Below are 72,089 nucleotides of genomic sequence, written 5' to 3'. Positions count from 1 at the left end.
ATGAGGAGAACATTCCCTTGACACTCATGATCATTTGTTGCCTTGTTATTCTAACTGCTGTACCACTCACTAACTGCTTTTGTGGACTCAAACTCATAGAGAAGATATTCAGGTAAGTAAATTAACTTTCTTTCCAATCAGGCAAAATAACAGAGTGTCCTAAAATCTCAATTTCAATAACAAGAGGCTAAATGGAAGTATACAAATATGTCTTGAATCTTGGTACTCTAAACTGATGCCAGGTTGGAGGTTTATACGTGAGAGAGGAAGTAATGTCATTTTTGAGAAACAAAGAATAGTTGAATTTCAGGGAGAATATACTTCGTATAGTGAAGTATGTCATGTGGATGTATTTTAAAGAATAGAACAGGAGTTAACAGAAAGGGGACGGGTAGCTCACGCTTTAAAAAATGAGCAATAGGGGTGCTTGAGTGGCTCAGCCAGTTAAGCATCTGACTCTTGGTTTTGGCTCAGGTTGTGATCTCAGGGTCGTGGGATTGAGCCATTTTGGGCTCCATGCTCAGCGGTGAGTCTGCTTGAGATTCTTTCCCTCTTCCCACCCCCTGATCATGCTCTCTCTCAATCTAAAATAGATAAATCTTTTAAAACATAAATAAATAAGGGGCGTCTGGGTTTTTTGGTTAGTTAAGTATCCTCCTTTAGCTCAAATCATGACCCCAGGGTCCTGGAATAGAGTCCCACGTAGGGCTCCTTGTTCAGAAGGAAGTCTTCCTCTGTCCCCTCCCCCTGCTCATGCTCTCTCACTATCTCTTTCTCTTAAATAAATAAAATCTTTTAAAAATTACAATAAATAAATAAGCAGTCAAAAGTCACTTTTACACATTATCTCTTACTCTGTGTTTCACTTCTGTTAAGAAGCTTGAGTCATGTTTTTATTTGCCAAGAATGCACTCTCACTTATCTGTTTTTCTGGGAGATATGAGAGAGTATATGACTATTTGACTCTTTTTAATTTTGTTACCCATGAATTGATTGATTGACTGATTGATTTCTCCATTAATTTGCCAAATATGCACTGGAACTATTCCAGAATCTGAACCTCTGCAGTTAATAAAACAGACAGAAGTCCTGGGGTGCCTGGGTGGTTCAGTGGTTAAGCCTCTGCCTCCGGCTCAGGTCATGATCTCAGGGTCCTGGGATCGAGCCCCGCATTTGGCTCTCTGCTCAGCAGGGAGCCTGCTTCCCCTTCTCTCTCTCTGCCTGCCTCTCTGACTACCTGTGATCTCTGTAAAATAAATAAATAAATAAAATCTTTAAAAAAAAAGAAAACAGACAGAAATTCCTAACCTCAGGAGGTTATGTTCTACTTGGAGAAAGAGGCAATAAACAAAGCAAATGGGTATAGTGTATCATATAGTAAATAGTGATAATTCCTAAATTAAAAAATGTAAATTAGGAAAAGCAAATGCTATTTGTAATCCCTTTGAGAATAACATCACATAATTCCTTTTACTCAATCAACCAAAACAAATTAATATTTACAATGTAAATATTGTAGGCTACTACAGAACTAAGTTGAACAATGAATCCAAAGCAAGTAGAAGTTAAATGTAGGGAGTAATAATGTTTCACCAACAATATATTTCTTTCTTTATTTTCCTTCTGTAGTCGTTCACCATTATCTTATTTAAGACCCATATTTGGTACTCTATTTGAAACTCTAGTCTTCAGTCAATGGAAGATAAACATATAGAAAGGTTACAATATCTGCCTTCTGTAAACATTTTTTCTGTATTCCACAAGCAATTTTTTATTCTAAAACAAGTGAACTTGGCACAATTCTAAATATTAAATATAATTAATTAACATTCACATAGACATACATCTAACTTGTTGTTGTTGTTGTTGTTCAGGGTCTTACCATGAATTTCTTTACATTGTTATCAAAATTGTGCAAGCAGGTTGACCATTATATTTGTCTGTGTTTACAATAGGAATACATGAAGTCCAGGACTGGATTAATTCGTTGGGTTGGATTGTCTCGCAAGAACTCTACTGAGGTCTGGATGTGGGAAGATGGCTCTGTGCCCTCCAAAAATGTGTAAGTCAATGGGCATTCAGAATACAAGGCACAACGAGCAGATTTTATTCTTGAGATCCTCTACCTTCTTGAAGGCAAGCTACTTAAAAGTTGGAGGTGGCTCCATGACCTACTGTGTACTATAAAAGCAGCAGCACTCACTGACATCCTACTCCTAATAAGTGAGCACTGGTAATAAGACAATTCTACTGTACTTACCTTCCCATTCCTCTGCTCTTTATCTAAGTCACAATCCACCTCTATTCTGGTATTTTTCCCCAATCATTTCTACCCTCAAATTTATCATTGGAGTGTGTGTGTGTGTGTGTGTGTGTGTGTGTGTGTCACTTGATCTGACTCCCTTCACATATTTTTAGAACAAAATGATCATTCTTATTATTTTATGGTTGAAAGTGATTGCGTTGAGGATTCTTTTCACTTTTCAGTATCATTTTACCCATTTTTCCTCCCCAGGGGTCTCCAAGATTCAGGCACACCATCATTCACAAGGTGGTTCTAGTATTCATATCACAAATCTCCATCCTTCTACAGATAATCCAGGCAAAGGAGGCATTATAGTAAGAGTTATTTAACGTGGCTTTCCAATCTCCAATCTCAAGACCTTTGGTCATCTTGTATATCAAAACTGTAAGGTCTCTCCAGTTAAAATTAAAACAGATAAACACAACTTGTACAATCTGATTATTACTTAAATTTTCAATTCATTTTTTCAACAGATACTAAATGTTTACTGTGTGTAGGAGCAAAGGATACTGCAAGTATAAGCAAACTTCTTCATAGATCTTGAGCTTACTTCTTATCATTTGCTGCTTCCTTCACAATATTGCAGGCAAACTAGGAAACCTCTGTGCTTTCAACAAATAAATCTTGTTTTGTTGTCTTAGGGCTTTTGTACTTATTGTTTTCTTCTAGAATGCTCCAAGTCCAGAACTCCATGATGGGCTCCCCCTTGTGACTCACATGTCTGTTTAAACATCACTACCCCGATGAGGTCAACCTTAATTACCCAAACTAAATTAGGTTCCTTCCACCCATATCCACTCAAGTCCATTATCACACCATTTTATTTCTTCCTAACTTTCACCACTCTCTGAAATTTTCTATTTGTTGGCTTCTTACCAATATCCTCTTACTATAATGTAAGTTCCCCAGTAGAAGGGACCGTGTCTCTGTTTACTCTACCAATACTGGCACAGAAAACAACTTTGGCACGTAGTTGGTATCCCATAGATATTTGGAAATAAATTAGATCTATACATTCTTTATTCCCTTGTCATAAGCAGCACAGCTGGGCATATAGACAAGTTAATAGGCGATTACAATAGAGGGTGCTGCCTTATTTCTGTTACCCTACAACATAAATCTTCATTTCAAAAATATTTAATCAACTTACTTTTCCTTGAGCTTATTCCAACTTTGTGCAGCTATTTGCCCTACAGGGCTCTTCTGTCTCCCCTCTGTTTACCTAAATCCTACCCTTCTTTCAAGACATAACTAAAGTGTGATCTTCTATGAAAAGATGAAAAGATAAAAGCCTTTCCTGTCATTTCAGATCCCATCCATCTCGTTCTCCCTCCTACTGTTCCTACTGCTCACTTTTTGCTTAATCTAAGCTGTACTGAATTGCTATTGACTTAAGCAGATGTACATACTTTATATTCACAAGCATACTGAAAATTTTTCAATGATCTGAGCATTGTTTTTTACTTTTATCTTCATACTTTGTATTTCCACTTGGTGGACAAAATACTTTCATGCAGAGTTGAATTGTTGACTACTTATATAGCATTTAGAGGAACTCATTCTACCTTTTCCATTCACAGGTTTGAGCTTTCTGGAAATGAAAGAGAAAATATGAATTGTGCTTATTTTTATGATGGGAAAATTTACCCTACCTTCTGTAAGAACAAGCATTATCTGATGTGTGAGAGGAACGCAAGCATGGTGAATGTGGACACACTACTTTAATGCAAAGAGATGGGCAAGATGTCATAGACAAGCTCTTTATTATACAATGAAAGATCTGGGTGAAGGACTCACTAGTCATAAAATTGCTTATTTTTCCTTTTATTCCCCTTAGAGTCATCTTTATATTAGCTTTTCTACAAATACCACCTCATCCTTTCTTTATATATCCCCTTTTACTAAGGGATGATTTCGTCCCTTCTTTATATATCCAGAATCCTGTCTGTGAGTTGATCATTCGTTCTCAATTCTTCTGTTTCCATTTCCATTTCTTCTTGATTTCCATTCCTAATTATCTCAACATGGTATGATTCACCACATCTTTAGACATAAACATATACACTTTAAATGGAAATAGGAAAGGCTAGGACTTAACTGATTTAAGTTGTGCAAAATATCTAAGTCTGAAAGACAGCATAAAGCAGTGGAAAGAATACTAAACTTGGAATCAGTGGAACAATCTAGATGGTGTGATTACTTAAAGTACAACCATGGGCCAACTAGTCATGTAGCCTCTTTACTATGCATTTTCTCATATTTCAAATAGAATAACACCCATGACTTCACAGTTGTACAACCTAATAAAACACTAGCTATGTCAGAAATTCCATAAAGGCCAACACTGTGACTTTCCCATTTGTCGTTGTATGTGAAGCACCAAGCGCGATTCCTGGCTCACTGGAAACAGAAAAATAGTTGTTTCTCATTATGCGAGAAGCATACAATCTGTAAAACACTACACAATTACAATTTGGATTCCAGGTCCACCTTTGGTCAGATTCAACAGCAAAGAAATTAAAGTTTCATTCTGTGCAAGGAAAATGGTAGTGTTTGACTTCTTAACAAGGCCTTTAGGCAAGGAGACAAAACAGCAAGTACAAATGCTTTATCTTTTCCTGACAGTTCTATGCTTGGTTTTTGCTGAGTAACTCATAAAGTATTTATAGATATATGGGGAGGCACACTTTCACAGGATAACAGGCAAACATTGCCATTCTTTCCCATAGCTTCCCTGAGGCTCTTTCTTCTTACATCAGTAGTAATAAAATTCATGAATATGAGTCTCAAACATCTCAACTGAGATGTTTGTTAAAACGTGGATGTTCGGGCGCCTGGGTGGCTCAGTGGGTTAAAGCCTCTGCCTTCGGCTCAGGTCATGATCCCAGAGTCCTGGGATCAAGCCCGGCTTTGGGCTCTCTGCTCGGGAGGGAACCTGCTTCCCCCTCTGTCTTTCTGCCTGCCTCTCTGTCTGACTTGTGATCTCTGTCTGTGAAATAAATAAATAAAATATTAAAAAAAAAAAACCCAAAACATGTGGATGTTCAAACACAAACACTTAAGGTTCTCAGTTGAAAGGCTAAGGAGACATTGAGAACTGTGCTTTTAATAAGCTCTCCTACTTGATTCTCATACACGTAGTTTTTAAATACATTTTGAAAAAATTACATTAACACTTACTCCCTATGTGGCTTTTACTAAGTTACTCTGTTTCCTCATTTATGAAATGGGCTTAACATTACTATTTTACTCATAGGTAATAGCAAGGATCATTTAATATAGTATATAAAGCACTGAGCAGAGTATCAAGCATGTAATAAACACTCAATAAATATGCATTATTTTATTTGTTTGAGTACTAATACTCAAAGACACTTGAATCTTTATCTTATTTATCTTATTTTATACTATCAGTAAACAAGCATATTTTGGGGGACTGAGGAAAAATAACACAGGTACCTCAGATTCTGCTTCTACTTCAAATGTCTTGAGATCTTGTGTTTTCGGGGATAGTGTCATTATTTTACTGTTTTTTACTTGCTGATTTAGAGAAATGGAATAAGAATTAATAACTCAGAAACTCGTCCAAAAAACAACCAACCATGTCCCTGGACTTTCATGTTTTATTACCTACAAATGGAAAAACATATATTTATGCATTACTATATGGCACAAGTAAATTTCAAAGAATAATGTCTTAGCTTGTGGCAAAAATCCAATTAAAAAATGTTAACCAACCAACCAACTATGCCTACAAAGATTCTTTTTTCTGGTACTCATATCAAAGTCATCTTACACATGAAATCGGAATAGCACAGATTTTAATAGCACAGGCTCTGTGATCAGACCACCTACTTTCAAATACTAACTCTTCCACTTACTACCCAAGTGACTTCTCTGTTCTTCAATGTACAGTTAAGTTACAATGTATTCATAATAGTACTTACTTCACAGAGCTGATTTGAGAATCAAAGTAATTCATGTAAAAGCCTTTTGAAACAGCACTTGGAATGTAATGAATTATAAATAACAGGTGGTATGATCTAAAACATCAAAAGCAATAAAAGTAACATTAGTCCTTTATTGGGAGAGCCCAATGTTTCCCCCAAAGAAAATTATCAGAGAATATACTAAAGTAGAGAAAACTAGATCTTTCTGAGCTTGCTATTTAGCGCTGATAAAATTTGAGAGCCCCTGGAAATTATTGACAACTCATTAAACTTCTGTTCCTGTGCTCCCGACATTAGTCTTAATGCATATTTGATATGTTCCTTCCTCCTTTTGTCCTCAAGGTAGAAATAATTATATAAAGAAGGCCACAGAAAGTTACATCACATTGTTTTTCAGGTCAACATCTCAGGCCATTTGAAGTATTTGGAGACTTCACTGCATATTCTCCATGTACATCTTGAGAGCCTCTCAGCCCCACTCTGTGCCTTGGGAGGCAGAACTCAAATGAAAAGCACTATCTGGAGCAACTTTCCTCTGGTTTCCAGTTAATTTACCTATTGAGAAGTACTTGCAATAATCAAAGGGTGAAAGGAGAGAGTGGTCAGGGCACTAATTCCCTTGGCTCTCTCCTTACCCTGCCATGTTTGCCAAAGACTGCATGTTCTGTATCTGAGGTCATGGCCCCTATCAGATACCCTCCCCTTAACTCCTTGGGCCTAGGGGTAATAACATCCTTATGAATAATGCATACTTCACCTCCTCTTTCTGTTCGCATTAGTCTTTCTCTAAACTTTACAGACAGTGTCTTGATTCAAGGCTCTGAAATTACTCCTTGAGTGTGTCATTTGTTTTCCTTTGTTATAGACATCAATGATTGATCTAGCAAGATACTGAAACATGAGAGAACATTGCAATTTTGCAGATTGTTGATATTTGCAAACTATGACCTTTGGCCATGAAGACAAATGGCCAATACGTGAATGATAATTAAAATATCAAGTTTCTTAATGCTGTAGTTATAGGATGCGGCAGAAGTGGCCATCTATCCACTAAATAATTCATGCTTCTCATTTAGAGTACAGTTGTCATCAAATGTTTGCTAGCCAGGGAAAAATTACATTTATCAGGCCCAGCCTTTTACATCCAAACACGGGCATTAAGTTCGTGGATGTAGAACCCAGAGCAATAGTCTATTCTACCAGAGGCCATTTCAAGTTCAGTTTCTTTTCTCATTTCCTTCTTTAACAAGTTGTACTTTGGCCTAAACTTCATAAACTTCTACTTTCTAGATGAAGATGCACCTCTTGTATCCCTTAAACCCAAACATAGTTTCCCACTGATGTGAGAAGTAGTCAATTTCAGTTCTTTCACGAGCCTGCTTCTACCACAAGAGGAGTTGTTTGTCTTAGCTTCTCGTGTGGCCTGCCTTTCCTATCGCAGCATTTCAGACATGCAGGAGGAAGACGCATATGCCTCTCTTCAGTGGGATCCCCCAACACCAAGCCCTTACCAGAAACATCTGTCTTCCATCAAATATTCAGGTAACCATCTGATTATTTAGTCCAAGACTTTGAAGTTTCTGCTTTGTTTCCTGTTCTGGGATGAGCCCAAGGTGATTTTTCTAAGATAAGCCACATGTGCTTCTGATAACGTGCATTATATAATAGCATTAAAAAGTGAGGTGATGTGGAAGTGTAAGTAAAGGTGCAAAAGGGAAGGAACAATGGATTTGACAAGTAACATAGTACCTTTTCCCCTCTTTCCTGCTGGAAAGACAAAGAATTCCGGGATTTGGAAGACAAAGGGAAGAAATCCTATATATTTTTATTTTTTTATTATTTTAGGTCCTGCATAAAACGCCTTGAAAATTATCTAATAAAAACTAGGAAATAAAGAGAAAGCACAGGTTGAAAAACTGACAAAACTTAGCAACCTGGAGCTGTGTGCTATGGTGATCAGTTCTGCTGTTCTTTTTTAAGCTTTCTATTAGCTTCTTGTTATTATGATAACAAATTATCACAGACCAAGAGGATTAATACAATATAATTTATTATCTTACAGTTCTAGAGATCAGAAGTCCAAAAAATAGGTCTCACTGGGCAAGGTGTTGTCAGGGCTGCCTTTCTTCAAGAGGATCTAGCCAGGGGAGAATCCATTTGTTCGTGTTTTTCAGGTTCTAGAGCTGCATTTCTTCCTTCACTTGGCTCATGGCCCCTTTCTCCATCTTCAAAGCCAGCAACATTATGCCTTCAAGTTTCTTTCTGCTTCCTTCATCAGATAGCACCCTGATCACTGACCTCTCACTCATAAAGGCTCAGATAAAATAGGATAATGTCACCATCTCAAGATTCTTAACTTAATTACAGTTTAAAGTCTCTTTTTTGTCATATGAGGTAATATTTACAGGTTCCAGGGAGTAGGACGTGGGCATCTAGGACAGGAGCATGGTTCAACCTACCACATAATCCAAAGATCACTTTTATTTTTTCTCTGATTAGTGTTAACAATATAACAAGTCACACATTCTTTATCTTTCTTTCCTGAAGAGATGCAAAATTACCTGGTTGGAGGGGGTGGTATTCCTCATTCAAAATTGTATGTTTAAAAGAAATAGCTCTGAATCAATCGTGTTCAAGAGGTACAGAGAAGAGATGAGGAGATGCACCACAGTGTTTCTGCTTTCAAAAACGAAAGCCTGCATTCTGGTTTGCTATAGTCTCTAAAAGATCATTGGAACATGTAACTAGTTGGTAAGGTTAAGACCTCATGAAAGGATGAGAGGAGTAAATCACTTAGCCTATTGGATTTGACATCTTTCAACATCCAGGCTGTTCTGGGGTCCTTGGGTGATTCAGTCAGTTAAGCATCTCCTTCACTTCAGGTCATGATCAAGCCCCAAAGTCAGTAGGGCGCTCTGCTCAGCAGAGAGTCAGATTCCCCCTCTGTGTCTTTCCCTCCCCCTGCTTGTGCACTTGCACTCTCTCAAATAAATAAATAAAATCTTTAAAAATATATATATATTCCAAGTTATAACTTGCATTTCAAAAAGTTGGAATTATTTTCTCCAGTTACCATAGTTCCCATGGCGTCAAGGATTCTCTAGTAAGAATGCTCATTCTTTCACTGAGCCTAGTTTCACACTGACCCATCTCTTTCATCTTCTTTAACTCAGTGTCATTTTCCCTATGCCTTGTTCAGGAGCATGGTGTCTGGTGGTGGTGATTTCATGTGTTCTCTGCGTGGGCTCGGTAACAACCTCTGTTTTCTTGGGGATCAAGTGTAAGTACAAAAGCATATCTTTAAAATAATCTATATACATGTATTTCAAATACTTTATACACAATTATACATTACAAAAAAGAAGCCACTAAAAAAAGGTGTCAGGAGAAGGGGATAGATGGTGACAATGTCAGTGCTTACTTTTTGTTGTTGTTGGTTTTTTTTTTTTTTTGAAGTTGCCATTCCATGGACGTAGTACATATTAAACAATTTTTTAACTCCCAAAGCAAAAATTGGGTGAAGAAAATATTTTGATAAGGATAAAGAAAAGCTAGCCAGAAAGTAAAGTATTTAAAATTTTTAGTAATTTCTGGAAATTGTCTACCAGTAAAAGTTTTGGGTTTCTTTCGTTTTGTGTTAATAGTTATAAATACTTCTAAAACATTTAAATATTATTACATAAATGTAAAATATTTTTACCATTGGCTTTTGTTCAAGTATAGTGACTATACTATTGCTACCAAGCCAGTCTTTTGCCAGAGTCATCTCACACATTCTCAAAAACATTCTTAGGGCTTTTATTATGTAAAGCTAGTTACAGAAACAAGAGTTGTGTTAAACAGGAAGCAGCTGGTTCACTTCAAATTTCCTAACTAACTGCTTATCCTTGCTAGTTATAGATTATATTACAGACAGCAGATTTTAAGTTATAAATATCATGTTTAATTTTTAATAATTGTATCATCTTAATCATCATTCCATTTCAACGAAAAATGTTAAATGTTTTCTCTGCAAAAATTTTCAATGTAAGGGAAAGGTAAATACTAATATTTAAATTATATATATAACACCACCTATGATGTATATAATCTATTATACATAGTAAAAAAAGGACATGTTTCTGACAGAGTAAAGAATGAAATCTATATCCTATTTAAAATACCATGATATCAAAGTAATGAATGGGTTAATTTACAAAATTAGTCTTTTTTTTTAAAGATTTCATTTATTTATTTGACAGACAGAGATCACAAGTAGGCAGAGAGGCAGGCAGAGAGAGAGGAGGAAGCAGGCTCCCTGCTGAGTAGAGAGCCCAATGTGGGGCTTGATCCCAGGACCCAGAGATCATGACCTGAGCTGAAGGCAGAGGCTTTAACCCACTGAGCCACTGGCTTTAACCCAGGCGCCCCACATAATTAGTCTTATATACTATTAAAAGTGCATCCATAGATATCTGACAATAAAATAACTGATAAAAATCAATGATGCTACATTGATATAAAAGAATACACTGCAGTAATTTAAAGAAGTCTTCTAGAACTATTGTTACTAACATGGAGATATGGTTATGCAATATTTTACCATGAAATAAGCAGATTAAAAAGTCAATTATGGAAAAATATAGTTTTATAACAATTGTATGTAAAATAGATTTTTTCCATACAAATATGGAAAAAAGTTTCAATAGATATAAACTAAAGTTAACAACTGTTATTTGAATGGTAGTTTTAAATGTAAGAAGTAATTTCTTGCTTTCTTTCTACTATTTTGTTTTTTTTTCCTACCATATGACCTATACTAATTAACTTCTATTTTAAAAAATCTATAGTGAAAAATAATTTCTATAAAATCAGATTTTTCCAATTGTTTTTACTAGTCTTTTTTGTTTTCCTTCTTTTTTAAAAAAGATTTATTTATTTATTTGACAGAGAGATCAAAGGAGGCAGAGAGGCAGACAGAGGGAGAGGGGGAAGCAGGCCCCTTGCTGAGCAGAGAGCCTGATGTGTGGCTGTACCCAGGACCCTGAGATCATGACCTGAGCCGAAGGCAGAGGCTTTAACCCACTGAGCCACCCAGGCGCCCCTCTTTTTCATTTTCTTAATCCAACAATTAGATGTATCATATAACATCATATAATAAGTGCTTTTATTTGGGGGCTTTAAAAACATTTGTCTTACAATTCCCTAAGTAAATATATTGTTTAATCTATATTCCTCACTTTTTACAAATTTATTACAAGCCCAAAACCAGTAAAGGTACATTGCTTCCCATATAAGGGGAAACTAAAGAGAAGTATCATTTCCCTTTCTCCAGTTTTATTACAGTTTTATGTAGTACAACCTTTTCAGATAGTAATAAACAAAACAACAACAACCTCAAGAATATAGTTGATCTAGAAAAAGTTCATCAAAATTCAAAATTTTAGAATAATACTTCAAATTCCTAAAAGGAAATCTCCAAACATGCCAGATTATAAATAGAATAAAATAAATAATATCGAACTCTTACTTCCCACTCTGGTTACATCCAGCCTTTTGCTAAGAAGGAGCATAACCCAAGCCACTAGCAGCTGGAATTACTTGAATTATCCACAAGTGGATAAGACATGACCATCTATTGTCCATAGCTCCTGAGCAAAATATAGAAAAGAGAGAGAGTCCTAGAGCATATTGAAAAGATTAGTATAAGTGTAATAGTAGACCTCAAAGTAGAAGATAGAATTAGAAAAAAGTAGTATTATTTTAAAGCTTACTGGATGAGTTGGGTTATGGACATTGGGGAGGTTATGTGCTATGGTAAGTGCTATGAAGTATGTAGGCCTGATGATTCACAGACCTGTACATCTGGGGCATATAATACATTATATGTTAATAAAAATAATTATATTAAAAAGAAAAAAAAGCAAGATATTTATATAAAAAAAAGATTGACTGGATGAATATTTTCCAAAATTGATTGAAAACATTGTTATAGGCTCAAAGAAAATCAATATCCATATTAAGAAAAATATTTAATAGACTAGGAATAAATACTGTATAAAATAATTTTTAAGAAGAACTGACTTGGGGGTCAGTTCTGGATGACTCAGTGGGTTAAGGCCTCTGCCTTTGGCTCAAATCATGATCCCAGGGTCCTGGGATCGAGCCCCATATTGAGCCCCACATTGGGCTCTCTGCCCGGCGGGGAGCCTGCTTCCCTTCCTTTCTCTCTGCCTGCCTGTCTGCCTACTTGTGATCTCTGTCTGTCAAATAAATAAATAAAATCTTTAAAAATAAATAAATAAAAAGAACGGACTTGGGGCATTTGGATGATTCAGTTGGTTAAATATCTGCCTTCCACTCAGGTAATGACACTGGGGTCCTGGGATGGAGCCCTGCATCGGGCTCCCTGCTCAGTGGGGAGCCTGCTTCTCCCTCTTTCCCTACCTGTACTCTCTCTCTGTCAAATAAATTAATTTTTTAAAAATATTTTTAAAAAGAACTGACTTAAAAACCTTGTTAGACTTATAAGGAAAGAACTCTAAAATAATATGAAAATGGGAGGCCTGGCCTTACCAAATATTGAAATAATGAAGACTATGTGGTACTGACCTAGGAATAGATAAGCAGGTGGATTGAATATCATGAAAATAATAGAAATATATCAAACTAGTTTATTGAAAATTAGAGTAAGCTAAAGATGGCAATTAAAAGAGAATGAGAAAGGGGTTATTCAGTATATGATTTGAGACCACAATGTCGCCATCTGGGGGAAAAACTTGGAAGTCATACCTCATAAATTCCAACAAAATAAATTCCAGCTACATCAAAATATGAAAGTGAAATATATTTGTAAAAAGTATAATCTCAGGTGTAAGATTTTTGCTCAAAATGACCCCAAAATCATCTGATGTATGTGGGGTAAACTACCACAAACAAAGTCAAAAGACACACTGGGAAATGCGTTAGCTATTCTTACCCATTAAATGTAAGTGCACTAACACATCAGTTAAACTAAAGATTGGTTGCTAAAGAAGATTCCCAGAACCTGAAATGACAATGCTTACAAATTTATAGTTTATTACAAGAAAAAGATGCAGTTTAAGAACCACATTAAAGTAAGGGTATAGTCTGGAGAGTCCAGGTACAGAGAAGTACTTTGTCCTCCCTCTGTAACTATTTTCTCAGGACACAATTTCTCTCGAGTCAGGAACCACTGATGTGTATGTGCACTAAACACTCTGGTAGCAGAGAGCCCAACATGGAGTCTTGCTTGGTAGTTTTTATATTATGCTGACCACATCAGCATATTTCTTTCTTTCTTTCTTCTTCTTCTTCTTTTTTTTTTAAGATTTTATTTACGTGTTTATTTATCAGAGAGAGAGAGAGAGAGCATAAGCAGAGGGGAATGGCAGGCAGGCAGAGGGAGAGTCAGGCCCCCTGCTGAGCAAGGAGCCTAATGTGGGACTTGATTCCAGGATGCTGGGATTGTGACCTGAGCCCAAGGCAGATGCTGAACCTATTGACCCACCCAGGTGTCCCCACACAAGCATATTTCTTCCAGGTATCCAGCTTAGATAGCAGAGCCTGCTCAGGACCTCATTGTAACCAGGGGCAAATCATCAGTCACGCGGCATCAGCAAACAATGCTGACAAGCTAGTATCATCTGACCAAAAAGTCCTCAGACTAATGATTATAAAGCTACGCTATTCATCAGTATACTTCACACCTTGTCCAGAGGTCAATGCCAGGCAGGAACTTTAGAAAACTAACAGGCAGGAACTTAGAAACACTATGCAGGCTGATCCCAGTCCTGCTCCAACGAATTCTCACAGCACAGTATCTTTATTGTATAAGACAATAACAAAAAGACTAAAAACTCAATGAAAAAATTATGTAATTACATATAATTATACAGTTTATAGAAAAGGAAATGCAACTAACATTTCTATGTATGAGAAAAAGTTTCAACACCAAGCATAAAAAGGGAAATGCAAATTCAAATAATATTGAAATAACATTTGCAACAACTTATGTGGAGGGTAATTTGGAAATATCTAATACAATTTAAATGTAAATAAACTTTGACCTAGCAACTTTTCTTAAAAATATATTTACATATGTCTGAAATTATGTGTGACTAAGGTTCTTTATTATAGTATTTATTTTTGGAACACCTAAGGATTATAAGTAATCTAAAAGTCAGTAGGGGGGCACCTGGGCAGCTCAGTGGGTTATGCCTCTGCCTTTGGCTTGGGTCATGGTCTCAGGGTCCTGGGATAGAGACACACGTCGGGCTCTCTGCTCAGTGGGGAGCCTGCTTCCCCCCTCCCCTCCGCCTACCTCTCTGCCTAGTTGTGATCTCTGTCAAATAAATAAAATCTTAAAAAAAAAAAAGTCAGTAGGGAATGACTAACATAAGTCAATTGAATCTGGTAAAGTTAGAATGAAAGATCGAGAGAAGCTCTTTATACAGTGAGATGGAATTATGTCTAAAATCTATTTTAAGTGGTAAAATATAAAATATGAAAATGTGAAAAACCGTATACATAGATCATTACTGTTTCTATAAAGAGGGAGCATTTTATATTCATTCACTTGAAAAATTCAGAATATGTGTGGAAGAATTAAAAAGAAATGGGTAAATTGACTGTGCTGGGGGAGAGGAGTGGGGTGCATCTGGAAGGCAAGGGGGTTTTTTGCTCTGTATCCTTTGAAGTTTTTTATTCTTTTTTTTAAATTAAAAAAATTTAAGATTTTACTTCTTTATTTGAGAGAGAGCACAAGCAGGGAAGAGGGACAGAGGGAAAAGGAGAAGCAGGCCCCCTGGCAAGGGTTAGATCCCAGGTCCCCAGGATCAAAACGTGAGCTGAAGGTAGAGGCTTAACTGATGGAACCACCCAGACATCCCAAAGTTTTGATGCTTGAACATTGTAAATTTTAAACAAAACCTTAATGCAAATTGAAGTCACAAAAATAATAATTTGTAGTTGTCCTTAGTCTATATAGAAGAATTACTTTGTTCTAATTTGTCAGTATTTTTAATTGAGAATTATTGTCATTTATCATTTGAAGTGTTCCAGGTGTCCACTATTGCAATGAAGCAGCAAGAAAAACTCATCCATCAGGATAGAGAACTGTCGAACTTCACACAATGGAAGAGAAACCATAACCTTCAGATGAAATGTTGCCAAACCTTGAGGCAAAAGTCTTTCAGTTCAGGTATTGATATAAAATCAGCTTTCGCTGTGCAGATACAAATGCAGGCACCAATTCCTCAAAAGAAACAGTGACACACATTTCATTGTCTGTAAAATTGCAGACAGGATTTTAAAATTAGGAGGGACGTAATTTTGATCCACACTCCAGTTCAATTTTTTAAAATATATATTTATATATTTCATTAGTATGTGAAAAATACTGAGGTCTCAAGAAATGCAGATTTAGAATCATACAAATTTCAAAGGGAAATGTTAGGATTAGCAGATTGATTTTTTTTTAAAGATTTTATTTATTTAGTTAATAGAGACAGCGAGAGAGGGAATGAGAGAGGGAACACAAGCAGGTGGCTTGATTCTAGGACTCTGGGGATCATGACCAGAGCCAAAGGCAGATGCTTAAAGACTGAGCCACCCAGGCATCCCTGGATTTTTTTTTTAAAGCAGCACTTATCCAATCACTCAAAGTTTTAAGTATATTTTTATTTATAGTTCTAAATTCTTCAATATGCTTAGTTTAAACACTACTTTAGATTCAAATTTAGATATCTCTTTGAGAAGAAAAATCATTTTTTAAAAATCAGAGTATTTACCGTAACATTATAACAATGCAGGGTTCAACTGTTTTTAAAAATTCTATAAAGTTACTTCAGTTTTTATCTTTTACACCTCTTACTAGAATCTTAAACCTAAAACTGTCTTATTTCTATGTGTGGTATAGTTTGTCATGTATTCTGTGGCTACTTAATTGACATTAATTATCCCTATAGTGGATATCATTTAAATTATCACCAATAAGAGAGCTCAAAACCCCACCTCCTGGCTGAAATTTAGTCAAATAAATGTTTACAGAATCACTGGGTGCCTAACAGTGTTTTTAAATATAACAGGCTTTGGCAAGCATGAATTACCCCTCCCTCTGAGCCATTAACCTTAAGACAATGGTAATAACCATTTTGGGGAACTACAAATCTAATATGTCCTCCAAAATTTCAGCTGCTTTTGTCAGCACCAGTCTTGCTGTAACACTAGTCAAGACATTGATTAGCATAGATTACAAACAAAAGATATTGAGAAGCTTTAAATAACTCAACTGTTGGGCCCTGGACACTGATAAAAAAACTATTTGTGACCTTAAGTAGAAGGCCTTTCTGTCGAAACTAGAGTTCTGGAAATTTCAGTGTCTTTCCCTCTGTGCAAGAAACACTTGGTCAAGTTCTTGCTTTTTATTCCCCCTTTTATAGTCTAGAGCACAATTCTTTTGTGAATACCTTCTTTCTTAAGACAGCTTTCATAAAACTGATTAAACAATATGGCTTACTTCTAAGTTACATCCAAGTCCTGAAAGAGTTTATTGGTCACTTATGATTTTCTTTAATTTTCCTCACCCACATATTTTCAAATCAGTCCTGAAAGTACAATGTTTGTCCTGTCCTTTCTTTTTTTTTTTTTTAAGATTTTTATTTATTTATTTGACAGAGAGAGATCACAAGTAGTCAGAGAGGCAGGCAGAGAGAGAGGGGGAAGCAGGCTCCCCGCTGAGCAGAGAGCCTGATGCGGGGCTCGATCCCAGGACCCTGAGATCATGACCTGAGCCGAAGGCAGCAGCTTAACCCACTGAGCCACCCAGGCGCTCCGTTCTGTCCTTTCTATAGGAAACATTTTCATGTTTAACTCTCAGAATTTACACATCAACTTGAAACTTATTATCAGCTTGCCTAGTGGTCCAGTATATATTCCAACTAAATTGTGCCAGTAAGAGTAACAGACATGAAACAATAAGCAAATAATGAAGACTATACATAAGATAAGCTTAAAGAGGGGAAAGATTTATAAAAATAGAATAATCAGCTCAATTGTATAGAAGAGCAGCCATTTGGGATAAGATATTCTGAAATTAATTTTATCTTAAACTAATTCTTACAGACCTATTGCAGTTGGAAATATATAAATCTTTCCATGGTAAGGACCAATTTATCTGACCCATTTGGTTACAATGTTCAGCTTCACTGGGGGTGAGACAAAGGTTTCCTTTGAGGAGATGCACTATTAATATTTTTATAATAACTTTAATAAAGTAAAATGTTTCTATTCAAAGCCCATAACTGCAACCCTTGTCCAGACAACTGGATTCAGAATGGAGGAGGTTGTTACCGTGTCTTTGAAAACTGGAAATTTTGGCACACCAGTAAAGAGGACTGTTTGAAGGAGGGTTCTAATCTTCTACAAATAGACAGCAAAGAAGAAATGGTAAGCACCCTCTTATGGTTTCATATCATTCTGAAAATACCCTGATACACATTAAAAGAAAGGGCTGATTCTAATTAGACATGATTTCTTAATATTCTGTAACAAAACTATATTTAATATATATTATAAGGGTTTAAAAGAGACAAAGTAGGAATTACCGAGGTTTGTTTTCCTTTAATTGGACAAACAAACATACAGGAAATTATCCAGATTAAGGGAAATATATTAGTTGTATGTCCCTTTTTAATGAAAAAGGAGAGGGGGTAAGGAGAAAACCATTTTGTTGCTTGTTAATCCACTCTAAGATATACATATATTATAATTTTGTATATGTTTCAAATTTGTTATTTTCAGCGCTGTAGGGAAGGGTAACAACCATTAAATTTTGTTATTAAAAGAAAAGCAAAAGTATAGAAAGGGAAGTGATGTCACGAAATGGTGAGGTCTATAAGAATAAGCATTTGGTAAACGAAATGTTTAATTGGCATTACGTCTACTTTACTAACATCTTAACAAGCAAAAAAGAGTTTTCCTGAAATCATTTTACCCCTAAATGTGTGAGAAATAGAATATACAGTTACACATTTCTGGCCCTATTAAAAATGTATGCTTGCTATACTCAATAATTAAAGTTCATTTTTCAAAAAAATAATTACAGAACAATTTAAGGGCACATTAAGGGGGTGCCTGGGAGGCTCAGTGGGTTAAGCCTCTGCCTTTGGCTCAGGTCATGATCTCAGGGTCCTGGGATCAAGCCCGGCATCGGGCTTTCTGCTCAGCAGGGAGCCTGCTTCACTCTCTCTGCCTGCCTCTCTGCCTTCTTGTGATCTCTGTCTGTCAAATAAATAAATAAAAGTCTTTAAGGGTATGTTAAGGATATGCAGTAAACTGAGGCAACTTGGACTTACAATAATTATAGGTTTATACTATTTTTTCTGTGCAAATTTGGTGACAAAAGGCAATAATGTTTTGTTTTGTTTTGTTTTGTTTTTAGAGGAGCAATGATGTTTTTTTCTGACAAAATACGCCTATAGTTAATTTGCCTCTGGAATATCCTAAACTATTTCTCATATTGAAGTATACTGGGAAAAAAATGATCTATGTGGTCTATGATGTCAAGGATGTTTTTACTTTTCCTGATAATGAGTTTCAGTATAACACCTTGTTTTGACATATATTATCTGCCAAACTCTGAATCTGTTAAGATTATTTTAATACCAGACGCCTATTTTCTGTATAGTCCTTAATACCACACTTATTAGATGGCAATTAAAAAAAAGTCTATAAAAGGTATCACTTCTTTTAAAACCCTCTGTCTTGGTCTCCACCTCTCAAGTTCCCATTTCTGTCTGTCTAGGCAAAATGCCACACTTTATATTTCATGATAGTTTGCTGTTGTTTTCCCCTCAGTTCACTGTTAGGTCTGTTTCTTCTAGGACTTTATCACTGACAGCCTGAGTAATGTCAAGAAAGGCTATGATTACTGGGTGGAGCTATCTCATGATGGACTCAGCCGACCGTGGCTTTGGAAAGATGGCTCCCCTCCTTCACCTTCCCTGTAAGTGTCTGAGAGAAATAGTACAAGAAAAAGAAGAAACATGAGGGAATTCCAAATTTTATTTTATACCTCAGATTTTCTCCAAAAGACATAGTCAGCATGATAATTACACAGGCTTTTGATTGCTATCAAACCTGAGGCTTCCAAGTCTTTCTACTCCTTGGCCATGCTGCCATAAAACTCTAGCACATTCCCATCAAAACCTGAGAATCATTATACTTATGAACAGTATAATTATCACAGATGTTTCCTGTGTATTATTTAATGGCTAGTGAGTGCTCAGGGAAAGAAATTGTCGTAAGTATTAAGACATTTCCTTATTAAGCTTTTTACTTTTATTTATTTATTTTTCCCTATTAAGAGACTTAGATAGAGCTAGGGAGATTAGTGAACAGAATTAGGTGCTTTCGTATTTTGAGAATTAAGTCAGTAAAGAGATCCTAAGTTAGAGCCTATTTTTGTGGATCTATTTCCTTTAATATGAGGGGCTTTTTATGTTAACATTTTTATTGAGCAAAAACATCTCTATTACTGAAGAAGGAGGGTGCCACAGGAGGGTACCATATTAAAACAAACGAAACAAAAAGCTACCCACCTCTCATCATTACCCACAAGAACAACACTGTAAGCCCCCTACCTAATGTCAGATTCACTGACTTGCTTCTCCAGATCGCCAGTACAGACTCTCCAATCAACTGACCAGCTCTGTGGATATCTCAAGGACAAGTTCCTTTCTTCCACTAACTGCAGCAATTGGAAATATTTTATCTGTGAGAAGTATGTGTTAAGATCCTCTATCTGAAAGAAATTGTACCAGGAAAAATCTATTATGATAGTTATGTTGAACAGGACATTGGAAAACCTGCCACAAAATTCCATAAAGCAGATGCAGAAGTGAACCTAGATGTGGGCTATGATAACACTTTCCTGGGACTCAAAACCTATCTCTATACTTACACTTGGCAATTTTCTTCAATACTTTCCAGAACTTCAATTGACATTGTTTAAATTGCCAAGAATAGAACCGATTTATAGCTTCAAAGGACAAAATCCTGAAAGGTTGAAAACAAACTGAAGAAAAATAATTTCTTTGTGCTTTCTTTCTTTCCTTTTTTCTTTCTTTTTTTTTTTTTTTCCTCATCTAGAATGACTATAAACTCCACACAAAAACCTATAAGCCACTGGGGGGTGGAAATGTATTTCTAGCTGACTGGTTTTTCTTTTTTCTTTTCTTCCTTTTCTTTACTTTCTTTTTTTTTCTTTTCTCTTCTCTTCTCTTCTCTTTTCTTTTCTTCTTCTTCTTCTTCTTCCTCTTTTTTTTTTTTTTTGGATGTTGTTCTTTTCTTTTTAAATAAATAAATAAATGTGAAAAATGTGGTCTTTTAAAGTCTCTACCTGTCTATACATTTTCTGTTATCCATCTGGTAGGATGGTCGGACAGAGATATGGATTTTCAAATTAGAAGGAAGGCAGGCAGCTATCTGCTGCTAGTAAGACAATACCTTTTTAGGACTGCGGAATTCTACTGGACACGTGAACCACCAGCTCTTCATATAAGTGGAAGGAATAGCCAGGCTGCCAATACCAGTGCATCTCCAGCAAAAGACAGCTGTGAACTCTCTTCCTCCCTCTCACTAACCATCCTCACCACTCACAAATCAAAGGGCTCAGGTTTGGACTCTCAAGGTTAACACTCAAGCACTTTTTTTCTTAGTTTTTTATTTTAATTCCAGCATAATTAACACACAGCATGATATTAGTTTCAGGTGTACAATATAATGATTCAACAATTCCATACATCCCCCAGTGCTCATCACAAGTAACCTCCTTAATTTCCATCATTCATTTCACCCATTCCCCTTACCCACTTCCCCTCTGGTAACCATCAGTTTGTTCTCTGTAGTTAAGTGTGTTTCTCGGTTTGTTTCTCCTTTTGTTTTTTCCTTTGCTTGTTTGCTCATGAAATTCCACATATGAGCTAGATCATATGGTATTTGTCTTTCTCCGACGTGTTTCACTCAGCATTATTCTCTTTAGTTCCATCTGTGTCATTGCAAATGGCAAGATTTCATTCTTTTTTTATGGCTGAGTAATATTCCAATGTGTGGTGCGTAGTGTGTGTATGTGTGTGCACGTGCATACGCGTGCGGGCGTGTATCACCTCTCCATCCATTTATAATTGATGGACACTTGGGCTGCCTCAATATCTTGGCTATAGTAAATAATGCTGTAGTAAATAGGGGTGCATGTAACACTTTGAATTAATGATTTTGTATTTGGGGGGTAAATATCCGGTAATGTGATTACTGGATTGCAGGGTATTTCCATTTTTAAAGGTTCTGAGGAATGTCCATACTCTTTTCCATGGTGGCTGCGCCAGTGTGCATTCCCACCAACACACAAGCGTTCTTTTTCTCCACATCCTCACTAATGCTTGTTGTATCTTGCTTGTTGTTTCTTGAGTTTTTTTTTTTTTTATTTTAGCCATTCTGACAGGGGTGAAGTGATATCTCATTGTGATTTGGTTTGCATTTCCCTGGTGATGAGTGATGTTGAACACCTTTGCATGTGTCTGTTGGCCGTCTGGATGTCTTTGTTTGAGAAGTGACACTGCAACACTTGCAACTATATCTCTCTGTGTCTCAATTTCTTCATTGTAAAATAATAATAGAATTTATTTCAAAATATTGTTTGAAGATTAATGTATGAATATATGCTAATAGCTAATAGTGCCTTCTTAGAGTTTGATGCTCTATCAGTGCTCACTTCTATTATCTGGAGTAAATCACCAGTCATCTGTAGGCATCTAGAGATGTAGACCAGATAAAAATGACCCTTTTTCCTGCTCATGTTACAGGAATATTGAGAAGGTAAAACTTAAATGTAAAATGTCAGCAACTGTCTAGACAGAATATCTGTTTTAAAGTTAATGAATCTCCTCAAATGAAGTTATAGACAATCTGTCTCTTAGGTCTGAAGGCTCCTTGGACATAGATTAGCTTTTCCCAAGAGACAGGAGATATGAAAATATCTTACGATCCACAAGAAGAAAAATTCACTAATTATTATTATATTACTTTTCTACCACTTACCATCCTTAGAATAACTTACTACATGGTAAATTCTCATTCAATACATGTTAAATTCAATATAATTTTATTTAATCTTTTGATTCTTCACAAGGAGTAGTTGAACTACATTGGAGTCTCATCTTTCTTTTTGATAAAGGACACCACTAAAATAAAGTAAAATAAAACCCAACTCATGGAGATAGTGGAAATCATTTAAATGAACCCAGAAGTCTATTTTAAAAAGGTGACCTTTGAAGGATTAGGTCCTTTAAGGGTGGGAAGGGCATGTTTTCGTGTTTTTATTTTTGTTTTAATTTACCTTTGACCTAGAGTTTAAATAGTGGGCCTTTCAGTAAAAGGGATTTTTCTAATTTTCTGCTGAACCTAGAGAAAGAAAACAGCATGGAAAACAGTATAAGTTGAGTCTTGTGTTTGGTTTTCACAGCTGACAGCTGGCAGCTGAATGTAATAACTTGGAATGAAGGAGAAACAATAACAATTTTTAGTAGTAAAGACTGTTTGTCTTCAAGATTCTTCAGAGTATTGTCATGGGACTATGTTTAGAGAAAGGATAGGAAGCATTTAATAACTCTTTTAAGAAAAAGTACAATGAAGCAAAAGGCAAACATCCTTTGGTTGATGTCATCCCATCAACATGTGACGTAGTCTCTGCAGGTCAGAATTTTATCCACAGTGCAGCTGCCATAAAACTCCTACAAATCTCCTCTGTGGCAATGAGTGGTAGATTTTTTTTTTCCTGCAGGTTGCTTTTGGTCCAAAATATCAAGATATTTTTCTAGCCACTGGTAAGACATTGGGCCTTAGCACGGGGATGACAAATTTTAGTTCTTGGTCTCACCAATAATAAATTGGAAAATTTTGACCCATTTCACTGAGATCCAAGACAGCTTTAAAAAGGGGGGAAAAGGGGGGCCTGGGTGGCTCAGTGGGTTAAGGCCTCTGGTCTCGGGGTCCTGGGATGGAGCCCTGCATTGGGCTCTCTGCTCAGCAGGGAGCCTGCTTCCCTCTCTCTGCCTGCCTCTCTGCCTACCTGTGATCTCTCTCTCTCTGTCAAATAAATAAAATCTTCAAAAAAGGAGGGGGGAAGGGGAAAGGAAACAGAAAACTGTCCTACCAGTGTGAAGAAGTTTTTTTTTTTGCTACGGTTAAACTACAGTTAAGTGTGTAAAAGAGAAAAACATTAGAAAAGTAATATTGATAGAATAATAATATTATTAGATCCTAAAAATCTGTACATCCTATGGACTTGTAAAAAAGTTACATATACCTTAAATCAGATTATGATGTTTTCCATATTCTTTAAAAATGAGAGAATCCCTTTACAAAGTATTTGACTTTCCAAATATTAAGGCCGAAATTGAGGCAATCTACTAGCTCTTCTACCTATTTTAAAATCTCTTCTGTCCCCAAAGTAAGATCTCCCCTTATACATCTCACACTTCCTGCTATTGCAGAAAGTTTCCTGTTTCCTGTTGATAAGTTTCAAGAGCTAGTTCAATATCCTCAGGAAAAGAAATAGCTCATTGTGTACCCTAGGGAACTCAGATCTACCAGGAAAGGCTATGTTGCTCATGTGACTTTTCCTGAAATTTCTTCATAATTACCTAAACACACAAGAGCCTGGAAGAGAAAACTTCTTCTCCAGCCAAAAATTAATTCATGGGGCACTACACTCTGATTCTCCATGGAAAAATGTTCTCAGCAAATCATGTCCTCATTATATCCTATTCCTAAATTTTAAAAAGTTTGTAGAGAAAATGTGGTGCCATACGAGTCTTCTGTTTTTGGAGTATTGACTCACATTGTGATTAGCGTTGTGAGTTTTGTTATACAGACGATGGGACTGAGGACAAAGATGGAGAAAAACGAGGTCAAGAATAGTAAAAACATCAAACAAATTCTATTTTTTCCCCTTGTCATCCAACTAGACTGCACTTATATAGAATGCCAGGGGTCAACACAATGTGTGTCATGTCACTATTTACAATTTAGTCCACAAAGTCATTTGACTTTCCTCCGGTTAACCACATTTTCTTCCTGTTGTAACAAGACTTAAATTACATTTAACTGCTTAGCTGAAGTCCTCATCCACACTTCCTTTTACATCCTTATTATATTAACTTGCATCCATTAAATATCTGTACTGATTATAGAAAATATTTGGTAATATCCACAGCCTTCCAATGTAAGTGCCTCTTTACAATTTACTAAAGAATACAGGTCTCTAAAAAAGGGGTTGTTTTTGTTTGTTTGTGTTCCCCTATTTAAAAAAATTACTAAATCCTTTTTTTACATATTTTTAATATCTTTTACATTTTATATTTCAATTTGGATTATAAAACTAATTTCACATTTACTTCATTTCAGCTAACAACAGCACAATGAGAAAATTATAAACATTTACACTTTATACTTAATGAAATAAGCTTAGTGAAATAAAGTGATTCACCCAATAATAGATCAAAACATGAGATTTAAAAATCTTATTTTATAACCACAAAGACAGTTTTTCTGCATGACACAATGAATCAACACAAAATCTGTTCAGCACTGAAGAAATTTCATAATCAACAGAAACTCAAAAAGAAAATCCATAAGGAAGAAATGTGCAAGTAGTGATTGCTAAGTAACACAGTCTTATGAAAATGAATACAGAAATGTTCTTATCATATGTTTGCTAACTTAATGTCATTTCACCGTATGATAGGTGTTTACTGAAAATAAAACCGAAGCACCCTAGTTTTCATTGCTGAAAAATAAAGATTTATACTAGATGATCCTCACTAGCATTAAACCCCTAAAACTCATCTATCTATAAATCAACAAAGTCACTGGATGCGATGGTGTTATTGGCAGTAACCCCTATTAAGATTGTGCATATTGGCATCCTGAGCAAAGGGGCACAACACAACAAACCAATGATGTGTGCAGATGTCACAGTCTCTCTTCCATTTTCCATGACCTTATTGGATAATTCACCCTACTGAGATTTTATTAACTCATCTTTAGCTATGTGTTGATGGCAAACTAGCCTCAAAGGATTTCATCTCAGGAAACTGTTAAAATCATCTTCTTGAAGATAGCAAGTCTTTCTCAAAGATTTTATCTTCCTCAAGTAATCAGTACTGTTGTAGAATCCCTACAAATTCTCTGTAAGGCACAAACAACCAAAACACAGATTGCTATCATTTTTGAAAAGCATCTCCACGCTGAAATTGTCCCCAAATCACAAATCTATTCTCCAATCACACACATTTCACATTACTTACATTTATTATTATTAAATATCCAGTACCTGAAAGGCATAAACACGGATCAAATGGAAAAAAAAAAATAGGAGCTGAAACCAAACTATTATAGACCCACATAAAGAGACTGACTTTTGCTCTGGTCTTCAATATCTCTGAAGGAAACATCAGGGACAGTAATTTGGATATGGAACTGAGCTGAGGATATTTATTTCCTGGAAGAATTTCCTAGGGAAAGGACAAAATCATTGGAGTACATTTTCTTTTTCTTTATTTTGAGCAAGATGTCATGAGTGGGGAGGGACAGAGAAAGAGGGAGAGGGAGAGAAGAAATCTTAAGCAAGTTCCACTCAGCAAAGAGCCTGATACAGGGTTTGATTCCAGAAGCCTCAGGTCATGACCTGAAACTGAAATCAAGAATCGACGCCTAACTGACTGAGCCACCTAGGTGCCCCAGCTGTTGGATTCTTCAACGGATATGGGGAGGTAAGTTTGGAAGAAGTTAAGATTCTAATAAAGAGAATTATCCCAGTAGGAAGCAGGTCATCGACATGGCAGATAGGGGCTTTATTGAGAGACTGGAAGGGAAAAGTATGGTGTGAGGCAAACAGAAAGAATTAATTATGTATTTAGGAGCATGGTATAGAAAATGATTGTTAATTTCTTACAGACTATTTGACATTTGGGGCAAACAATGTTATGCACATTTATTTCCCCTACTTCAATAAGTTTTTTCCTTCTCCAAATATGAAGGAAGACATGGAAACAGGAAGATGATACTAGATATTGAGAAGGAAGAACACTAGAAAGTGTTATAAAACACTAGAAAGTCAAGAAGGTGAATTACAATTTTGCAAGGTTCTGGGACTGGTTGTTGGCACATGGGATTTCTTTGTGACTAAATACATGCATGAACCCAAGCTGAGAAATGCTGGGGATCATGAAAATCCTTCTTGCACCAGTCAGAAAAATTGCCTTTCCTATTTTTTTTCCATGTTCCAAGATCTCAAATATCCTTTGCATTGACTTTGCTTGACTCAACCTTTTTGTTGAATTGTATAAATATGGACCACATGGGAGAAAATAGGAACTGAAACCAAACTCTTAGAGTTGCACATAAACAGACTGACTTCTGTTCTGATCTTCAGTCTCCTTGAAGGGAACTTGACGTTGCAATTATGGTGGGAGAGTCCATGGCTCAGGGAAGCTAATGGAAGCTCTCGGGCTTCACCATGGCCGCCTTTCTTTCACATGCACATCGCCTCAACTCTTTGCAGTCCTTCGAGAAAGCCTTTCCATTGAGGATGGTCACACAGTCTCTGCTTCTTAGGCTGGTAAAATCTATTGTAATCTCAAACCTTAAAGAAAAAAAAAAGTTTCACTGAATCATAATTTACTTCTAAAATGAAATATTAAATACCCTGAAAGTACATAGAGAGTACTCCTAATGTGATAAAATTATAGAATAGATACACAGAATGAATTTACTGGAGAGATGGAGTCACCAAGCTCTTTCTTTTCAGCCCCTCAATTGTCATACTTGTTCCTAGAAGCAACAGTTCATCTAAAACAAAAAAAAACTGTTTGTAACTAAAACTAAGATACATACTATAATCCAAATTTGTTATATTTTGCCATCATCTGAAAAATCAGCTACTTTCTCAGTGACTCCATTTAATTAACTATAAAATAAAAATGATTACATTGATTATGTCTTATTTCTTGGGAGACTAAATCCCATATAATATATATATAGGGAGAAGAAAGATGTCTGTTCAAACATGGCTTCAAATTGTAATATATTTTACAACAGATATTATATTGACTTATTTCAAAAGATATCATGCACAATCTCATCTAATACTCACATAAGTAAAACCAATTTTTGGACAATTTTGCTCCTTATAGCCTCAGTAAATCTATTCTCAAGACTGTATTTTTAAAAATTTTATTCATTTATTTGAGAGAGAAAGAGAGAGAGCATAAGTGGGGGAAGGAATGGAGGGAGAAGGACAAGGAGACTCCATACTGAGTACAGGACCATTAGATCATAACCTGAGCCAAAACCAAGAGTCAGATGCTTAACTGACTGGACCATCCAGGTGCTCCTCAGAAACTGTACTTTTAAAAATGTGCTCCCTATTACACTGCACAGAAAGCCAAGAATTCTGAGGTCTTATATTATCTCTAGGTATTGATAAGTTGTGAGGTTGTGTGGTCTTAGCCAAGTTACCATCTTAACCTGGGTTTCAGCTTATTCATACATAAAATCTCTCTTCCCCTCTTCCTCTTCTTCTTCCTCTTCCTTCTTTTCTCTCTCTCTCTGTGTCTCTGTCTCTCTCTCTCCCCCACTCAGCGAATCCCAAATACTTAATAATGCTCCAGATATATCAGAGGCTGAAATGAAAACTCTGAAAGCATCCAGACAGAGAACTGTCCTTACTATTTTACTAACATTTTGTATGTCTCCTTTACTGGTTTATAAGTCAGTCAAAAGCAAGCACTATGCTTTATTGCTATACATCCCTGTACATCCTCCTACAAACATAGTATCCAATACAAAGTGGAGGTTTGATTTATGCTTATTGAAGCAAGTTGCTGAACTGGGTCACTCAAGCTAAGTTCTCTACTAAATTCTTTTCCCACAAAATGTTCTGAAGTCTTACAGTTCAGGGAAGTAAAGGGCTCCATCAGTCCACAGCCAGACTTTGCCACTGCCGTTGCGAGATAGCCCTGTCCAATAAGAGTAGAAAAACTCAGAGTAGCTCTGAGGCATGGCAAACTCCTGTGAAGGCACACAAGAAGATCTTTAGCTTTAGAGATGTTATGCTGTGTAGATAGAGAGATACATAGGGCCAGCAAGCACTTTTAATAGGAAAACAGGACATGAGTCCTGCCCCACGTAGGTGATAGTATACTTGAGGGAAAAAGTGTCCATTCTCAGGTCAGTTTGTTCAAGCTGAAGAATTTATCTTGTCTTACTAAGTCTGAATATATACTAAAACCAAGATTATGTTCTAAATAAATATAAATATCTTCTAAAACCAAGAATCACATCAACGAAGATTTATAAATGACCTATTATTTTCAAGTCACAGGGTAAACGCTAAGACTTATATAAAAAAAGATAGGGGGGCGGATTTACAAAGAGATGTGGGTTGACTTTGAAATGGAAGAATATGGGAAGAAAAGTGTAAAAATGGATAAAGTAATCTTTATAAATACCTGCAAAGGGACTGACCAGGAAGAAGAGAACAATGAATATACTTTAATGCAAAAAGAGGTAAGAGAAAATTTGGAGGGATGACCTATGCCTCAGACAAGGAAGAGGAGAAAGAAATTTTTCATATATATATGTGTATTTATATTTTTGTTTAGTATTTATATACACACATATATATAATTCCTTCTCTAATATTTATATTGAAATTTTTTTGAAAAATTTTAAAGATTTTATAATTTATTTATCTATTTGAGGTGGGGAAGAGGGACAAGCAGACTCTATGCTGAGCAGGGAGCCCAACTTGGGGCTTGATCTCATGACCCTGAGATCTGACCTGAGCTGAAATCAAGAGTGAGACACAGGGCGCCTGGATAGCTCAGTGGGTTAAGCCGCTGCCTTTGCCTCAGGTCATGATCTCAGGGTCATTGGGATCGAGTCCCGCATCAGGCTCTCTGCTCGGTAGGGAGCGTGCTTCTCCCTCTCTCTCTCTCTGCCTGCCTCTCTGCCTACATGTGATCTCTCTGTCAAATAAATAAGTAAAATCTTTAAAAAAAAGAAAAAGAAAGTGAGACACAACTGACTCTTCACTATACTATGAGTTCTTTAAGGATACATACCTTGTTTTATGTCCTCAACCCTCCAGATAATTATTGAACCATAGTTTGGTTCAATAAAAGATCTTTGGAAGTAGATATGAAACTATCACTAAGCAATAGTCATCTCTTAGGCATATTAAAGGAAGTGCAGTTGAAAATACTTCCAATTTATGGTAGACACCTCAAATTAAAAGTTCTAAAAATAAGTCATATGAAAATGACTTAAATGTATATAAATCTTTGAAGTGCATGAGACAAAAGCACTATATAACTTTTACAATATTTCCTACCATTATATATAGTACAACTCAATTATAATAAACCTGTGTCCTTGGTTTGTGCTAGAGGTGGAGGAAAAGAAGAAAATAAGAAAAATTAGGTGGGCTTACAGTAGGACACATTGTCTCAGTCAAATAAATTACCTCCTTTTCTGCCTAAATTGAGCTGCTGAGAAAGGATAAAAAAATGTTATTTTAGTAGAGAGACATTTCAGAGTTACGTTCACCACAGATTTCAGAAAAGTGGGTAGGAATTAAGATGTAACTAGAAGGATGACAAGAATTTGCATAGTGAGCTAAGCATTTATTTCAATTAAATAATCCTTTGTTGATAAATTACTCTGTGCCAAGACTTCTGCTAAAACAATGATAAATAAAAAGTGGTCACAATGCCTAAGGGATTAAATACAAAGGCAGTAATAAATATTTTTTAAAAGGGTGGGAAAAATTACATGATTTTACAGTTTGTCTTAGTTGCATATACTTAATACATGTTATTTGTAATTTTACTTTCATATTTGCCTCAACTAGTCTATTTTAGGTTATAAATTTCTGGAAGACAAGATATTTATCTGCAGGTTATATAATGATTTAATTAAATGTTTTTCAATTAAAAGCTTTGTCCTTTTATAACAGAAGAACAGAAATGCTATTTTCATCTTTCTAACATGGCTTCGATATCGCTCCCTTCTTGCCCCAAACAAAAAAGGTAAGAAATTAAAGAATTTTTTATTTGATTCCTGACTTGTGGGGATTTTGAAGAGCTTCCTCTTATGGGTTTTTGTTTTGTTTTTATTTTATTTGTGGAGAGCAGAACAGTTTTTATATACTCAAGGAATCACTCAAAACCATAGGAGTAAGAGATTGCAGTAAGGGCGAAAGTCTGGGGACACTGACTCCTTAATACTCTTGTATAGCTCTTTTAAGGACCTCGTTTTGAGAATAATTCAAGCACTGACCAGGATCTTACCAGTACTTCCTGTGTGTTTATTTTCAGCATGGTTGCATTCTCAGCAATGCAGAAATATTCACAGCCTTGCCAATTCTTGCTCTCTCTATAGAATCGGTAGCATTTGTCTCCATGCCACTTCCATTCTTCTGGACAAGGGCTGCATCTGTGCTCTTGGAAAGAAACCAATTTTAATACTATTTTCTATCCAGGTCTGCTGTCGTTCCTATCCTGGAATTATATAGTATTTGATGACTCAAGTATTCTTAATATTTAGAATACTTTCTTTTCGATATTTAATTGCCCAGGAATGGTAATGACAAATGCTTATAAAATACTCTCCATATGCCAGAAACTATAATTAATACTGAGTGTATGGTAAAAATTAAAACAGACACTACCTGCTTTCATGGAATTTGGAATCTAGCAATGAATGATTAGAACTTCCTTGATTCTTGCCCTATATAATTCAATCCACAGAGGATATTCAGTTTCATAAAGAACTTCTCATATGTTCCAAAACTCATTACAGCTTATATTTAAGAAAGAACTGAAGCTTCCATAGTTTTCTTCTTCAAAATCCTCTTATATAATTATAAAAGGATTTCTGTAATTCAACATATACCAATAAGATATGGACTTTTTTCTTATTCTAAACACAAGTAAATAAAATTATAGAAGAAAAAGACACAAATACTAAGCAAAGTATGATTTAGAATGATAAATCTCCATTGTCAGAAATTAAGGTGGTCACCAAAGTCAGCAAAGTAAGTGTAGAAGTCAAGGGTGAGATGGACTACCGAGGTAGAGGTCATAAGTATAAGAACTAGTCCCTGAGAGCCATGGTTTTAACTTTGATGAGGATACTTGAGCCCTTGAGAGTTGTCACTTGTAATCAGCTCCCTGATGGTGGGATGGGAACTCAATCATTCCATAAAAACGTCTTTATTTTAAGAACAATCCGGTGTCAAAATGTTAACATGTTAAAATGGTCAACATGCACTTGGAAATTACGTTATTGTTTTCATTTTTTCTGTATATTGAAAATCTTCCTTAAGGTAAAACAGTTTAAAATAAATAAATAATTGAGGAGATGCCTTTGTATGTCAGTTCATATTTCTGGCCCAGACCTTATACCAAACTACTTATTCAGATCTCTACTTAAACACGCCCCAAATAGCACTCCTGCTCCCTAAACTTCCCCACTCATAACAACAGAATTCTTCCCCATTTCATTTGATCACATCTCTCCTAATTGCTTTGCCCCAAAACTCTGGAACCATCCTTGACTCCTTTATTTCTCTCATGTCCCCTTTTATTCCATCATGCATTCATCTCCTCTGATTATATCCTAGTTTGAGGCACCATCAGCTCTCTCCTGGGTTACTTACAAAAGCCATCTCTTAGGTGATTTCTCTGTTTTCACTCTTCCTCCTTCCAGTGTATTTTCAACATATTTGCAGTGTGAGCCTTAAAATGCTCATGTCAGATCTATTATTTCTTCTGCTCAAGATCCTGTAATGAATCCTTGCTTTGCTCAAAATAGAAGCCAAATCCCTGGTAATGTCACCTAATGCAATATATAATCACTACCACATCTGTTAGTCCTCCCCTCCCTCCCTCTGCTCCAGGCACACAGACGCCATATTATTCCCTGAATATGCACCTCCATTCACACTTCAGGGCACTTCTTGTTTTCTCTACCTGGCTTATTCTTTCTCCATATGCTTACATAGCTAACCCCCCTAACTCTTCAAATCTTTGCTCCTATACCCTTATCTTAATTAGGAATTTATGGTATCCCTATGTAATTAGCAACCCACCATCCCGGAATCTTGATGCCTCGTACTTTATCTACTTCATTTTCCATAGGATTGATTACCTTCTTATATATTATATTTAGTTTGGCCAACCATTCTTGCATGCCTGAAACCTAGGCTTTCCCAAATTGTAGGACTTTTAATACTAAAACTGGAGAAGATTTGAGCAAATCCCATGGGACGAGTTGATCATCTTATTTTACCTTTTTAAATTGATTTTTACCATCACTGTAATAGAATCAGAGGTCTAGGAGGGCAGAAATCTGTATATGTTTTGCATCATATGCAACAGTATGTGCTCAGTAAATCTTAGCTTGTGTGGCAGAGTAGATGGATGTTTGGATAATGGGAAAGAAATGGAGAGCAGCAAAATAACACTGAGAACTAACATCAAACCAAAGCTTTATGAATATTTTCATGGGAACAGGAATATCATGAATACATTTGCATATAGATTTTATATTAAAACAAAATATAGTTTATTTGTATACAAAGTTTTCTTTTTGTCTTTATGCAGCTAGATGTAAATTCCCGAGACCACTGGTTTCAGAGAAACTTGGATTATCTTTTGATGACATGGCCCCCAACAAACACACAGAGGGTTGTCAGAAACATAAGAAGAGAAAACAAAACTATGCAAAGTGGTAGATATATTAATTATCTTGAACTTGATAATCATTGTATAATGTGTTTGTATGTCAAATCATCACGTTGTACATTTTAAATACATTCAATTCCGTGTGTCCATCCTCACTAAAGTTAAAAAAGAAAAGAAAAAGAAAAGAAAAAAAAACCCGTGACCGATGAGATCATTAATCATGTGGGGAAGAATCACTTAGAGAAGTGGTAATGTGCTTGTGGGTGTTATTTTACTGGGTAACCACGCAATCTGGCCTTCTGGTTAGTGTGGGAAGTGGAAGAGGAAGACTTCATCCTAATTTAAAGTCCCCAAAAGAAAAATAAAAAGTCGTGACTTAGAATGTATATTGTTTCCTATACATGCAAGATGAGTGGAAGAAAAGGGAAGGCTAACTTGAAGAGTTAGAAGCTACAAAACCCCAAAAAAGATGGGAGGGAAAGGTACAAGAATGAAGTGATGCTTCCTGTCTTGTCCAGACATGATTATAAAAGCATGGTTCATCTCCACTGGCATTGTCATTATTACTGAAATGCCGATTTATGGTACCCAGACAAGGCGCAGTGGATTTAAATAACTGTAATTTGATTCCGCCCCTCAACATTTTTAAACTGATCCCCATATGATTCTTGAAATGTGAGAAATTTTATGAGCTTGTTAAATTCTTAAGGAGAAAAATGTATAAACACATTATGAAATGTAGACTACTGGTAGGTCTTTAGGTGCTGAGGTAAACTGAGGAATAACCCTGTGTTATATATTTGCAGTGTTATTTTGGTTATTGGACATTAATTGCTTCTATTGTTTAAAATGTCTGAGCTTGAAGAATCCCTTTATGTATTACAACACAGACATATCCAAACTACACGATCCCAATGGTGGGGGATGACCCAGGTGCCTAAATTCTTCATGAAGCTTACCAGAAAATTAACTATGCGACACGTGACTCCCAGGCACTCGGATAGGAAGGTCAGCTGTATAACGACAACTAGCCTGAGGGAGCCAAATGGCAGAGGTTGCTTAGCGATCCCTACTCACCTCCACTTTTGTTATAGAGCTCACGACACAGTTTTTCAGCCACACGCTGCAGGATTTCCGCAAGCTTCCTGTTCCTGGTTTGGAGAGACTGCAGCTGTCGGGAGAGATTCCCCAATCGTTCTTCCTTGTGAGAAATGCTGTCTTGTTGGGTATTGGAAAGCTGGTAGAACTGAAAAACTAACCCAAGTTACCAAGTCAGACTGGACAGGCCATTTTTTCATTTCTATTTCTACTTTTTCGTGTGGGGAAGACAAAATGTCGTATTGTTTAGATCTCATGCTCTGAGATTTCATATTGCCTGTGTTCAAGTTGAACTGTAGCACATGATAAACTGCATCGTCTCGGACAAATTAACATCTCTGAATCCATCTTTTTATCTGAAAATGTAGAATCATAGTAACAGTTTCTAACTTCAGGACTCAATTCCTTAACCATATCTATTGCTCAATAAATAGTATGTATATACTCTTAAGCCACTGCTCAACCTAAAACCACAAATCCATTTATCTATTGATTATTATATTGAGTATTGACAATGTACCACATATAGTTATCTCATTCATTCATAAAATAGTCATATCATCATTTCTATTATCTTATAGCTTCCAACCAGGATCAGTGAGGACAAGCAACTTCCTTAGTATCACTTGGCTAGAAAATTTCAACACTTAGGTATAAACTCCAGATTTCTAAATCTAAGTAGAGAAATCCTTCATGAATCATGAGAGTTGCTTTACATCCCTAAAAAGAATGGTGGTTGTGAAACAGATTATATCAAAATGAAGGAATAATTGGGGGGCCATGAAAGAAACACTAAGAAATATATATTTTTTTTAATTTTAAAAAGCTACGATAATGAAGGAAAGTTCAAACATTTCTTAGAAAAACCAAATGTTTGACCTGCTCTTCAATGTAACCTTTTACCTTAAGCCACCTTCTTCTTCAGCTGATCAGGAAACATTACTGTAGGGTCTCAATCTCATGAAGCAAGTTCACCCACTTTCTCTCTCTCTCTCTTTTAATTTTTTTTACTTTTTGAGCTTGTCTTCAATGTTTGAAAATAAAAGATTTTTTCATATGCATTTTTCCTTTTTCAGTTTTCACAAGATTTTGCAAAATGATTCTATAGTTTCCTGAATTTTTTGAGAAATACTGTAGAAATTAAGGACCTATTCTGCTCTCCTTATAGAAGGAGAGGAGTAGCTCTAAGTAAAATCTCCTCTCTGTGTTAGCTGCTGAGCCATGTGTACTAAGAGCAAAAACCACAGCCTGTACTGTTTAGTAGAATGAAGTAGAGCTAAATCATACATTCATTAAAAATTGTTGATTTTTGAGGCTCAGTCGGTTGAGCATCTGACTCTTGATCTCGCCTCAGGTCATGATCTCAGGGTCAAGACCCTGGTGCAACTCTGCCCTCATCCTGGTGCCTGCTTAAGATTTTCTCTCTCCCACTCCCTCTGTTCCTCCCCATCCAGAGACCTCCCCTGCCCCACTCAAAAAAAAAAAAAAATTGCTGATTTTAAATATTGGCATGTAGGCAAACAGATAAAACCTGCTTATCTCAAACAGAATGTAAAAGTCTAGCTATCCAGTGATTGCTATATTTTAATGCTGCATTCACTGCTTTAGAAAAAGGTACATTGAGGGGTGCCTGGGTGGCTCAGTCACTAAGTATCTGCCTTCGGCTCAGGTCCTGATCCCAGGGTCTTGGGATGCCATCCCTCATCAGGCTCCTTGCTCAGTGGAGAGTCTGCTTCTCCCTCTTCCACTCCCCCTGCTTGTGTTCCCTCTCTCCGTGTCTCTCTCTCTCTCTCTCAAATAAATAAATAAAATCTTTAAAAAAAAGTAGAATAAGGTGCATTGAATTATCCACAGGCTCCAGAATTAAAGTAAAAAAAAAAAAATCCATAACAAGTATTTCTCATCCTAGACAAACCTTAGAACCACCGTCCTCCCCCAGTCAGAGCGCAGACTTACACACAAGCCCCAGGGCTAACAGGCCAATCAGCAGCACCAAACACAAAGTCAGCAGGGTCAGGGCCACTGGACGCCAAACTGAAGAGGGAGGCCGGCGCCCTGCAGGGAACAGAGAGGAAAAGGCAGGATTTCGATTTGTCTTTGTCTTGGATTCATTCCACCAGCAAGTCAGAAGAGCTGGTTCTGGAGAAGAGCAACAGTAAGCAGAGGCTGAATAACACTCCCTCTGTCCTCTGAACCGCTGTCAGAAGGCTCAGTGCCAAGCCTCCCTTCCACAGGAGTGTTCCCTCACCAGTCCCACCCATTTCCATAACCCTGACACCCTCAGTTCTACTTAGCACGGAGTCAAGTTATGCATTGCCCTTATCTTTATAAGGTTGTGTGCATAACCTTCTTTTTGTCAAAATTCGAGTTATGAAAGACATGAGAATGCCTGAACAGGGAACAATTTTTCACATCATCAGAGAAGAGATGAAATTAATTTGTTGTTACTTTTACAAAACACCTTGCCACTGAGTTTCATCTGTGCTTCCACTGAAAAGAAAATTGCATATCGGTAATGAGAAATGATCATTTTACTCTTTCCTTTTTGGAATTTCTTTATTGAAAGTCTCTCTTTTAGTTCATTGGATTTCTATCTCTGCAAAAATGTATTATAAAGAGACATGATCATCAGTTTATTGAGGACGGATCTAAGCTAACTCAATTTTGAGCAGTTAAATAATAAATGCTATGCCCCCACCAGTTTGCCTGCTGTTAATTACAGTTCTACTGAGTCAACAGTGAATCCATTATCTAGTGAAGTTAGCCATTATTCTAAAAGACCTGTGATATCACACAAGGAAGACCCTCCCATCCCCCAACCTCTTAGGTACATGTAGCATCTAGCATTGAGATTAAAATGAAACAAAGGGATAGCCACAACCCCAATAAAACTTCGATCAGTCTCTAAGACCTGTGTTTCACTTCATTAGGACTTGAATTTAAAGACATACAAATTCATTTCCTTTTTAACAAAGTCCTCTACAAAATGTAGTCTAGGTATAGAGATTTGTGTTACACATTATTTTCAAATGGGGAATGATAAGTGGGAAAGATAGAAATGGAAAATGTGATTACTATCCTTTGGAATTTACAGTCTAGTAGAAAGATAAGGAAAAATCATGGAGCAGACACTGAGATTGATATATTTTAAAAAGTGAATCTTATTTTCCCTTAATAATCATGTCTGTTAAAAATTTTCAGTGGAGGGGTGCCTGGGTGGCTTAGTGGGTTAAAGCCTCTGCTTTTGGCTCGGGTCATGATCCCAGGGTCCTGGGATCGAGCCCCGAATCGGGCTCTCTGCTCCCCCCCTCCACCCCCACCCCCACCCCCGCCTGTCTCTCTGCCTACTTGTGGTCTCTGTCAAATTAATAAATAAAAATCTTAAAAAAATTTTTTTTTCAGTGGATTGAATTACAGTTAGAATAAAATCTGAATCACTCCTCATGAAGATTCAGATTTCTCTTTTTAACAAAATTGAAATTTGATTATGTTAGTTCCCAACTTAAAAACTTCCAATAACTTTTTTGCACTTAAAATTCTACAAGAGTCTTTTTCTTCTGGACCCCATCTATTTCTTCCATCCTTTCCTGAACTACTCTCCCTTCATTCAAGTGTTCTACATACAATGGCCTCTGTTTGTCCTTGAAACAAACAAGCTGTCCCAGTTCTAGTACCTTTGGAGTTAGGGCTGCCTCTCCTCACTGTTAATTAAGCTTCAGCAAGTTGTTGGTAGGTTTTTTTTCCACTGCTACTCAGCTTTCCGTTTAAATGTGCATCCTTAAAAAAAATAAAAATTTTTTAAAAAGTGCATCCTTGGAAGAGCTCCATGAGTTCATTTTAATACATAACCCCATTACATATGTTTCTTAAAAATGAAATTATTAATATTTTCATGGTTTTCATGTGTTTGTTTTCCTCTATATCCTCCCTCTTGTGGAAGGTACATTCCATGAAAATAGTAATTTTTTTTAAGGTTTTATTTATTTATTTGACAGAGAGAGACATAATGAGAGAGGGAACACAACCAGTGAAAGTGGGAGAGGGAGAAGCAAGGAGCCTGATGCGGGGCTAGATCCCAAGACCTTGGGATCATGACCTGAGCCAAAGGCAGACACTTAACAACTGAGCCACACAGGTGCCCCTGAAAACAGTAATCTTGGTCTATCTTGTTCACTAGTGTATTTCCAGTACTGAAAGTAGTACCCGCCACATAAGGGCTAAATACGTACTTGAATGAGTAAATGAATAAAGAATGAAACTGTAAAAACTTAATATGACTTTAACTATGTAATTTTTTAATAGAGGCACAGAGGATTATCTAAAGTTACACTTCACTGATTTTTTTAAAACTCTGTTGACTTTTCAGCATTATGTCTGACAACAAAATTTGGACTCAGCTAAATTCATCTTCTAGCCATACTGGTCTCTATTCAGACTTGTGTGAGATTCTGAAACATGAACAGATATTGGAGAGATTTGTTTTCTTTCTTATTTCCTTCAATTAGCTTGCCTAAGTAGATTGGTCTAAATTTTCCTGGAAATTGTTGGCTTCTCAATGCATTGACCTTAAGAGTATCTCAAGTCACCAGAACATAAAAGAACAAGATCAGAGGGCAGAATACAGTTTAAGCTAAACATCCTTTCCAAACCCTAAGTCTCTTGAAAGTTCTGTGTAGCTCAAGAAGCTTAAGTAGGTAGATAGTTTCAGATTTCAGAAATACCGGTGATGGCTTTATCTTTCTCCATACATCTTATTACCATCAAGAATATGATATACCTTACTCATTTCTTTTGGTTTATAGCTGTAGAAAGTAAGCTCCTTTTGGAAAGGGTTATTATAGTCTGTTTATTCACTAGAAGAACAACAATTTTAGCACCTAGAACATCAGATGGAAGAAGCCCAATTAACACTGAATGAATGAGTGAGTCATTTATATATAAATATCTGTTATATGCCTGTCTATCCCTGCTCAAACCTATTTCTATTAGTACACATCTGAAAGGCATAAACTATTTTTAGAAGTATTTTATTTATTTATTTATTTATTCATTCATTCATTCATTCATTCATTTGAGAGAGAGAGAGAGCAACCATGAGCAGGAAGGGCAGAGGGAGAGGGAAAGAGAGAATCTCGAGCAGACTCTGTGCTGAGCAGAGCTGGACACGGGGCTCGATCAAGACCCTGAGAGCATGACCCGAACTGACACCAAGAATCTGTCACTTAACTAACTGAACCAACCAGGCGCCCCAGGCATAAACTATTTTTTAAATGTTGTTCCTTCTTATAGTTGATATTTCCCTGGCCAAAATTATCTTACTATTTAATAAGACGGTAAAGGAAAAGAACAACTGTGGAAATCAACCAAATGATTCCTTAAGAACCTATTATTCCTTGGGACGCCTGGGTGGCTCAGTTGGTTGGACGACTGCCTTTGGCTCAGGTCATGATCCTGGAGTCCCGGGATCGAGTCCCGCATCGGGCTCCCAGCTCCACAGGGAGTCTGCTTCTCTCTCTGACCTTCTCCTCGTTCATACTCTCTCTCACTGTCTCTCTCTCAAGTAAATAAATAAAATCTTTAAAAAAAAAAAAAAAAAAAAAAAAAAGAACCTATTATTCCTTGTATAATACTCGGGCACCAGAAGTGCTGATCTTCTGCCCAAAGGATCAAAAAGAATAATCTTAAATCCTTACTGTAGAATGAGGGCATGGACTTAAGGAATTAGAATATTATTTAATAATAGTTACATCTGTGTAAACAGATCATCCTTCCTAAGGTTGTCTCTAAGACAGAAGATGAAAGTATAAGGTATCTTCTGCTAAGGAACAAAGTTTGAAAAAATTCTCTTCCAATGAGTCATCTCTCCCCAGTCATTTGGAAATGTTTCTACTCCTGATTCTTATCTCTCTCTTTCTTTCTCTCCCTTCCTCCTCCTTCCTTTTTTTTTTTCTTCTTGCCTCTCTTTCTCAATATTCACAATCTCTTTGTTTTATCTCAGGACCGAGAAAAACACAACCCCAGGGAGTTTCTATAGTGCATATGGCAATTTCCTAGGAACCTGGCTTCCCTGATGGAAAAACCATGGTGCTGAAAGTTTCATTTTTATTTTTAAGATTTTATTTATTTATTTGACAGAGAGAGAGGGAACATAGGCAGGGGCAGGGAGAGAGGGAGAAGCAGGCTTCCCCCTGAGCAGGGAGTCTCATGCCACACTTCATCCAGGGCTCTGGGATCATGACCTGAGCCACCCAGGCGCTCCTTCATTTTTTTTTTTTTTTTTTAAACTATGGAGAAGAAATTGAGGATTGTTGGAGGGGAGTAGAGTGGAGGGATAGGCTAAGGGCGTGATGAGGATTAAGGAGGGCTCTTGTGATGAGCACTGGATGGTATGTGGAAGTGATGAATCACTAAATTCTATACCCGAAACAAAAGAAAAAAAAAAGTGAAACTTTTTTTATGCCATTTTTCTCTCTATTTTTCTAACTTTAGGTTTAATATCCCTAAATTTTATCCCAAGTGCCTTGATCAGAATGAGGTCTCTCTCTAGGGACCACACCCACCTTAAAAGAAGAAAAATAAGCTGGCTGAGAGGTGCTTCAGTTTGGCTTGGCTTTATTGTGGTTTATTTTTTGGAAGAGAACCCCCTATTCTGTCTCCTGAGGCATGTTTAGAAAAAGGTGTGGACAGGGCAAGGAATGATATAAACATCCTTAAGAATAATAAGATATATATAGAAAAAAAACAACCCTTTCCTGTATCCTTTTACTATAACTATACTATAAAAGGCTACAGTGCTAAGGTCAAGTTTTGAACACAAATTCCTTTGTAAGTATAAGAAACTTTGGTAGATGAAGAGCTTTCATACTTGACCAGTTACTCTTCCACAAGCATCAGAAAGGGGACATTTTATACACCTCCATTCCCAGAGCTTAGGAGAAATGAAACATGTATTGCCAGATGTAATCTATTAGCATGACTCTGAAATAGAAAGCATAATAAAAGCTGGGAAAGACACAGAGGCTTTATTTTTTTTAATATTTTCTTTATTTGAGAGTGAACGAGAGAGCCTACAAACAGGGGGGAGGGCCAGAGGGAGAGAGAGATGCAGACTCCCTGCTGATCAGAGAGCCTGCTGGGGGACTTGATCCTAGGACTAGGACCCCAGGATCATGATCTGAGCCATCCAGGTGCCCCAGGAAAAACAGAGGGTCTTTAAATAATTTGTGCAAAACTACATTGCAAACCAGGGGCGGAACCAGGATTAAATTGCCGTGCTTAACCCCACACATTGTATATTTCCTCTTGACCAGAACTCACAGACAAATGGGGAATACACTGGTGACAAAGTGCATAATATTTCAGAAATTACTTTTAATATATTTTAATCATGAGATATTGCTCATTGGATATCTGACTTTTGGATATATTTTTAAAATTGTAAATGTCTTTTTAGCAACTTCTTGTTTCCTTAAGCACATACAGCACATAATAGATCTCATCATGGGAGAATGGTCAAGGTATTTTTCAGTGTTTGTGAAAATGCATATTTTCCTTATCTTATGAGTCTATTTCAAATATTTGATATTTTCATTCTTGCTAAAAGTAAATGGGTCTTGGTCTTCCTATAATTTCAAAGGAATATACATCCAAAAATGTATAAACTATTTCCAGATTATCATCAAGTTTTCAACTCATGGCAATTAGAAAGCCAAATATATAGATAGATAGATAGATAGATAGATAGATATTGGTATATATACTAAAATTTAGCTGAGTCAATTTTATATCCCAATTAAGGAGTTTCACTTATGAAATATAATTTAAAAATAGCATCACTATTAATAACAATTGCTAACACTCCTGGAGTTACTAAGATAAAGGCTTTGAATGCATTAGTTCATATCATATAACAGCCTATGAATAGATACTATTATGGACCCCATTTTATAGGTAGGTAATTGAGTCCTAGGGAGGTGAGTTATCTTATTCACAGACACACAGCTTCTGAGAACAACTCCTGAGTATATCATGTATGCTGTAGGGTTTCATTTGACTCATCCAAATGATGAGTCAATTTTTTAAGATGGAACAATTCTTAACCCTTATTTGGATTTTTAGTACTTAAGAATTGCCTAATTTGCTTTGGTCTGCACAGCTGGTAAGTGATGGAGCCAGAAGTACTAATACTCTCCCTCCAGATTTAAATATTTTAAATCATGTTCTTATTCTCCCAAAAAATCCCACATTAATCTTTGTGCTTATATGGCAGTTCCTTATGAAATTGTAGAAAGACTCTACTGCTTACTACTTTTCACTTTATTATGAAATATCTCAGGAATTGCCACCTTAAAGTATACATTCTCCACTCTACCCCCAAGGAGAACTTTCTCAAATATAAATTTAATCTCTTCCTTAAGGAAAAAAAAAAAAAGTTTCTTAGCATGCTATATAAGACCCTGCGTAGTAGACTCTCATCCTACTTTTTTGCCTCATCTGCCCACATGCCCCCTCATATACCCTCCCTTTGAGGACTAACCATTCCTCTACCCAATAATCTACCTTGCCACTGTGTTTGAATCATTTGCTGATGATTCCCAAATGATCATATCCTGTTCTAAATTCCAGCCAGAAATCAAAAAATTCAAAAATTCATAATCTCTGCACATGTAGTCCTCACAACTAGTTTCCATCTTGCTCTACCTGGAAAACTTGGATTCTGCCTTACAGACAGAGCAAATGTCATCTCATTCAAAAATACCCACATGAGGGGTGCCTGGGTGGCTCAGTGTGTTAAAGCCTTTGCCTTTGGCTCAGTTCAAGATCTCAGGGTGCTGGGATTGAGTCCTGAATCGGACTCTCTGCTCGGCAGGGAGCCTGCTTCCTCCTCTCTCTCTGCCTGCCTCTCTGCCTACTTGTGATTTCACTCTGTCAAATAAATAAATAAAATCTTAAAAAAAAAAAAAAACCCACATGAGTAAATGCAATCAGTAACTTATTCATCCCTATTGACTTCTGCGGTCTCCTACATATATCCAATAGTACTACATAACGTTTCCTTATAATTGATTCAAATTGTTCCTTCCACTTCTTCAAGCACCTAAAAATAGGGTCTCCCCATAAATACAGAAAACAAATGGATGGTTGCAAAGAGGAGGCAGGTTGGAGGATGGACAAAATGAGTGAAGGGGAGTGGGAAGTACAGACTTCCAGCTACGGAATGAGTAAGTCAAGGGAAAGAAGGAACAGCATAAGAAATGTAATGGATGGTATTGTAATAGTGCTGTATGGTGGTAGATGGTAGCTCCTCTTGTGCAAAATGTAATGCATGAACTTGTCAAACCACTTTACTGCACACCTGAAACTAATGTAGCATTTTTCCTCAAATATACTTCAACAGGAAAAAAAAAGGGGGGGTCTCCTATGCCTACCATACCACTTGATATTAAGTAGGTGTGCACTAAAGATTTGTGGAATCAATTACATATAATGTGAATCAATTTATGCTTTGACACTTCAATGAAGATTTATGCTTCATTGAGGAAATGAAGCTAAAAAACTAGAAAAATTTGAGACTATTGTAATTAATATCAGTAGGGGGAAAGTAGAACTTGAATTTAACACCAAAGTGTTTTTATTTTTTTCTTAAACCCAAATAAGTTATCATATTCTTTTGATAAATTTATATTTAATCTTATGTAAGAATTCTAGTTCATCAGTGATTTTATTCTCTCTCCCTGGTATATTAGAACTGTGATTTGCTTTTGCTGCACTTCTTTTAAAGCTACAATTGAGTTAGAATCTCACATCTTAAAAAAAAATAAATTTAAGATGCATTCATGCAAACTCATTATACCTCAGATCTCACACTTTATCTTTTCTCTTTATAGCTGGCTTCTCGAAAAGAGAGAAAATTTTAAAAAAGGAACGTGACAAAGTATTTATTTTCCTGTTTAATTATGGTCCTTTTAAACCCCTGCTATTAAAAATTACCAATAATCTATTTTTCTCCTTACTGCTGAAACAACAAATTGTTTTTAACCTTCCATTTACTTGAACTTTCTGCAGTATTTATTGCTTATTATTTTTTAAATTTACTATTTATTACCATTGACTTTGCTGTCTTGCAGGAGGGTATTGTTTTGTGGCTTCCTTAATGTCTCTCTCTCTCCACTTCACTGCTGTCTATCATTCATTTCTCGTACTTTTATTGAAATCTCTCAGTCATCCTCCCCTCACTTGGTATATTGCCCAAGAGTCTCTCCTTGGTACTCTATTCCTTTGGGCTTTTCGTCTTTTCATTTTCCTTTCTCATCCTCAGTGATATAGCTCATCCTCAGAAAGTTTAGTTCCCACCGAAATGTTGACAATTCTCACATACAAATGGAGCTCAGAATCCTTATTTCCTCCATGCAGCGTATACAAGGGTCTTTGGGCAACTCCAACTGCATGTTCTTTCCCTCCCAGCCATCTCGAACTTAAATTGGATTCAACATCATTCCCATTCCTCCTGTAGCTTCTATCTTAGTTATCAGCAGCACCATTTACATAACATCCGACGGGACCTATGCTCTTTCTTTCCTTGTCTTCCCACTTAGAACCAGTCATCAAGTCTTTAAACTCTACCTCCTCAGCTTCTGATTCCTCCTCCTCATTCTCCTGCTACTTCAGTTCAGGTTCCTCTAATCTCCTGCTTAGACTAGTGCAAAATAACCCTATTAGCTCATCAAGTTTCCTACTCCTTCAAATCATCTTCCTCATTGCAGCCAAGATGGTCTTCTGAGAACACAAAACTCATTATGTTACTCCCTGTTTAAATCCTTCCGTGAGCTTATTTTAGAGACTTAGAATCAAAATTCCTGAGTATAATATAATAGACCCTTTATAACTTTCCATACTGCTTGTATTGCTTATTGTTCTCCAAAAACACAAAGTTACTTAAGACCTCCAAAGCTTTTTTTTCATGGATAGGTCTGACTATAGCAGCCCAGGCCTTTAAACCCTCCCATTTTTGCTTTCATATAATGTGGAACCTCTTCAAGTCAACTCAACTCCATGGCCATTTCCTCCTTCAAACCTTTCCCAATCTCCTCTACCCCTACCAAATAGAAGTGACCAGGCTTGGAGTGCCTGGGTGGCTCAGTGGGTTAAGCCGCTGCCTTCGGCTCAGGTCATGATCTCAGGGTCCTGGGATCGAGTCCTGCATCAGGCTCTCTGCTCAGCAGGGAGCCTGCTTCCCTCTCTCTCTCTCTGGCTGCCTCTCTGTCTACTTGTGATTTCTCTCTGTCAAATTAATAAATAAAATCTTTAAAAAAAAAAAAAAAAGAAGTGACCAGGCTCTTCATTGTATCATGTATATACCTCCATTGTGGCACCTTATCATACTTATTGCATAAACAAGAGTTGTATTAGACTTTTAAGTTTCCTTATAAACAGGGATCATACCATATTTGGCATTATTCCTGTAGTACTTTGCAATATACTGGGCATAACGTGAACCTGAGCATGACCTGAATGTGAACTTTCTTTGGAAAGACGGACGATGTCTTTCACTTTTCCTTTTTATCTTCCTAATTGTTTAGCATTTTTAAGGATGAACATAACTTTTATATTGAAAAATGAAAATCAAGAAAATAAATGAGTATACATAATTTATCTTTATTAATTCTAAAGAAAAAAAATTAACTTTCCATTCATAATGATGCCACAATATTATGTTGAATTTAAATCTTCTGCATTGCCAAAATATTCTTGGAACAATTTTTGCTCTGTTATTTTATTTTTTTTTTAAAGATTTTATTTATTTATTTGAAAGAGAGACAGTGAGAGAGAACATGAGTGAGGAGAAGGTCAGAGGGAGAAGCAGACTTCCCATGGAGCTGGGAGCCTGATGTGGGACTCGATCCTGGGACTCCAGGATCATGACCTGAGCCGAAGGCAGTCGTCCAACCAACTGAGCCACCCAGGTGCCCCTGCTCTGTTATTTTAAAAGAAATATTATATCAAATAATTTTTTTAAGACATAACTAAACTTCTGTAGGGACATTCCTCTACATATTTGCATTATCACAAGACGAAAACAAGGTATCATATGTGTAGGGTAAGATAACTGTTTACAGAAGTTTGCCTTTAAGACACTTTGTAACCTCTATTCCTACTGTTTCAGTTTCCACTTCAATGGAAAGATTGCCAGATGTTTCGCTAAGTGTTTCATCCTGCCCCACCTACCTCTTACCCTTGAGTTCAGTAGAACTTATTTGTACACTCTGTTCCTGATTATGCTGATCACCAATCCTTGTGAGAGCTCCTGGCTCTAGTCAAAGGTGAAAAATGAAGTTATACACAAGCCACTTAAAACCACAGCCCCAAGAGCTGATTCTTCACAGGATTTGTTGGAGGAAAATATAATGTATCTTATTACACACATCCGGTGGCCACAGAAACTGACATCCCAATGTTGTCATTTGCTTCTCATCAAGGAGGATGCAAGTCCCCAGTATCTTCTTACAGCTTAGAAGAGGGTTTAGTAAAAAGAAAAGAAAAAATGTCACATCAGGAGGTCTCAGGTGATAATCACTCAGTGAACAGAAAGGGAATAGAAAGGGGAAAAGGAAGAAAACCTAAAAACTATGTGATAAAGAAGAAGTGGAAGAGAAGAGTGAAAATGTATGTGCCCAGATTTATAGAGGTAAAGGAAATCTGACTGTCAAAAGAGAAAGGACATACTAAAATACAGTCATTGAGTGAAAACCACTCTGCTGTCAACTGACACAAAAATTATGTTCTGTTAAAGAGAACACTTGGAAATTCTCAAGGAATTTTATATTGAAAGAAAAGGCACATTTCTGGTATGTCTGCAATATGCCAAGGTCTTTACATAACTTATCAACCTTATACCCCAACCGCCTTATAAGAGAAGTGTTTGAATTGAATTATAAAATAATTTGTTACATTTAGCTTCCAACTTATACTTTAATTTCCAATAATTCACCTTCTAACATAGTAATAAAAATATTTTTTTTTTAGTACCTACAAGAGAGAATTCACATAAATAGAGAAGGATCTTTTTCCTTGGGCAACTCAGCCAAAGTAAGGCAGAAATGTGACTTGAGTTCTAGTGGAAAGACCTCACAGTAGAACACAAACAGGACTAGGATTTAATAGCAGGTGTGCTGCTTACAAACTGTGATATTGGGGATGCCTGGGTGGCTCAGTGGGTTAAGCATCTGCCTTCAGCACAGGTCATGATCCCAGGGTCCTGGGATCAAGACCCGCATCAGTCTGCCTGCTCAGTGGGTATCCTGCTTCTTCCTCTGCCTGCTATTCCCCCTATTTGTGCTCTCTCTCTCTCTGACAAATAAACAAATAAAATCTTAAAAAAAAAACTGTGATATTGGACAAATAACTTAAGTATTCTGGGTTCTCAGTTTCTTCATTTATAAAATGTTTCTGACAGTAAACATGTATATAGTATTATGTGCCTGAAATTATTTTAAGCACTTGTATATATAAAGCACCTCTCTTATAAGATGGTTGGAGTATAAGGTTAATAAGTTCTGTTTTATACATATGTGTGTGTGTGTGCATGTGTGTGTGTGTGTGTGTGTGTGTGTGTGTGTGTATACTGAGTTGCCCAGGAAATAAGATCCTTCTCTATGTATGGGAATTCTCTCTTCCATGGACTGAAAAATAATAAAAGGGAATGAGACAGGATATAATTTCATCTGAGTCCACTATTTAATCAGCAAATCACAGAATTTGAGAGCTAAAGGACCTTAGAAGACATTTACTTTAATCCCCCGTCATTTCACAGATGATAAAACCCATTATGACTCTCGAAAGGCCTCACAACTTCAAGATGCAGAATTATGACAACAGAACACCAGGGTTGATATGCCTGCTTGGAAACCTCCCTCTAAAGCCTGAGCTCAAAACTAGCAAAATGATAGTCTTCATAAATCCAAGTTTCCAGATCAAATCACAGTTGGCAAACAAAACAGCATTGGATCTGGCCTTCACAGGAAGCCAGGAAGAGACACTGCTTGAATTCTACATACAATCTCACTTTTGTACACTATACTAACTTGTTAAAAACAACATACCCTTGACTGCAAACCACTGTGCCAACAACAAAGTTGTAAAAAAACAAACATCTGTGCATCTACTAGAGTTTAATTTTTTCAATGTTCGTATACATGGCACACAAGTTATGGAAAATCCACAGTTATCACACAGAAGTGTAAGTCACGAAAACACTTTCTCTTTCCCTCACTTTGCACATTCCTCAGAGACATAGTTCATCTCACATACTGCTCAAGAGTGACCAGTTTGGACAGCTGGAGACCAAGTACCTGTGTGCCCAGCCTCTGGCTGCTGGGTCGTAGAGGAGGCTCGAGATGGCACACTCATGATGGTGTCCCTATCAAAGTCCAGCATGTCCCTCGTGCTGCTGTACTTGGCCTGCATCTGGACTCCTGCAGGGGTGAGGCTGAGCTGCAGTTTGATTGCCCCGAAGCTGCGTAGCTACTGGGAGATAGTGCAGGAGCTACGGCGCTGAAAGTCATTCCTAATGTTCTTCTCTCCCTGTGAGTAGTGGGGTAAGCCTCTGACTCCAGTTCCTGCTTGGACAGGCCCAACCCCTCTCCTGGGAAATTGTACTCTGAAGGCCAAGTTGGTCAGGCAGGGAGGAAACAGCATGTGTTTTCTATTTGGGCGGTCTCTGTCTGAACAATTACTGAAGGGTTGTCCTTCTCAGATCCCTTTTGTTCATTTTTTTGTAATTCCTGTGTAAGTACAGTGTCAAAAAGGCAGACCATCCAAACACACCTAGAGATTCCTTCAGGCTCTGCAGAGCAATAATCAGGCAAAGGAATACATATTATCCAGTCTCTTACATACCAGACACTCATAGTGTCACTTAGATGAGGTTTAACTTCTGAAAAGAGGACATCATAGAACCAGCTTCTTCCTTTCTCCGAGGGCATAGTTTAAAGCATCATATCCATGAAATGTCAGCACAGAGACTTTTTGAGACTCTCTATGGATTCTACATTTTCCTTTTTACAAAAAAGGAGATTGAAGCCCAGTTAGATGAAGTGGTTGTTTTAAAGTCACATAGTGTCTTAATGATAGTATGAGCTTCAAAAGTGTTCTCCTGTTGAACTTCTCCAGGAACAAAGGAGCTGTCAGGTGCCAGTACCCTTCCCTGCCCCTCATCATAAACAGCAATCAACTGCAGAAACCAGTGTGGTGCCTAATTTGCTAACACACACACCCCTAACCCCCAACACCCCACTCCACACACACTGCTTCAGAAGACCTGCTCTTTCTAGTTATGCTTGCCTCAGTCTCCTCACCCAGGAGACTGGCATAAACCAGGCCAACTCCCAGTCTCCTACCCCCACATACTTTTCTGGACCCTGGGCAATGAGCAGAAGACATGAACAGACATTTCCCCAAGGAAGACATTCAGATGGCCAACAGACACATGAAAAGATGCACAATCACTCTCATCATCAGGGAGATGCACATCAAAACCATAGTGAGCTATCATCTCACACCTGCCAGAATGGCTAAAATCCAAAAATCAAGAAATAGCAAGTGTTGACAAGGATGTGGAGAAAAAGGAAACTTCTTGTCCTATTGGTGGGAATGCAATCAGTGCAGCCACTGTACCCATTGATAGATGAAAATATATATATAGATATAGATATAGATATAGATATATCTATATATATATGTATTATTCAGCCATTAAAAAAGAATAGATCTTGCCAGTTACAATGATATGGTAGGGCTAAAGAGTATAATTCTATGTGAAATAAGACAGACAGAAAAAGACAAATACCATATGATTTCATTCATATGTGGAATTTAAGGGAAAAAACAATGATCAGAGGAAAAAAGAGACAAACCAGAAAAGAGATTCTTAACTACAGAGAATAAACAAACGGTTACCAGAGGGGAGGTGGGGTGATAGGTAAAGGGGATTAAGAGTTTAAAGGGGATTAAGAGGGATTAAGATTAGCCAATGAGCACTGAGTAATGTGTGCAAGTATAGCAGCACTGTCACCCGAAACTAATGGGACAGTGTATGTTAACTACGCTGGATTTTTTTTAAAGTGTTCTCCTATTGTCAATTCAATGATCTTTCCTCTTACAGTGTATGAACTCAATTTAACATTTTGTAGACCATGGTCATGAACAAATTACACATTTAACTGGAAGTCAGGACTTTTAGAATTATTGCTAACTACATGTGATGTTACATGTGACTCCAGGAAAGCAGGTAATAATTTTTACCTAAATTTCCCAAGCTGAGAAGGAAATGAAAAGACTGTTTTAGATAATGTCCAAAAATCCTTCTTGAATCAGTAAAATATAATTGTATTATTTAATCAATACTTTCCCATGTTTTGGTTATTAGCTTAGCTAAATCAAGCATACCAAATAAAAAGACATGGAGAAGATGCTTGGGTGGGAACATGCAGACCCAGGAGGGGTGGATTAAGAAGCACATATTGTTGATTTATTATATGTCTCAAACTATGTATTGTTTATCAGATCGTTCTAAATAAAACAAACCCAAAGAGACCTTTCTTTTGCATCAGGCCTTGTAAAAAGTAGTGAATAAAAAATTATTTGGTAATTTGCATTGGACTGTTGTATTAGAAAATGTTACAGGAGATAAGGCAGTAAAAAAAAAAAAAAAAACTTGAAGGAAGACGTAAGTGAAACACATAGGAGAAAGGAGAGGGAAGATCAAATATCAGAAATTGCAACAGTTGGGGCCTGAAAGAATACATTTAGAGGGTGCTGACGATGATGATTCTCATGAAAAGCAATTAAAACTAACAGCATTGATTCAAGTAGATCCTTGATACTTTTCACCAAATAATTTACACTAACATTTTTCCTACTCATCCTTAAACACTTATTTTTTCAACAATGACAAAAATATCTTTTGATAGAACACCTGTTTATTTCAGGTACTATTCTCAGATTCTAGGATGCATCAAAAACAAAACTTTCTGTCTTTTAGATCCTATGTTATATGGAAGAAGCCAGATAACATGAAAGATAGTAAGTGAATAATAGAGCATATTAGAGTATAATAAGAGGTATGAAAATATGAGGAAGGTATGGGAGATTAAGAATATACAAAAAGGAGGGGCACCTGGGTGGCTTGGGTATCTGGGTGACTGACTCTTGATTTAGGCTTAGGTCATGATCACACAGTTGTAAGATTGAGCCTTGCATCGGGCTCTATACTCACTGGGAAGTCTGCTTGAGATGCTCTCTCCCGCTGCCTCCCCTCTCTAAAATAAATAGATAAAGCTTAAAAGTAAAGAAAAAGAATATACAAAAAGGAGGGTCAGTAATTGTAAATATGGCAGTCAGACTCAGCCTCATTAAGAAAATGCTCTATGTGCAGAGACTTTAAAGAAGTGCAAGAACAGGTCCTGCAGTATCTAGGGTAAAAATCATTTGGGTGAAGAGAACAGAAAGCTCAAAGGCCCTGAGGTGGAAGCATGCAGGTCATTATGAAACAAGAGAGAAACCAGATGGAATGAACAAAGAGGAGAAAAGTAGATTAGGTCAAAAGAGTAAAAAGTGGCCCACAGACAACTGAAAAGGTCTCTTCCTTTTCATTTCAATTTATCTATATTTGGTTTTACTCTGAGGTACGTGGGAAGTCAAGGGGATTTTGAGTAGAGGGCGGAGATGACTTGTTTTAAATTTAAAAGAATCACTCCACTAATTTTAAAAAATTAGCTTAGGAGGACAAAGGTGGACACTGGGAGATTACTTTGAAAATTACTGCAATACTTCAGGCCAGAGAAGATGGTGGTCCTCCAGTAAGTGTTTCCTCTAGCATGACTGTTACTCAGCCTTTAGACAGAAGTTCGGCTAGTAGACATTTTCCCTTTTCTGTCTCTTGGAAAAAAAGGATGTTTCCTGTTCATTCCCATGTACATGGCCATGTAAACTGTAGTATAAACAAGTATTAACAAGTCAGGTAATATGCTATCCTGTAATAGAGCATCTTACGTTATACCATCATTTTGTAATAGTCACACTTTTATCTTTAAATCATAAATATTTAAAAAACAAATATTGTTGTCTGTTCTAAGTACAGCTGGAAATCCCTCATCCAGAATTATTTTTGATCATTATGACTTCTCAAATCATTCACGCCATCCTAAGGACCCAGGAGGAACTGATCAAACCAAAAACAAAATTGAAAGACATGATATCTCTTCAAAATCTCACCTTATACCTTAATTTAACTCTCAAATTATCTTTGCCTTTTCCACATGTCTTTTCATATGGTAACAATATGAGTGTGTATATTAAAAAGCATTAGGAATCTTCATCAAAAAGGTCTATTTCTTCTTTTCAATTTTTAAATACTTAAGATCCCAAATTTATTCTTCAACATAAAACTACTACTAAACTACCTCTTCCCAAGTGCCAAGTTCACCATTATTTTCTTATGAGGAGAGGGCATACTGTCATAATGTTTACTACACACAACATTTGGAAGCCAAAGTTTCTTTGATTATCATTTCTTTCTTACAGTGAAATTCACATAACAACTTGATGTAATTTCCGTTCATATGTTAATAACCAAAGAAGGATGTAACTCCCTATCCAATAATATGGAAGTCCCCTTTGGAAATAAAAACAGGACCAGGGGGAAAATTTAAGAGAAAATAAGACAAAGACAAATTATCACATAAGGAAACATGTTCCAAAAATACCCTCTAATGGTAATTACTGAAAATTTTCTAAAAACTGCAAAACAGTAATCATTAAAAAATAGTAAGACAAGTTTTGCCTTCCAGAATGTTAATACCTCAGTGATAGGATAGTTGTTTTTTTAAAAGATTTTATCATGCATGAGCATGGACATAGAGGGCCAGATAAAGAGGAAGAGAGAGCATCTCAAGGAGACTCTGACCTGAGTGTGGAGCTTGATTCAGGGCTCAATTTCAGATCCTGAAATCACCACCCAAGCTGAAATCAAGAGTTGGATGCTCAACCAACTGAGCCACCCAAGTCCCCTGGATTATTGTTTTTGTTGTTGTTGTTGTTCTATATTCATTACCAGATCTTTTTTGATTGATAGTATTTACAATGGAGAATACTTTTTTATAACTACTTCACATTATACAAGATCCTATTACTCAGATATGTGGCAGACATATTCCCTGAGCTATTTGAGGATAAAAAAGAGATGGAGTTGCTTGGTTTTTTTCATAATTTTTTTAACATAGCCATATTGATGATCAAAATAATAAAATAACTCTGATTGTAGTGAAGATAATTTTTTCATTTCCTTTTGCTGTTCAGAAATACATTCTTCCTTCTACCTGTGTCTGATACACTATTAGACATGGAGAAACACGTCATGGAAACACAGGGGCAATTTTTAAGGACAAAAAGCAACCCTGGTAGACCCAGAAATAATTATCTTCTTGAAACACCAAGGATTTATGGCAAATTCCATGTTAATATTAACTCAAAAGATATAAGTTCAGCTGACCTGACTCCATTTCTAGGGCTGTATTAACTAGAACCTAATACTGGACTTCCAATTCATTTGGCAAGTGCAGAATTATAGCTTCTCCATTCTCATCTAAGATTAAAGTTGGCTGAGCTCTCTTGATATTTTTAGCTGTTATTTTGACCTCAAATATCTCTTTTCTGTTTTGTTTTCTGCCCTTCTTATTATTTTAAATACTTCTCTCTGGTCTTCCACAGTGACACCCCAATCATTTTATTGACAACTTCTTCTCACAAATACTGTATGAGGGCACACTACAAAGTTGATCATAAATTATCGACAGGTGAATCCACACACAGCTGTGAGATGAGCTTTCTTGGGTTTCTGTGCTTCTGATTTGAAACCTGTTAAAGTATAATAAGGCAATTAGAACAAATATAAGAAATACTATCTACTATCTACACAATGCTGAAATAAATTGGCAAGGATATGGGCAAGGATATTGTTGAAAAAATTTCCTAAGTGGTTATATTATTGGAAAAAGAAACTTGAACTTAGGTTGCATTAGTTCTCAAATGGAAACAGAAGAGCCTTTGTTATTAAGACATAAAAATGACTCAAAAATTTGTTAAGAAAAATACTGTTAGTCACATAAAATTAAATAAAGCTTCTGACAAATTAAAAAAAATCATTTACTATTCTATAGACAGTTCTTTATCTTTCAACCTCTTAACTAGAAGTGTATTTATCAAATAAAACAAGTTCATGAAATTATCTTTGTGTATATTTAGTGAGTAGACCAAGCAGAAGAGTTATTATTGAGAAGAATCTAGAACTAGATGAAGAATCATAGGGGTGCCTGGGTGGCTCAGTCATTTAAGTATCTGCCTTCAGCTCAGGTCATGATCCCAGGGTCCTGGGATTAGGTCCCACTTTGGGCTCCCTATTCAGTGGGAAAGTCTATTTCTCCCTCTACCCCTCCCCCCTGCTTGTAATCTCCCTCTCTCATACTCTCTTTCTCTGAACTAAATAAATAAAATCTTGGGAAGAAAATAAATGAGGAATCATAGATATCAAGGCCATTTAAAGACAGGGAAAACAGCATTATATATATATTTTTTCAGCATTATATATTTTAATGCATTCTGAAGATAGAATTATATTACAATACAGTGATAGACAATTATGATCATTATCCTGGGTGAGTGGGAGTATGACTCTGTTCTATTTGCTCTTCAGTCTCCTGAAGGAGCCGTGATAATTATTCAAACTTAAAAGGTAACACTGAGTTTCACTGTAAAGGCTATGGACTAGTACTCTTCATCTTGTGTATCTAGCTCTAAAGAGGCTCTGGGACTGGAAGATTGAGAGAATTCTTTTGTAGAAATGGCTAGGCTAAAAGTATGAGACAACTTTGATTCAGGCCTCAGAGAGAATTTTGACTGGTATTCTCCAAAACTTTCCTTGATGTTGAAGAGTTTTTTTGAGTATGGACAGAGCTACATTTCGGGCTCTCTGCTCCGCAGGGAGCCTGCTTCCCTCTCTCTCTCTGCCTGCCTCTCCATCTACTTGTGATTTCTCTCTGTCAAATAAATAAATAAAATCTTTAAAAAAAAAATAGTATTAGATACAGAACTAAATTCTAAAGGAAACAGTAGAGAGTATTCTTCAGGTTTAAGGAAAATGGTTGAAATGGAAGGTAGGAGAGACAGAAATAAATAAGAACTAATGCAAATCATAAATATGTGGGAAAATCTAGATGAATTGTATATCAATCTATGTATCTACTGTTTTCTAGGACTATATTTTTACTGAATCTGAGGTGCCATCAATTGTGAAGAGAACATTTATTTAACTAATACTGTGAAATAAATTCATCCAGGATGGAATTTAGTAGAAAACCCTGCAGAACAAAGGACAATTCTTGTGTAGGAGTAAATGAAAACGAAAACTACAACCAGAAAAGAGGAACCAAGAGACGTGCCTGTCTCAATCTTGCCCCCAAGTGGAGGATGGGAGAAAAACATTACATCCCCTGAGAAGCTGAACCACAAGCTGGTACTTACAGGTCTTCCATTTGAATCCATAATACCAGTGTATTTAAAACAAACCAAGACAAAACAAAACAAAACAAAACAACAACAACAACAACAAAACATGCAGAGTGTTTTAGTACTCTCAGGTTTGTGGTGCCTTTCATTGACTGGCAGAAGCAAACACTAATCCTTCTTGACAGGCTCGACTTCAGTTCACACCTACAGTGATGATAAAAGACCAGCAGCTGTAAGACAGGTGCCAAATGTAGAGATTTAAAATGTGGGAAAAGATGTGAAAGCATTAAAGTACACAAAAATAATAACATGTAAATTGGGGAGGGAGGACAGAGAGTAAAGAAGTATTCTAATATATTTTTAAATTGCCCAGGAAGAACATTATAAAACAATTAATATTAGACTTTGAGGAGTGAAGAATATGTGTTATAATATTTAGAGCAACTTCAAAAATTAGTAAGAGTAAATTCTAAATTGCTGTAAGAAAAAGTGGAGTTATAAAATTATTAAACATTTCAAAGAGAAGAAAGACAAGTAAAAGTACTTTGAATGGTCTGTGCACTGTACAGTATAAAAATTCTAAATCTATATGTGCCTAATAGTACACCATCAGCCAAACAAAATTGTTACAGAATTGTAAATAGTGTCACAGTGGCAGATTTTAATCTACTTTTCTCAGCAAGGGAAGAAGAAGCAGATAAAAGTCAAAGGATTGGAATCACATGTACTATGTTCTCCGACCACAATGGAATTAAGCTAAGACCTGAAGCAAAAGGATAATTATAAACACAGAGATATTTATAAATTAAGAAGTACATTTGGGGGGCACCTGGGTGGCTCAGCGGGTTAAAGCCTCTGCCTTCCGCTCAGGTCATGATCCCAGAGTCCTGGGATGGAGCCCCACATGGGGTTCTCTGCTCAGCGGGGAGCCTGTTTCCCCCTCTTTCTCTCTGCCTGCCTCTCTGCCTACTTATGATCTCTGTCAAATAAATAAATAAAATATTAAAAAAAAAGAAGTGCATTTGGAAGTAACTCATAGGTCAAAGAACAACTCACAATGGAAATTAAAAAGTATGATAATAATAAAAATACATTGAAATTATAGCCTTAAATAAACATACTTTAGAAAAAGAAAGGGGGAATTTCAGGAGTCAAACATCCATAAAAGAAATTAGAAAGAATAGCAAATAAAACACAAAGAAATTGAATGGGAAAAAGTAATAAATCTGAGAACGGAAATAAATATATTTTTTTAAAGGACACAGAGGAAAGAGAGAAAGAATCAACAAAACCTAAAATTCTTTTTTTGAAGAGAGAAATTGAGTTGGAAAATAAACCTATTGAGAATAATGGGAAAACAAACAAATGAACAAAAAAACAGACATTTGCACATATATATATATATATATATATATATATATATACATGCTAATAACAGAAATTTAGAAGGAGAATATAATTTCATATTTTTCAGGTATGAAAAAGAAAATAAATGACAATTACAATGAGGAAGACCTCAATATTTTGCGATGGTTAATTTTCTGTGTTAACTTGACTAACCACACCCAGATTCCACATTATTTCTAATTATATCTTGAGGGTGTTTCTGGGTGAAATTAGCCTTTGAATCAGTGGACACAGGAAAGTAGACTGCCCACCCCGTGTGGGTGGGTATCATCCAGTCCACTGAGGGCTTAAATAGAACAAAAAGTCCTCAGGAGGAAGACTTTGTCTTTTCCTGCCTCACTGTGTGAGCTGAGGCATGTTAGTGTAGTTCATCTTTTTTCTTTCTACCTGAGCCCTGAGTTTTACACCATGAGCTTCCCTGGTTCCCAGCCCCTCATGCTTGAAGGGAATTTATAGCCCCAGGCTATCCTGGGTACCAGCTTGCAAATGGCAGGTTATTAGCTTCCATCTGAAAGCTTCCATATGGAAGCTTCTTAGCTTCCATAATCTTGTGAGCCAGTTCCTCATAAGAAATCTCCATGTAGGACGCCTGGGTGGCTCAGTGGGTTAAGCCGCTTCCTTCAGCTCAGGTCATGATCTCAGGGTCCTGGGATCAAGTCCCACATCGGGCTCTCTGCTCAGCAGGGGGCCTGCTTCCCTTCCTCTCTCTCTAGCTGCCTCTCTGCCTACTTGTGATCTCTGTCTGTCAAATAAATAAATAAAATCTTAAAAAAAAAAAAAAGAAAGGGAAATCTCCATGTATCAGTTATTCCTCCTTGTGTGGATCAGTCAGGGGTCTTCAGAACCAATAGATCTGTATAGATCTTCTTCTCTAAGGAACCCTAGCTGATCCACACACAGTAAGGGAGAATTTATAATGTAAATGAGAAATATGTTTAAAATAAATTTATAGAGTCTGAAACATGGTTGCTTTCAAAATTAATAGTAACTTGTGTCACAAATTTACTAGGTGTTGGATGCTATGCTAAGTGATTTGACTTTTATCTCCTTTATCTTAAAATCCTAATAAAAAGGTTTTATTTTTATTCTTATTTACAGATGAGGAAAGAGGGGTTCAGGTAGGTCAAGCAACTTATCCAATTTCACACAGAGAGCGGGCCAATCATTGTCTCAAGCTGAGAACTGACTCCAAAGCCTATGCTCTTCACCACGATTTTACATTAACAGTGATGACTTCTAACTGAACTACTTCAGACAGGTGCCAGGTGTGCCCCTTGTAAGAAAGCTGAGGAACATTTGTGCTGCACTAGACGACCACTCAACTCATTTTGACTGGAAGGTTCTCCTCTACCTTGTTTTCTTTCTTTCTTTCTTTCCTTCTTTCTTTCTTTCTTTCTTTCTTTCTTTTTTCTTTCTTTCTTTCTTTCTTTCTTCTTTTTTTTTTTTTTCCTGATTCACTCTTTTTCTCTCTATCACCATTTCTCTTTCTCTCATTCTCATAAGTGGCCCACAGATCAGGTCCTTAACTGCTTGGCATGCTCTTATCCTTCTGAGAAAGGGTATGAAGTATTGTCCTTCAGATACTTACAAGTTAGAAGAGAACACTGAGCCATCCTCCCAGAGCCATGGTCCTTCAGTCTGATGGCGAGAAAGTCCTATCCAGAATGAATTATCAGGTTGAGAAGACATGTGCCTTACTACAAATTCCTGTAGGAAAACATAAATATAAATACATGTCAAAGAGTCATGGAGAGAGTGAGACAGACAGAGATGATAGAGATAAAAAGATGGAGAGAGACTCTCACAGACATTGAGAGAGAACACAGATTGAATCGCCTTGGTGAAGAACGCAGGCATACACTGGCATCAACCGAGAGAGAAGTACCAATTATTGATTGTCTTTGAGTGTCTCAAAAAGTATATTTCGTTTCTTCAAAGTCAATATTGTTTAGTTTTCCAATAAAAAAAGAGACCTATAATGTCAAAATTATAATGCCTCCATGCAACTTGCTTGACAAGACCCATGAATGACAGACCCCTGAGGCCATTTTCATGGAAAACAGGCCACTATCTTCTCCAATTGAATATATGAATTTGTAACACTTTTGTCAAGAAATGCTTTGCAGAGTTAGATAAAAATATAAAAATAACTCCGTTCCACTGCATGTTCTATGAATAAGTAATTTGAGGTTTAATGCTGAAATTTGACAAACAACGGGAACATCGAAAAGCCAGACAGACTTCCAGTATGATTCCTTTTCTTTGTCGCGCTCTACTTCCGTTCATTTTCATGCGAACTACGACTGTTGGGTAACACAGGATGGAAACACAGAAGTTGAAAGGAAATGAAAGTAAATGTAGGAGTTACAGAGTGTTTAGATTTATATAGTGTAGAGTGTTTTCTGACTATTAATGCCTTTTCCTAGCCCAAGTGAATTCTACCCTTCATTCAAGATGCCTTATAACTCTCACTTTTTCTGTAAAACTTTATGTATCTGGACATCTCTCTCTGAATTTCTATCATTGATTGCCAAAAGCAGATATTTAACTTTTAGCAACTGTTGTTTCTTTCTTCTTAGAAACTACGTAAGCATTGAATTAGCAAGGTTACTTTTTAAACTTCTTTGCCTTTCCCAGTATCTTGCAAGAAGTAAATGATTTATAAATGTATATTATTATTGCTGCTTTTTCCCTTGATAATAATGATGACAAGGGGGAGAATTTTCTATTTTACTCAACTAAATTTAAGAATTGAAATCCAAACCCACAAAAATGAGTAGTGGCCTGATTGTCATAGTCATGCAACTTGTAGTGTGTTTGATAGATTTGTTTTAAAGTAAAACACATTGGGGCCCATGGGTGGTGCAGTTGGTTAAGCGTCCGACTCTTGGTTTTGGCTCAGGTCCATATCTCAGGGTCATGAGATCAAGACCTGCATCAGGCTCCATGCTCAGTACAGAATCTTCTTGAGACACTCTCTTTCCTTCTGCCCCACTCTCTGCCTCATGCACACACACTCTCTCTCTAAAATAAAACAAATAAAACCTTTAAAAAAATAAAGTGAAAGTATTTATTTTTTTTAATTAATTAAAAAACCATATATTTTACCCATTTAATACATGCTGTTTTAATTATGGAGGATATTAAGTGTGACTTTCTCTTAGGTAAAATTTTTTAAATATTTTATTTATTTATTTGAGAGAGAGTGCTAGAGATAGAGAGCATCAGCAGGGGGAGGGGCAAAGAGGGGGGATTACTCCTCACTGAGCAGGGAACCAGATGTGAGACTCCATCCCAGGACCTTGGGATCATGACCTGAGCGGAAGGCAGACACTTAAGTGACTATGCCACCCAGGTGCCCTCTCTTAGGGAAAATTATCTTTACCTGGAATTATGTATTTTTCTGCTCAATATTGACTACAGATAATTACAAGTGAAGTCCACACTCACCAGTTCTTCTGCACTGTCTATCTTCAGGAGGTTAGAGTATAGTTGAGAACACTGACTTTTACTTCTATTCCAGGAAGTTAATGATGTGCTAAATAGATAACAGTTGTTCTTGTGTATGATCCAGTTAGGAGGACAAGAGCTGGAAAAATCTCCTGGAAATAAAATGTAAATACAATGAGGTTCATAACAATTCATAATAATAGGGATGTGATTTTTATAGAAGAGACCACATTGAAATCCCCTCATTCAATTAAAATTTAAAAATGAATTAACCATAAACAGTTTTAGACAGTCAACCCTCCTTTCCTTCCTGGCCTCTCCTCCATTCTTCCACCTTCAGTCCAGAACTCCCTTTCCTCATGATAATTTTTAAAGTAAATCAATTCAAAAGCAATCATCAAGATACACAGTCACTTCATGTTAACTTATTTTAGAGTTGTGAGATCCATTTAAGTATGCAGTTTTCCAAATGAAAAACATATAAGAGCAATTGTTCACATTATAGAGAATACCTACTTTCTATTTTTATCTATTTGATATAAATAGTGAGAAAGTATGGGTCCAGAGATGGAAAATTGAAATCAAAATATTATCATACTCAATTTTGATACAATGAGGAAAAAAAGGGTCATGTATATGAAGTTGCAATAAAATTAATGAAATTGTATGATTAAAGAAAAACAAATATAACTAGAGTTTTAAGGACTATATCTATTAGGTCTATGTCTTTGTGTATGTTTAATTCACATACAATTCTTATTTCTTGGCACATTTTTCCTTCTTTCCTTTCCTCTCCCTTTCTTCCTTTCTGACATCCAATTTCCTATTCTATCTCTGTTACTTTAAAATGTCAATTGGCCAAATGCATGGGATATTTATATGACTTTATTGCATATATGACAGGGACATACTATATACTGAGGTAATACTTATGTGTGCTTTCATGAATATGCAATCCTTGCCCATAAAAGTATTGCCTTTACCTACCCTACTCCAGGTCTTAGCCCCAGTTATTAACCTTCCTGGATTAAGAATTCCATTCATCTTTTAACCCTGTCCTTGCCTGTGGTTCTGAGAGACTTGGTAGGAGTCACGTGGTCTTCTAAAGATGATTGTGTGGGTAGACTGTGGTTCTCTTTATTTCTTGATGGAAAGGTATCGTTCTTCAATGGGTTGCTCCCTGAATTGGATTTCCAAATAGCTTCATATACCAACAACAATTATAGTGACAGAAAAAAAAAAGTCATTCTACTATATATATTTGAAATGATAATTCCAAGATCCATATTTCTGTTGGAATACAAAGGGGTATATTTTTATTAACAATAAATAGATAACACATTGCTGATTGAGAGGTAAAAATAGATGGTAGATAGAGAGATAGATAGGTGATAGAATAGATGATAGATAAATAGATGGGGAAAAAAATTACTTCCATGAAGGTGTAGTAAAAATTAGGAGAAAAACAAAGCAGATAAAGAATATAAAAGAGAAAGCAAGAGGCACATGAAATACCATCAACTGGACCCATGATAGACTTGAAATAGTAATAAATCTTCTATCTTTCTTCTGTTATTTAAAAATGAGAGCTCTTTGAGGCACAATAATATCTTATTGATAAGAGAACATGTGGGATACAAAATCTAAAGGAATTCATTCACCCATCACAAAATATCTATTTAGTAAGTTCCTCAGGTAATCCCTGGTATTATTCAGAAGAGTTTAGATTAAAGATTAAGTATAAAATAATTTCCTTAGATCATGAGGTTTGTAAAAATAGTTTATAGTCTTATTAGGGAATTTATTTCATTAAGAAGATAAGCACCTTATTGCACTTCCTTCTTCACTTCCCCTGGTTTACTACCATTAACGTATCTTAGGAATTTCACACCCTTAAAACAAGCTATTCAAGAAAGACAATAGAGCAATATAGTTAAGAGTATGCATTTTTTAGGGGTGCCTGAGTGCTTCAGTTGGTTAAGCCTCAGACTCTTAATTTCAGCTCAGATCATGATCTCAGGGTCATCAGATGGAACCCTGCGTCAGGCTCTGTAATGAGTATGGAGCCTGCTCCAGAATCTTTTTCCCTCCTTCCCTCCCCCACTCACTCTGGGATCCCTCTAATAGGAGAAGGAGGGGGAGGAGGGGGAGGAAGAGAATGGAGGGAAAGAAAAAAGAATATGCATTTTTTCAGTCTAATCATGGTCTTACCACTAATTAGTTTATGGCCCTAAAAAATAAAATGCACCTCCCCCCACCTCTCACTTCTCTTATAAGTAAAATGAGAAAGTGTAGCACTGATTCAATTGGGGTAATATACAGATTCCACATGCCAAGCTCTTAAGAGTGCCTGGCACATAATAAATGCTTATCGAATGTCTGTTATAGTTGAGTTGTTGTTGTTGTTGTTGTTGATCTCCCTCACCAATACTCACCCATGGTACCCAGGATCACAGCTATGACCAGTTTTAGCAAGCATAGGATTCCCAAAGTCAGAGCAATGGAACGCCAACGAGGAGATGTAGCACATGTTACTAAGAAGAGAGAGGGAAGAGAAATTAAAATGAAAAAATATGATAAATCACAGAGAACTTCAGTTCTACAGTGCATCAAAATCTGGAAAATTCTAAAGTGAATTACTAATCACTGACATACAGATAATCTAGTCATCTAGGATTATCTGAATTTTCCCTCACATTTGGCATACCTCCTTAAGCTCTGGAACTGCAGTTTCAGCACAGTGCCTTGACATCTGTACACTCCTAATTTCAGGTTCACACTGATGGTCCTGACATTACCAGAGTTTCTGAAATCCCACTCATCTCACTCAGACAGCTGACTGTCTTCTATAAAAATAGAAGATAGCCCTGGTTACTGAGGACAACCTTTTCTTTTCACTTATTTTTTTGCACAGCCTTGGGCAAATTATTCCCTCTGTTTATTCATTTCTCTTTGTGAAAAACTGAGGTAATAATACTCCAGAGTTTCATTGTGGGAAGCAAATGAGCTAACATATAAAAGCACCTAGTCTAGAGGCTACTAGCACATTATATATAACTCACTGTTAGTCAACAAATACATAGAAACATAAATCTGCCTCCCTACCTCTTGCATCATCCAGTTTTTCTAGTACTCCTCAACTGGTTGAGCAAGAAAAGAATTGCATACGTGGTAAAGGGAAAATAATTGTGCAATGTGGGTTACCACAAAGCAGAAGAGAGCAAATTCTCATGTCAAGACTTAGGAATAATCTTTCTCCTGATAAGAGGGAACTCATTTTATGTTAATACCATTGCACCAAGGATATAGTTCTCCCTTTGAGAATAAGCATTACAAGCATTTCAGAGAATTGTCAAATAGGAGAGCCATAGAGGAAACCACATGACTCATTCTATTAAGGGAAAGAGCTTGTAATGCCTTTCTCCATATTTTATTCCTTTTCTGTTATGTTTAAGACTCCTGTTCTGCAAATGGAATCGTTTCATCCAGCACATATATTTTCCCTCACTAGTGTACAAAAGACTTCAATTTGATTAAGAAAAACATCCGAATCAGTGTCTTACCTCAAAAAACACATTTTGTGATTCCAAACCCTATGACCAAAGTCCCTTTGGCCTTTACCACAAAATCACAAATCTGTTTCTTTCCTCACCTATCTCCTCTCTTTTCATTCTTCTCTTTCTTATCTTCAATATCCTGGTGTTGTTCACATGTATTTATTTAAGTTTCCATGACTTCCATTCTATGAGTTATTCCTTGCTACCAAACAAGCAACAAGTCACTCCTATTGAAATTCTTACATCTTTGCATTTCATCACACTTATTTACTGTTCCTTACTGCTGAAGGGTCTATTTCTACAGAAAAGAGAAATTTTATTTTCTTTTTTTTCTTAGATCTTATTTATTCATGAGAGAGAGAGAAGCAGAGAGAGAAGCAGGCTCCCTGCGGAACTCAATCTCAGGACCCTGGGATCATGACCTGAGCCAAAGGCAGAAACTTAACTGACTGAGCCACCCAGGCACCCAAGAAATTGTATTTTCTGTTATGATAATAATTAATTTAAATACTGATAGTCACCAAATGCTTGCAATGAGGAAAGATATTTCAAAAATCTTCAGTGAGTTCTGAAAATCTTTTCAAAGGTTTTTAGGCTACATATCATAAATCTCTCAAATTTTCTCCACATAAGTGTTTTCGTTGATGAGAACAAGAACACTGAAGGTAGAAAGAAAAGATACCTTTCTCTAACACCACACGTCTCCCAGTGATGCCTTGATAGTGGAAGTCTAATTGAGTATAACCATCTTCATCCAAATTTTCTACCTCAGCATGGGATCCCATTGTTCTACTGAGTTCCTGAATTGACACAGCATTTGAGAGTTCTCCTTTTCTTTTCTAAAGACAAAAGAGGATGTATGGGTCAAATCATGTGGGGTAGGCATTTACTGAGTTTTAACAAGTTGAGCTCAAGTAAGTAGTCCAACCAGATAGAGCCAAAGGCAGGAAATGAAAACTATGCTGTGATAAGTTCCCATTTGTAACTTTAGATCTTGTTTCCAAGACTGATGAGTCTTAAGAAAAGTATAAGGCAGCACAATAGACAAATCTTTGTTTCAGACCAAATATAAGAAAAATAAAACGTGTATTCATACATGCATTCATTTACTCATGTACTTGTTCATCCAGTAAACGTTTATCAAATGCCCATCTTTTCAAATGGTAGAGCCGAGGAGCTAAGGATATAGGGATAAAAGATATCTGTGAAGAAGCTCATTGTGTAATAGAAAAAACCTACAGACAAATATGTAAAGGATGCCATAATGAGGCATTGTAACAACAGAGAGGAGAAACAAATTTCTTTAGAATTTGTCAGGGATTGATAATTCAATGTAGTAATTATTTATTGAAAATTACTCTGAGCTAGGTACACCCATTGCTCATATTTTCTCACTCAATCTCAATTTTCCAATAAGTCCATATAGTATATATTTATCTTATTTTTTAAAGAGTTTATTTTTTTATATTTTGAGAGAGAGAGAGAGAGATCACAGAAAGGGAGAAGCAGATTTGTCACTGAGCCTGATGCCAGGACCCCAAGGTCACGACCTGAACCAAAGGCAGAAGCTTAACTCATTGAGTCACCCAGGTGCCCGTTTATTTAATTTTCAAATGAAGACAATGTGATATAGAAACTTTAGTCCCTTACCCAGTTTTAAGAAGCTAATAAAAATATTGAAGCAAAAAATCAAACCAAAGCGCACTTTTGTTGCAAAATGCATGATTTTTTCATACACTTATAAGTACATAGTCCCCCCATTTAATTGTGGTTTTTGCTTTGCATGGTTTCAGTTACCCCCAGGCAACTGCGGTCACGATGAAGATGATCCTCCTGATGTATCGTCAGAAAGTCAGTAGCAGCCTAAACCTACCTCACAAGGCCTATCACATAGGTACTTATGTACAAGAAGAAGGAAAAAAAAAAACAGTGTATATGTAAGATTCAGTACTATCCTTAGGGCAGGCCTCCACAGGGGATCTTGGAACAAATCCCCTAGAGATAAGAAAAAATGAGTGTGACAACTTATGGAGAATTCTGGGACTAAAATATTATACAAAATACCCAAATTAATGACATATGGAAAACACTGATCTTGACTGGAAACCAGAAAGGTACTCAATCCACTTACAAGACTATGAAGCAAGCAGAATGAAGGAGACATCTGAAACAAACCCAGACACTCATTAAAGCAGTGAGGACAGATTTCATTCAGTAATACAATTACAGTGAAGAAGAGGGACCAGCATGAAGGAACTCAACTTCTCCAAAACAAAGTATTGACTTTCTTTTTAAAGGCATGCAAAAGGAGAGACGCTGAGTGGTATTAAGGGGTCTTAATTCATGTGAAGATTTTTTAGTTGGTGCCTATTTAGGAGAGAAATAAACTTCTCCAGTCTTTATGATGGTGGCAGCCATACATGTCAAAGCAAGATGGTGCCCCTGGTGAAATTAGATCTTTATGCTCCCACAGGGACAGGGAGAGTGAGAGTCCTCTCTCTTAACTCCCTGGATGTTTGCATTTCAGAGAGATGGCTCTCAGCTCCTTGAAGAAATAGCTTCAATTACTTTTCAAAGGTCAGAGAAAGGAATTAATGTTGCAACATTTCTAAGGTGACTGTTCTAAGAGGGAATTAGAGGCCTGTCCATCACCAAGTTTTGACTGGAACAAACAGTAAATTTTCCTGGAAGCACTGAGCTTTCTCAGGCAAGCATTTCAGGGGATGGAGGTTAGGGTGGGGGGAGGTGGGGTTTCAATATTATCCTAGGGATATTAAGGTGCCAGATGATGTCAAGTCTGTTAGTGCAGAAGTCTGGATGGAGATACAGCCAAGAGCTCTGAGGTTCTTACTAACACATATCAAAATGGAAGAGTTCAATGGAGAGTAAATAAGTGAGTTTCTCCCCCTCACTTAACCTGCCATGAAAGTTTTGCTAATTTTTTGTAGATACCTTGCAAAGTAGTCATGTGGATCTTAATCTCAACGTCCATCAGCCTCCCTGTTCTATAACGCAGTCTTTGCAAAACAGGGGATTTTTCACAGATTGCTTATCTGGTTCAAGGAAAAAAGGTTAGCCTGCTAACAGAACAGAAATGAGGCAAACACCTTCCAGGCAAAAATAAGAAACTGGTTTTCTACTATCAATCCAGGCCCCTCCATTGGGTGAATTTTGTATGATAACTTTAATTTTCTAGGAATCTCTTCCTCTAATCACAATCCTACAATAAGAAGAATGGGCAGTGTACATAAATAGATAAACAGAGTTGTAAAACTTAACAATAATCACAAAAATGATTCAAAACCTAGGACAGCAAAAGGTATTTTCAGGGAATATTTGATCATTGGCATTGTTAAATAATGCTGATGATAAAAAAAATAACTTTTTTTAAAAAAATTTTATTTATTTATTCTTTTTCTTTTCAGGGTCCCAGAATTCATTGTTTATGCACCACACCCAGTGTTCCATGCAATATGTGCTCTCCTTAATACCCACCACCAGGCTTACCCAATCTCCCACTCCTTCCCCTCCAAAACCCTCAGTTTGTTTCTCAGAGCTCACAGTCTCTCGTGGTTTGTCTCCCCCAACTCACTTCTCCTCTCCAGCCTTGCTGGTCTTCTTTTTTTTTTTTTTTATCACAAAAATACACCAATTTGCTCCTGTCTGAGAGACTTGGCCCTTCCACTTTGGCTACGTGCCTTGCCTTCAGAACTTTTGCATGTGGGATTCTTCTGCACAATCAGTTCTCATTTCAAACATCATTTTCTCTGGGCAGCCTTCCCTGATTCCTCAGTCTGAAGCAGAATACAAGCAGGGAGCCCGCCCATCAATCTGAGTCAAATTGTTATTTACTTTTTTTTTTTTCAAAGCATTTCATGCTATTTGAAAATCATTCATCTGTTTATAATTATTCTCCCCCTATTTACAGGTCTGTAAGCTCCATGAGTAAAGAATTTTGTTTGTCTTGTTCACAGAACTATCCCAAGAACCTACACTAGCTTCTGATTCATGGTGCATTAGCATTAAATACTCATTGGTCAATGTATAAATAATTAAAAACCTTTGAAAGTAATAATATATGTGCAAAATATATACATTTCCCTTCATATATTGTAGCCTAAAACTATCCAATTCTATTGTCTGATCCAGTTTATAAAGTCCAAAAAGACAGGGATTCTGTCTCTATGGGTATTCTGGGTCCAATGTCTACTACAGTGCTCCAGAGTTGTGTCTAATTGGAGGTTGGGGATAGAAAACAAGCAATTATAAGAACCAAACTACTGGCAATTCTAATTTCTAGTTCCGAATCACAGCCAAGTTGTCTTTAAATTTCCTTTGGAGAGCAGAGGAAAACAAAGGGCAGTGGATATCATTTTCAAGTGGGAAGTTTTTTTTCTGTGTTTATTCATTTGTGATGACTGTGGCATTGTCCCTCTCTCTTCCAAGCATGGTGGCTCTTCTTTCTCCATTGTGTTTACTTTTACATTGCTACATTGTAATGTACATTTGCTACATGTAATTACATTGCTACACTGGGCATTCATGCTTTAGTCAAACATGTCTGCATTGACTGTTTTTCACTTTCTCCTGTACCCTTGAACTCATCTTCTTTAATAGGGAGAAAGATACAGCAAAATGTGATACAGAAGAGGGCACATGGGGAAATCTCTAGACTACCCCAGTATTGATACAACCAGAGTATCTCTGATTTTGCTTGTGGTTGTTGATTAACTAGTTCAAGTCTCATGACCAGCAATGGGACTTGAACTCAGGACCCTAAGATCAAGAGTTACATGTTCTACTGCCTGAGCCAGCCAGGTGCCCTTGATTTTGATTGTATTATATGTAGGAACTTCATACATAATTTCATTTAGAAGAAAAGCAATTGAGCCCACAAAATACTTAGAAGCTCTTCACCTGGTATATCGTATTTATTTATTTATTTATTTATTCTGGAGAGAGGAAATAACCCAAGGTAGGGGACTAGAATCGCATAGGAGGAAAAAAAATCTCTCTCAGAAATTCCTATTGGCAGAACCTTCTAATTGGCCTGGCCACTCCTGATTCTGTCACTGATTGACTTTAGTATTTTAACTTTTTTTTTTTTTAATCTGCTTTTTTCACCAGTAAAATGGGTATGATGGGTCTGCAGGGCGGCCCTGCAGACCTGGGCACCCGAAGCATTTTCGGGCCAATTCTCACCAGTGTTCTGCCCAAACCGGGACTGGTTAAGGGCAGAACGCCCGTGAGAATTGGCCGGAGTTGGGCAGCTCTACGGACCACCCTGCCCTCCCCGCCCAGTGGCCGAGGACCCTTTCTCACAGAAAACATGCCGAGAGGACGCGGCCCAGCCGGGGCCGGCACAGTGGAGCTTTGCCGGAGCTGCCAGGCGTCCGCCTCCGACTTTTCGGGTGGCTGGGGCACGGATAGTTGGGGCTTGCCTCAGTGGGTCATGAAGGCTTCTCTCATTCCGAGGTTTTTTCTCAGCTCTGAAAGATACCGTTTCTGCTTGCGTGGCCTATGGTCTCGTGGAGTTGGCCTAGAAGTCCCAATCTGGAAGGACAATGTCAGTGTGGCTTTTGGACATTTGGAGGGTTTTCCCAGATGCATTAGTAGTCTGTGGAAGGCTCGGCAGTGCAGATTCATGCCACTGGAGGGCGTGGTGAGCTGTGGTGCCTGAGAGCATGGTGGGGTGCAATGCTGCTTGCTACCACTGGGGGCAGCGGCGAGCTGCTGTGGCAAATACACCAGATCAGGCGCCTGCTGGCTCTGAGAGCAGTCTTGATGTGCTGGGTGAGAGACTCGGAAACAGGCACTGCAGCTTGTTCTTCCATGACAGAGTGTTGAGCTGAAGACTCTGTCTCCCCAGGCTCAAGAGTGGTGGTAAGAATTGCTGGAGCCAAGCCCCCACTCAGTCAGCACTGTGCCTCGTTGCCCCAGGCTGGATGGGACTGTGCTGTCATGATGGCTCAGGAGGGTCCTCCCGGTGGGGGTCTGGAGCCGGGGAAACCAAATTCAACCCATGGTGCCTTTGGAACCGAAGAGTTGGGTGTCTGTTTGGAAGAGTATATTTGCTTCTCCAAAAAGGACAAGAGCATTGGTCAGCTTGATACGGAAGTGAATGACCACTTAGGAAACAAGCATGTGTCTCTCCTTCTCCCGGGAATCGGAGCAGTGTGTAGGCTTTAGGTGGGAGGTGCCTGCTTATCTGCACCTGACAACCCTTCTTCACTCTGGCTCCACGAGACCTGTAGTTTGGAAATCAGCGTCTGAATTCTTCATGCAGCTTGTCCCAGGACATCAACATTCAGAGAAAACAGCAGGCCCGTGGGGCACAGTGGCACATCCACTCCAGCATGGGAGGTAAAACTTCTCTTCCACCCCAAACATCCTGGGTTTTCTCTCATCTCCAGTGGAGCCAAAAAGTCACACGAATGCAGCTGTCACAATGGAGCATGGGTGCTAGGGTTCCTGAGTTTCCTTGCAGGGAGCACCTGGCAGGGCATCTCATTTTCTCTGCTTATTTCTGGCTCACAGAGGTATTTGGAACATCTCTTTCCTAAGCAATCCCTTGGGTTCGAAAAGGAAGATGAGATGGACTCGGTGTGTGTTTGGGACCTAGAATGCTTTCCTTCATGAAACAGTGTTGATTTCATGGGTCCTAGGCTGTGGTGGAATCGCTGGCATGTAGAGCGAGGTAGCTGTTTGTGGTCACATAGAGGCTTAGAGGATGGCTTCTCCTTTGTCCAAGGGTACAGATCCTAATGGATTTGTCTTTTTTATCCAAAGAGTTCCGATGAGGGCAGAGGGAACATTCAAAAGGATTCCAAGGAGCCTTGGGCGATTGAAAAGGGAAGCTTGACTTTCTAGTTTTACTTGGTGGACCATCTAGAGAGTTGGCCATGGCATCCTTTCTCTGCAGTTTCTTGGGCGGTGAAGTCAGAAGGAGAGCCTTTGGGAATTCCACTGGATAGAGGCATTCTGATGGCTTCCCAGGGCATGGTGTCAGGAAAGGGGGAAAGGGGTGAACTTCTGGGGCTGCTTGCCCGACTCTATCTGAGTCATGTTATCCCCTAGGTTTTCTGTTTCCTCCTTAGGAAATTGCTGGCAGGGAATGTTCTGCTTCCAGTGGAACCCTCCTGCACTGTTGGTGAGCATGCGTGTTGTTGCAGCCACTCTGGAAAAGAGGATGGTGGTTCCCCTGAAAGCTAAGAACTGAACAACCCTAGGATCCAGCAGTTGCCCTCCTAGGTATTTCCCTCAAGGGCACAAAAATGACATTCAGTGGGATACAAGCACCATGATATGGATACCAGCATTATCAACCATAGCGAAATGATGGAGGGAGTCCCAATGTCCATTTACTGATGAGCAATATGTGTGTATATATGTATATATATGTATATATATGAACATAGATATCTAATATTCCACGTATTCCCAATGGAATAGGAGCCAGGTTCAGAAAGAATGAAACCTTAGCATTTGCAAGGAAGTAGATGGATCTAGTGGATTTAGCTGAGCAAAATCAGTAAGAAATGACCAATTGCCTATAATTTGTCCTCTATGAAATTTCAGAAAGAAAACATGAACATAATGAGGGGAGAAAGATAGGTCAATGAGAAAAGAAACTCAAACTTAGAGCACCAACCGAGGGCAGCTAGAGAGCAGGGGTGTGGAAGGAAGGGTTCAATGGGTGACGGCTATTAGGAAGGGCACTCATTGTGATGAGTTCTGGGTGTTCTGTGTAGGCGAGGAATCATGAAATCCTACCCCTGAAGCAAAGGAATGAACACTGCATGGAAACAAATTAGAATGGAAGTCAAGGAAGAAAAGAAGAAGACCATGGTCTACTTCATGAAGAGTGAGATAAAAGTGGAGTGACTTTCTCTCTCTTGTTCTCTTGATGATCATTTGCAAACACAATGTGGTAGGATACACTAGATTCGGTTTG

The 72,089-nt window shown here is 37.1% G+C and overlaps 3 protein-coding genes across 12 annotated transcripts in view; 1 reads left to right on the top strand and 2 right to left on the bottom strand.

Annotated features, from left to right (window-relative positions):
* The window catches only part of LOC101686568 (C-type lectin domain family 1 member B), a 28,438-nt gene extending 7,853 nt beyond the window's left edge, over nt 1–20,585 (top strand). For 2 of the 6 annotated variants that reach the window (XM_045073150.1, XM_045073151.1), the window contains exons 2-8: nt 1,956–2,062; nt 7,697–7,797; nt 9,455–9,535; nt 15,311–15,457; nt 17,552–17,703; nt 19,140–19,261; nt 19,931–20,585. In XM_045073150.1, the coding sequence (XP_044929085.1) occupies nt 1,962–2,062; nt 7,697–7,797; nt 9,455–9,535; nt 15,311–15,457; nt 17,552–17,703; nt 19,140–19,261; nt 19,931–20,063 (837 nt within the window). In that variant the 5' untranslated portion in view covers nt 1,956–1,961 and the 3' untranslated portion in view covers nt 20,064–20,585. Of the gene's footprint in view, nt 113–1,955; nt 2,063–3,885; nt 4,629–7,696; nt 7,798–9,454; nt 9,536–15,310; nt 15,458–17,551; nt 17,704–19,139; nt 19,262–19,930 lie in introns of those variants that run through there. The other 4 variants (XM_013049559.2, XM_013049558.2, XM_004779731.3 and 1 more) reach the window with 3 other exon arrangements.
* A 4,236-nt stretch (nt 20,586–24,821) lies between these two features.
* On the bottom strand, nt 24,822–49,672 carry CLEC1A (C-type lectin domain family 1 member A). Its single transcript, XM_004779732.3, has 6 exons — nt 48,512–49,672; nt 36,120–36,218; nt 34,143–34,319; nt 30,669–30,820; nt 28,268–28,386; nt 24,822–26,959 (listed from the first exon to the last, which is right to left on the bottom strand). The coding sequence occupies exons 1-6, from the start codon at nt 48,624–48,626 to the stop codon at nt 26,809–26,811; spliced, it is 813 nt and encodes a 270-aa protein (XP_004779789.1). The 5' UTR covers nt 48,627–49,672; the 3' UTR covers nt 24,822–26,808.
* A 4,247-nt stretch (nt 49,673–53,919) lies between these two features.
* CLEC7A (C-type lectin domain containing 7A) lies at nt 53,920–65,009 on the bottom strand. Of its 5 annotated transcripts, none has more exons than XM_004779734.3 (6): nt 64,818–65,009; nt 63,014–63,112; nt 61,642–61,779; nt 60,579–60,730; nt 58,717–58,835; nt 53,920–54,074 (listed from the first exon to the last, which is right to left on the bottom strand). In XM_004779734.3, exons 1-6 carry the CDS (start codon nt 64,918–64,920, stop codon nt 53,939–53,941), a joined length of 747 nt encoding a protein of 248 aa, XP_004779791.1. In that variant the 5' UTR covers nt 64,921–65,009; the 3' UTR covers nt 53,920–53,938. The 5 variants fall into 5 exon arrangements, with proteins under 5 accessions (XP_004779791.1, XP_012905014.1, XP_004779792.1 ...); XM_013049560.2 differs by having other exon boundaries at nt 61,642–61,758; XM_004779735.3 differs by lacking the exon at nt 61,642–61,779.
* Nucleotides 65,010–72,089: the final 7,080 nt, after the last annotated feature.

The sequence above is a fragment of the Mustela putorius genome, unplaced genomic scaffold (genome assembly GCF_011764305.1).
Source record: "Mustela putorius furo isolate JIRA1106 unplaced genomic scaffold, ASM1176430v1.1 tig00537227_pilon_pilon_pilon, whole genome shotgun sequence".
NCBI classification, from domain to species: domain Eukaryota; kingdom Metazoa; phylum Chordata; class Mammalia; order Carnivora; family Mustelidae; genus Mustela; species Mustela putorius.
This window is presented reverse-complemented; position numbering and strand designations above follow the sequence as displayed.

Excerpts from the sequence above, each read along its gene's own strand:
- CLEC1A (XM_004779732.3), bottom strand. The coding sequence starts at position 48,626 with ATGCAGGCCAAGTACAGCAGCACGAGGGACATGCTGGACTTTGATAGG. Across the intron at positions 36,219-48,511 it reads GCCAGAGGCTGGGCACACAG|GGCGCCGGCCTCCCTCTTCA; the intron begins GTACTTGGTCTC and ends TGTTCCCTGCAG. Across the intron at positions 28,387-30,668 it reads TAAACACACAGGAAGTACTG|GAGTTTGCCATGCCTCAGAG; the intron begins GTAAGATCCTGG and ends GTGCCTTCACAG.
- CLEC7A (XM_004779734.3), bottom strand. The coding sequence starts at position 64,920 with ATGGGATCCCATGCTGAGGTAGAAAATTTGGATGAAGATGGTTATACT. Across the intron at positions 60,731-61,641 it reads CAAGTCTCTCAGAACCACAG|GAGATTTTTCCAGCTCTTGT; the intron begins GCAAGGACAGGG and ends TTTTATTTCCAG. Across the intron at positions 54,075-58,716 it reads TCAGTGTTCTCTTCTAACTT|GTTTCAAATCAGAAGCACAG; the intron begins GTAAGTATCTGA and ends ATACTTTAACAG.